Here is a 72,089-nt window from a genome sequence, read left to right as displayed (position 1 = left end):
ATTCCTGTCCTTCCTTGGACTAAAAGGTCTGCTTGGGACTTTCCCCTGTTCCACTCCCCTGGATTTTTGGGGGTTTTCCTTAGTTTGGGACTGGCTATCTGTCCCTATTGCTCCAGACTCTCTCTGGCAGCTACTTTCAACCAAATTTAGCTTGGAGCTGGCTATATTTCCCTCTATGCTGCTTCTCTGGCAGCTATCTTCAAAACCAGCTGAACTCCAACAGCTTCCAAAACAAACTACTGTTTGTAGCTTTCCTGTGTGTGTCTGCGGGAGGGACCTGCCTCTTTGGACCCTGTTGCTAGGCAACAGCCCAATTCTAAGAACATAAAAACATAAGAAATAGGAACAGGAGTAGACCATTTGGCCCCTCGAGCCTGCTCCACCATTCAATAAGATCATGGCTGATCTTCTTGTGTTTCCTGTGTTTCAATTACAATTCCCATCTACCCCGGTAACCTTTGATTCTCTTGCCTAACAAGAATCGATCTACTTCCACCTTAAAATATTCAATGAATCCACCTCCACCACCTTCTGAGGCAGAGTTCCAAAGTCCCACTGCCCTCTGACAGAAAAAAAAAATTCTCCTCATCTCTGTCCTAAAAGGGCAACGCCTAATTTTAAACAGTGCCCCCTAGTTCTGGGCTCACCCACAACAGGAAACATCCTGTTGACACCCACCTTGTCAAGGCCATTCAGGATCTTGTACACTTCAATCAAATCACCCCTCACTTTTCTAAACTCCAGGCAGCCCATTCTGTCCAACCTTTCCTGATAAGACAACCCACTCATTCCAGGTATTAACCTAGTAAACCTGCTCTGATCCGCCTCCAATGCATTTATATCCTTCTTAAAATAAGGAGACCAAAACTGCACACAGTATTTGAGGTGTAGTCTCACCAATGCCCTGTATAACTGGAGCACAACATCCTTCCGTTTATGTTCAATCCCTCTTGTAATAAAGGATAACATTCCATTAGCTTTCTTATTAGTTAATTCTTCTACTGTTGTTTGTTTAACCTAGCTGCAACAGTCATAAAAACCTCATTAGAAATGCAGGCACCTTTTTAAAGTGATACAAAAACTCAATTTGACCTTTTCTTTACAGGCAGATACAGAAATACAAATCAAACTTAAAATTAAAGCTAAAACTCATTCTTAACACCCCATAAATTACAAATATAACTTACTTAAATGGTCTCTATTTCCTAACGCATTGTAGCAAGAGTTCCATTAGTGGAGGTATCAGTCTCCATGAAATGGTTGCAATGGCATGCCTCCTGCTTGGAGAGACATGAGCATTGCAATTTGATGCTGGCAACTTAATAAAGGGCCTCACGTGGTTCACAACTCAGACCCCACTATGAAGCTCAATTTCTGGACACCTGATGCAGCTAGCTCCTATGTGACATTGAAAAATTGTGATCCAATTCCACAATAGTGATTAATTGCCCCATTAAGTGTTCTAAGCTACCGCCCCCTTCCTCCACCTTCTAAGCCACCTCTGTGGGGCTAGAAAAATTCAGCCCTAGATGTCTGTAAGAACTTAGGCTGAGATCAATCTGCAGTCTTCAGAGCAGATTGTTCTTAATATCTCCTATGTCAGTGAAGTACAAACAGCCATCTCTCATTTCAGACATGAAACCACTGACTGTCCATCCATTCCAGTAGTTAAATGTACTCCAGAAACTCCAACACTTTGGCAACATCACTGTGTTGCCCAGCTCTTCCCTTGTTCTTGTAGGCCACCTGTACTGTTGGCATTACTGTCTGTGAGAATACTTCAATGCGATTGGCTGCTTACCCTGTTTGCTGACATCACTGCCGCTACATGCATGAAACTCCCCTTGAATTGGTGGCAGGCTTAAGCTGCTGTCAGGAAAAGGGAAGTCCCTGCCACAGAGTTCACTGGATTGTTGTGGGCAGCTTTCCTCAAGGTCAGCAGCAAACACTGCTGTTTCACCACTAATCCCAAAATCTAGCCCATTGCGTTTACTACATTACCCTTATTTAGCCTTTCTGTTACTTCTTCAAAGAATTCAATGTTGTTGATAAACCTTGTAGACTTTATATATACAAAGCAGTGGACATATCTGGAATGGGGACAAAAGAGGAGAGAAGGGTGCAAAAATTTATTTTACCCATAGTAAGCTGAACCTGACCTGCAGCTAGTATATAGCACCAGTATTGCCTACTTAAAAAAATCACTAGTGTACTGTTAAGAGTGTTCTCAATGGAGATTTAGGTATCCATGTGGGAAGACTTGCTCTATGTGCTGCAAAATAAAATCATAAACCTTATCTTCATAAATGTACTTATGATTATGTGACATGTCAGATGGGAAATCTATCTTCCAGCCAATAGCTGATGGTTATTGACAGAGTCATCGGTGTCAGCATTCCATCTCGTGAGACAATCGTTTGCACATTCACTTTGGCCTGAATTTTGCGCTCATTGGGCGCATGCAGTTGGTGAGCCCAGGAGCAGACAGGAAACCGTCCCCTTATTGCGATTTCACACTGGCCTGCCAGTATGAACCATGCCCTGAGACAGGCTCAGTGCTGCTGGTGGGGGCGGGAAGAAGGCGGGTGCCGACGTCACCGTGGATGCTGGTGAGCCCTTCCACTGAGCTCCCTGAAGGCAGACAGATACCTCAGGGAGCTGCAGACCTCCAAATAATAAAAGAAAGCACAAAAATGCTGCAAAACATGTCCATGCAGCACATTCAAGCACCTGAAAGCAGACCTCATTTAAAAAAAAAGTCCCCAGATGTTTCTTTTTATTTTATATCCTAACGGAGATTGCATCCCGTCCTTGGATGGGGTTCCATCAAAAATGTAAAGCCTTCCTGGCCAATTGGCCCGTCTGCCAACCGTAATGTTGGACAGGCCACAAAAAAAATTGCTGACAATTGGGCCATTAATGGGCTTAATTGCCCGCTTAATCGTTGGCGGGCGCTCTTCCGACTTTTGCATGCGCCCGCCAAGCGAAATATCGCATGATGATGTTGGGACACGCGCCTGGTGTCACCTTGCGTAATCTTATGCCTGTTTGGGTTGGATGTGCACCCGCCTGTGGGATGTAAAATTCTGGCCTTTATGTTAAACATTGTTCGGCTAAGGAGGCCCACTCTGGAATGGCAGTCTCTGCTATATTTGTTGCAAATGAAGGCAGTGAGTTGAGAAAGAGCAGTATTTGTTAACCTCTGTTTTCTCTGAGTCATCCTCTTGACCAGCTGAGCTTTCCATTTATCCTCACCTCTTCCAACGCTCTTACATACAAGTCAGCCTTCAGAGGTCGTGGCTGTTAGCAACTGTCTCCCACTGTTTAAGTGTCAAAAACAGCTAGTATTGGATTTATAGTCGTTGACAATCTGCTGCCACTTACCAAAGGCCACAATTTCTTAATAGCTGAATGTAACATTTTAATATGAGAAAATGCTGCATTTGTAATTAAGAAAGAATGACTTGGTATTCAATTTTGTTGAGCAATTCTAATATTTTTCTTTTCTCTCCATGTAATTTTTCTAATATTAAAAACATGTTTTGAACAGACATTTGATCTTGTGTCAGTTTAATTGTTTTTGGTGATTGTATATCTGTTTTGACATCTACTTTCTGCAGGTGAAGAGGAATTATGTAGTATTGCATAAGAATATGCCAATGATAGCAGGCAACCTGAAGTGGTCCCAAGAGCTTCGTGAAAGAATCTTAAGTCAGAGGAATCAATTCAGACACATTAATCATCTGTAAATATAGCTTTAAATAGAGAATTGTGTTTCATACAAAATATTTTTCAAATTATACTTCATAGTTATTTATAATTATATATTTAAAAACTAACTTGTTTGTATATTTGGCATATTTCTAGAAGCCTACAAACAAAGAAAGCAAGCCTCATTTTCCAAAAGTGTGACAGAATGTTAACTTTGATTGATCACCATGATGAAGAAATCTACTCATTGTGGATTGAAAGTCTAGATGCCCTTTGTCAGATGAACTTGAATCAGCCATTTCTCAAATGGGATAAAGAATCTGGTTTATACTTCGTGAACTTTAGCCCTGAGGTAAGACATTTTTCTCTTTTTTGGGGGCTTAAGATGGTAACATTATCTAACCATGGTTACAATATGGATATTTCGTATGATGTAAGAGATGATTTCATTCCTGAGTTACATTATAATTATTTTCACTCAGCTTTCATCTGTTCTTCGTGAGGTCAAATACCTTGGGTTGTTAAAAGGATTTAACATCTCGGATGTGGCATTAAATTTGTATTCAAAAAGAGAGATTCTTCACTTGGTAAATATGAGTTATTGTGCCTGTTTTGGATACGATTGTGCAGTTATCTTGTGTGACAAATATGTTAGCACTGACTTATGATTGAAATTCTAAGTGGTTTCTCGATATTTATTAAAATGCTTGACATGTTTAAAATTTGTGAGTAAGCTAGTTGACACAATTTTCAGCTAAGTTTGCTGGAAGGGGTACTGTATCCTTGTGTAATCTGTGTGATGTAATGGTCTTCTGAGTTATCTTCTCCAGACAAAATATGGTTAGCGAAATGTTTTCTTTTTACAAAGTCAATGGCCGAAATTTTCCCATCCGGTGTGCTTCGTGGCGGGGGAGGGGGAGCGGAGAATCCAGCAGCAGACAAAAAGTCGCAAATCTGCCGTCATAAAAACAGCTTGCAATTCTGCCGATGGTAGGTGCATGGGGGGTCGGTGATCCCGCTGACTAGTGGCATGAACGCCATTTGCATTCACTAACATCACATGACTGCTCATTAAAACAGCTGCTTGCCAGAATCTTGTCACGCCTTCCAATGTTGTGTCACACCAGCGGGAAGTTATGTCGGTTACAAACCCGTTTGAAAAGGGGTGGCGTGCACAAGTCGGGCCTCAGTTTGCTGGTGAGTGCAACATACATAACATACCTGCCATAGCGCTGTGCCAGTCTTGTTGCGATGAATGCCGCTCTGCCAAGGCTGTAGGGTTGGTCTGCTCCTGCTCTTTGCCTACATTGACCTGGAGAAGACCACTGTGCTCCACTGTGGTACTCATGCTGGCCTCCACTTTCAGAAACTAGCATTTTAACTGGGGGTGGGCTGTTAGGCGAGGGTGGGGTTGATGAACATGAAGTGGGCAATGAGGAGGGAAGGCTGTGGAAAGGCAGTAAAGGGAAAGTGCGAACACGAGGGGGCCTTTCTGGGGTCGCCTTCTAACCTCTTGTTGCTGCAGAAGTCTGCTTAGAAAGAAAGGAGGAAGACCTCCTTGCGATGAAAGCCACTGAAAGCCAATGGCTTCATTAGCACTGTTAGAGGGCTGCTCAGAACTCAGTGGCTGCACATCACAGTCACTGCATCTCAAGGGTAACACATAGGAATGTAGAATTTGGGAATGCAGGCGATAATGAAGGAGGCAGAGCTGTATCATATGTGGCGTTCTATCAATGAAGGCCTGTCACGTGTTCACCAGATTTGACACTCCTAATGAGCCAAAGGGCATCCACTCACAACAGATAGATGGGAATACCACCACCTGGAAGTTCCCCTCCGAGCCACCCGCCATCCTGACTTGGAAATATATCACCGTTCCTTCACTGTCGCTGAACTCCCTCCCTAACAGCACTGTGGGTGTATCTACACCACAGGGACTGCAGCTGTTCAAGGAGGCAGCTCACCACCACTTTCTCAAGGGCAATTAGGGATGAGCAATAAATGCTGGCCCAGCCAGTGATGCCTACATCCTGTAAATGAATAAAAAGAACCGGATTGGTCTTTAGTATGGCACATTAGAGATGGAAGCACAGAGCTAGGTTGGGTCACTCATCTCAATTAAACTTTAGTATCCCAAGCAGGGCTCAAGATGTTACATATCGATGATGCCATCTTGGTCACCTCGATGTGTGCGCTAGTGTCTCAGGAACAAGGCGACATCAGCCACCATGCAAGTAGGGCAGGAAAAACAATGGACCCTTACAGTCTCCAAATGTGTCACCTTCTGAGCTTTACTTTCTTGCCCCTTGAGTCATTAATATCTTCAATGTTTCCTTTCAGAGAGAAGGCAAAAGCAAATATGGATCCAGGGCTCAATGCTGTCTTTATCAGGGTCCTAATGTAATGGAGGAGGTGAAAGAGGGAGAGGCGACTCCGTGCGCAGCTCCAGCAGGAGGGACATGGTCAAGCGGAGCTACAGCATGAACTAGAGGGTGAGGAGGAGAGACCCAGACAACAGGAATGACTTGCCACACCAAGGCTTTATTGTAGAAGAGTCTCCTATTTAATATATGAGTGAGAGGCAATGCCATGCATGTCTGCACTTATCCCGAGCTCTGGTACATCACACATGCCACATTCTTCGTTAAGACCCGATGCTACATTGAGTTGGAGTGTATCCCCTGCCAGTGACTTTGAAGGTGCCAACAGGGCTAAATTTCTTTGCGTCTGGTTCTTTCTGAGTGCCGGAGATCTGGACGTCCCTGCCTCCGGTTGCTGCAGGGATGTGTCAGTGAGGTGTTCCCCAGAAAGTAAGCCCGAGTATAATCTACAGCTGTGGCCCACCGATGTATGTGTGTCTGAGCTGGTGGAGGGTGCATGTGAGTGCCCTTGCTGTTCATACTGTTCAGCCACGGTCTGGATGTCACGCTGGTGCTCGACTGGCCTGGGGACCTGGATCTGCTGGTGCCTAGAAAATAGAAAATAGAGTTTCAGTTAATGAGCATGGGCTAGATAAGATTGTATGTGACTCAGTGTGAGCTTCAGGATTTGATGAGGTGATGGAGCTGTGATCCGTGTTAGGTTGATGGGAGAGGCCGATCTCTCCATTCCCACAGGAGCGATCCCTGGCCTCCCCAACCAGCTTGGCTGCAGTCGCCTCAAACTCGGTGAGGGCGCTGATGTTGGCCATTCCTCCCCTGGTTGCGCGCTCTCACACCTGTTGTGCACGAGCTTGGCCTGTATGAAGAAGAAAGAAAGGCATGTGATGCGAAGGGAAGGGAGCAGAGGCTGGGTGAGATGCGTGTCCCCTGTGTATGGTGAGCCCTCAGCAGAAAGGCCAGAGGATGGAGTGTGAACAACATGATAGATGGGATGGTGATGATGTGAAAGTCTCGGTGAGAGAATGATTGTTGATATGTGACCTCCGCTAATGGCTGCAAGAGACCCCTGAAGAGAGTCGCTGTTTCAGTGCGTGATGCCATGATATTGGAGGGAGTTGAAGGATGACTTACCCTGGCGGAGCGGATGAGATTATTCATCCTGTTCCTGCACTGGGTGGCACTTTGGGTGCGGTTGCCAGCAGAGCTGACCTGCTCTGTGAAGGCCTTCCAGGCTGGAGAGGTGAGGCTGCTGTGCTTCCTGCAGCCATCCCTTGGATACAGGACTTGCCTGTGCCCCTGTACCCCTCTGATCAAGGCCTGAGGGCCTGGTGGGTGAAGCGGGGCGCTGCCTTCTTTTTGAGACTCTTGACCTTCTTCTTCTGGCTGCAAGACATCTCTGCACGTGTCAGCAAGACAGCTGGGCTGGAGATAGTGAGATTATGCCTTTTAAATATGGCACCCAGACCTTCGATCCCACCATCTGACGGCGGGCGGACAAACCAGCTCCTGCCCCGCCAGGTGATTTGGCCCGACACTCACCGTGCATAACTATTCCCTCTCCAAGCTTGGAATCAGGCATGAGTTCCCGCCATTCTGGCCAGCAGGGTGGGCACTTAGTCTCATAAATGGAAAATTCTGCCCAATGTTCTTTCTAAATCTGATCATTTCCTAACTCAGTTCATCTGTATTTCTTCCTGTTCCATAAATATGATAATGTATGGTTTGTAATGCAAGGATTGAACATCCCAAAGAATTGGTGTGACTTTGATAACACATAGTTGAAGCTTGAGTAATGTATCAAACTTATCTTAATCTCAATACATTCTGCCTTAATATGTGGAACCCATATAATTGAATAAGCTTTTTGTCCCAAAATGATTTGTTGATATGGATTGTTCTCCTTTCGCATCTCTCTCTTCATGTTCTTCCATTGTAATACTGTTTTAATGCACACTGTAGTTTTCAACTTTGCAGCTTAATAAGGACTGATCAATCAGTTGTGATATTCTACTGAAGCCTGCTGACTGGAATATTTGTGTTCCAGCAGCTGTTCAGTCAACTGTAATGTTGAAAACTGCTGTGCTGGTTAAAATGGTATGTGAAGCAGAAGGAATGGGGTCAGCTGTTTGTTTATAACTGTTTCTAGCTGGGGATTGTAACTCAAGATGGGTAACTTTTTAATTCACTGAAATGATGTGTAAAACATGGGGAGTCATAACGGAAGGATTTCTGCGCAGTGATTACATTCACTTATGTGAATATCTGGTAAGTGAATAACCCCATGTAAGAGGGCTTATTTATGTGTAGAAAGTGTTTTTGGCTGAAAGAGATATAAAAACAGAGGTGATGAAAATATGGGTTCCATGTTTTTGTCATGTGTTTCTAACTTGCATTGGCAATTTGTATTCAGACACTCTTGCAAATTGGACAAATCACAAATGATACTAAATCATGGAATCGTAGAATACTAACAGCACAGAAGGAGGCCATTTGACCCATCAAGTCTTTGTCAGCTCTCTGTATGAGCAATTTAGCTTGTCCCACTCCACTGTTTTTTCCTGTGGCCCTGTAAATTATTTTTCTTCAGGTGCATATGAATTTGAATTTCCTCCTCCTTCCACCTTCTCAGGCAGGGTATTCTAGATCCGAACCATTTGCTACATAAAACAGATTTTCCTCATGTGATTTTTGTTTGTTTTTTGCCAATCACCTTAAGTCCTTGACCCTTTTGCCAATGGAAACAATTTCACCCTCCCTGCTCTGACTTGACGCCTCATGATTTTGAACAACTCTTATCAAGCCTCCTCTCAGCCTTATACGAAAGCAAACTCCTGCAAATGCTGGAAATCTGAAATAAAAACAGAAAATGCTGGAAATACTCAGCAGGTCAGGCAGCATCTGTTAAGGTTTCAATCGTGACTTTCATCAGAACATTTCTGATGGAAGGTTAAGTCCTGAAACATGAACTCTGTGTCTCTCTCCATGGATGCTGCCAGACATGTTGACAATGAACAGCATTTTTAGTTTTTATTCCTCTCAAGTTTGTGTTTGGAGAACAACCCCAGTTTCTAGAACATAGCCATCTGACTGAAGTCCCTCTTCCCTGGGACAATACTGGTAAATCTTTCCTGCACCTTCTCTAAAGCCATCACATCCTTCGTAAAGTGGGTGCCTAGAATTGGATATCACACTCTGGTTTAGAATGAATCAATATTTTATAAAGGTTCATCATGACTTCCTTGCTTTTTTATTGACTCCTGGAAAATCTTACTACATATCTTCCTCCATTCTGAAAAGCAACCTTTCACCATTCTTCTCTGCTTTCTGTCACTCAGTTAACTTTGTATTTGTGTTGCTGCTGTCCCTTTTATTTGACAGGCTTCATCTTTGCTGGCAAGCCTAGAACATAAGAACTTAAGGAATAGGAGTAGGAACAGGACATATGTCCCCTTGAGCCTGTTCTGCCATTCAATAAGCTCATGGCTGATCTGATCTTGGCCTCAAATTCATTTTCTTGCCCATCCCTCACAACCCTTGACTCCCTTGTAGATCAAAAATCTGTCTAACCCAGCCTTGAATATATTCAATGATCCAGTCTCCACTGCTCACTGGGGAAGAGAATACCAAACACTTACAACTCTCTCGGAGTAGGAATTGTCTGCATTTCCATCTTAAATGGGGACCCCTTATTTTTAAACTGTGCCTCCAGTTCTAGATTTCCCCATGAGAGAAAAGATCCTCTCGGCTTTTATCCTGTCAAGCCCTCTCAGGACCTTAAATGTTTCAATAAGATCCACTCTCATGCTTCTAAATTCCAATGCGTATTGGCCTAAACTGCTCAACCTTTCTTCATAAGACATCCCTTCATCCCAGGAATCAACATAGTGAAACTTTTTTTGAACCACTTCGAATGCAAGTATATTGCTCCTTAAATAAAAGAGGGAGGCTGGGAGTGGAGAGAGTGTGGCTCAGAGTGTCACAGAGAAAATGAGGGTCATGGGCAGAGTGGTCAGAAATGACGAGACGGGGAGCGGAGTGGTCAGGGAGGGCGAGGCCGTGAGCGGAGTAGTCAGCGGGGTTGAGGCTGTGAGCGGAGTGGTCAGAGAGGTCGAGGACAGGAGCGGAGCGGTCAGCAAGGGTGAAGCTGGGAGTGGAGCGGTCAGGGACGAGGCTGTGAGTGGAGTGAACAGTAAGGGTGAAGCTGTGACTGGAGCGGTCAGGGAGTGCAAGGCCGTGAGTGGAGCGGTCAGGGAGTGCAAGGCAGTGAGTGGAGCGGTCAGCAAGGACGAGGCTGTGAGTGGAGCGGTCAGCGAGGGCAAGGCCAGGAGCGGAGCGATCGGAGAGGGGATGCTGGGAGTGGAGTGATCGGAGAGGGGAGGCTGGGAGAAGAGTGACCGGAGAGGGGAGGCTGGGAGCGGAGCGACTGGAGAGGGGAGTCTGGGAGAGGAGTGACCGGAGAGGGGAGGCTGGAAGTGGGGTGATCGGAGAGGGGAGGCTGGGAGTGGAGTCACTGAAGAGGGTAGGCTGGGAGTGGAGTGATCGGAGAGGGGAGGCTGGGAGCGGAGCAACTGGAGAGGGGAGGCTGGGAGCGGAGCGACTTTAGAGCGAGGTGAAGCTGGGAGCAGAGTGACCGAGCCTTTAATTGAAACATTCAGAGAGGGAGAAGTGTGGGAGTGGAGCCAGAAAGCCTGGTGAATCCACAAGGTTGTGAATTTCTTGGATGGCCTTTTTCTGCAAGTGGTCACCCCACGTCTTAAGGTAGTGCAGGCAGAGAGAGTGATCACCCATCAGTCAAAGGAGACCAGGCAGTAGTACAGCTCCCTCCTGACTGCATTTCATCCTCTAACACTGGTAGGAGGGATGGTGCCTTTGTGGAGTCCACAATGCCACAACTAGCCCAGCTGTACATGTGGGCAGGTGGAAGATTGGAAAGTAATGGTGATAGTGGATTCTATAGCTAAAGGAACAGACAACAAGCTCTCCTGTAGCTGCAGACATGAACCCAGGATGGTATGTTGCCTGGGGTCAGGGCCAAGGATGTCACTGAGAACTTCAGAGCACACTGATGGCGGGAGTGGGGGTGGGGGTGGGGGCGGTGAATGGCCAGTGGTCATGCTCCATGTTGGTGCCAACAACACAGGTAGAAAGAGGGATATGATCATAATTTACAGATCTAGGAAAGATACTAACAAGCAGGACTTTAAAGTAATCTGGATTACTTCCAGTATCATGGGCTAGTTAGGATAGAAATAGGAGGATAGGGCACATAAATGTTTGGCTGGAAAGATGTTGCAGGGTGGAGGGCCTTGGATTTCTGGGACATTGGGCTGATTCAGGGGGAGATGGGGCCTGTACAGGCTTGACAGATTGCATCTGAACAGAGTTGGGAGCAATGTCTCCATGGGGTGCTTTGCTCATACTATTGGGAAGGGTTTATACTAACTTGGCAGGGGTGTGGGAACTCATCTGTCCCCGTCTTGCTGTCCTCCAAAGTGTGACGTTTCTTGTGGATTGTATTTCTTGCTTGAAGCAATTTTTCGAAGGATCAGCTTGTCTTTCAGTAGCTTGTCACAGGATGCAATACAGCCCAGGTCAAAATTCACTCGCACAAACTAAATAACCTTCATGGGAGAACCACTGAGGTGTGAATTATTAGGTGATCAAACTGCCTTCATTATTGAGAAGACATGTTCAGCAGGAGCCCTGGTGTGAAAATCAGGTGTTATGAAATGCGATACCAGGAGGCAGGATATATGGGACAATTGGCTACTTCTCAAGAATTGTCAGGACACCTGCTTAAATATGTGACTGTCCCTTTAAAAACGAGACATATGGTCACCCTAGAATATGAAGTTCAGGTCAATATGGAGACCTGACTCAAAAAGGGCCAGGACTGGGTACTAACTATTCCTGGATATAAGGTGTTCAGAAAAGAAATGGAAGGAAGAAAAGGAGGATGGGTGGCAGCATTGATTAAGGAGAATGTTACAGCACTGGAAAGAGGATGTCCCAGAGGGGTCAAGGGCAGAATCTATTTGGTAAGGGCTAAGAAACAGTAGAGGTCCCATTATACTATTGCGTGTATTCTTTAGACCACCAAATATTGGTAAAGATATAGAGGAAAAAAATTGCAAGGAAGTTACGGAAATGTGCAAAATTATAATGAGAGATTTTCATTATCCTAATATGAAACATAATAGTGTAAAGGGCAGAGAGTGAGAAGGGTTTCTGAAGTGTGTTCAGGAGAATTTTCGAGATAAGTGTGGGCCGAATGGTCTGAGATTTGTACTATGCGCAGTAGCAGGCGTGAAAAACATTATACCCGCTGGCCTCAATGGCTTCCTGCGCCATTAATTATGCAGCCACAGGAAACACGCTGTCCTCACTGGCGGTGGGCCTCGGAATCACCCACCACGCTGTTACTTCACTGTTTTCTCACTCAGGGTGCCATATCTAAACTGCAGCCGCACACACAGTTCTCAATCTTGCAGCCCAGGACTGCTCCAATGAAGACATGGCCCTGAAAGCCAAGGAGAGTTCAGTGACTCATCATTGGAATGCCTTTTGGAGGCCTGCCGTGATGTCCTCTACCTCTGACTGCAGGAGGTCCAGCAATCTCACCACTCTGGTTTGGGAGGTGGTGGTCAGTGCCAGCGCTCCACGGAAGAGGTTGGCCATCCAATGCAGAAAGCGGACAAATGATTTCATCTGTGCTGCTAGGGTAAGGCACTGTAAACTCACACACTCACAAGCCCATCATACATTCATTGGCATCTCACTTACTGCCAGCACATTGCCTCTCTCTCTCTTGCACACACCCTCACATCTCCATCTGGCCTCATCTTCTCTGGAGACTGCCTCCTCAGCCCTCACCATCTGAGGCCACCTGCACAGATCAAGATGTGCTCCCACACACACCCTAGGATACCTCCCTTCCCCAGTACAGCCCTCGCCCTGCAGCCTCTGCCCTTGCCTGGGACCATTTCTCCTCCTTCTCCAAGCAAGCCCTAGCCCTGCAGCCGTTGAAAAGCCACCCCCGCCTTACAGCTGGTCTCGTAAGTAGAGACCTGACGGTGAGCCCCCTTAAAAGTGATGTGGTGCTGCCTGCGAAGCCTGGCACTGATGTCTGTGATTCCTGCCTGAAGTAAGGTAGGCAAAAAAACCTCGAAGTCCTGAGTGAAGTGCAGCCCGCCAGGTGCACGTTGCTAATGTAGAATGTGAAACAGTCGATGTACAATCAAGCCAGCATGCCTGGATGACCCAGCGTGGAGGGACGATTCCGGTGAGCATGGCTTATAATGAGATGCTAAAGCATTGAAATGAGGTTCCGGGTGTGCTGCGGCAGGAAACACGGCCCGTCGTTGACGAGAGGAGTGGACGATCGCAAACTGGTTTCATTACAGCATGAATCGAATTTTTGGCCTTCTCACCATATTGTCTGCTCATGCTGTCAAATATGCCCACCACCAATGCAAGGGGAAAATCCCGCCTTATGTTTCCAACTCAACGAAGAAGGAGGCATTGCTGGATCTGCTTCTGGGGAATGAGGTAGGTCCAGCGGGTAAAGTGGCAGTGGGGGAATATTTAGGGTTCAGTGATCATAGGAGTTTAAGGTTTCAGTGGGGTGAAAACATTTCTGGCCCAGGTAAATTGAAATCAAGGCTGTCAGGCAAAACTGTAATGAAAGAATGGCCTTTAATGAGAACTTGTTTCAGTTACGGTTGAGGTGCATTCCCAGCAGGGATGAAAGTTAGAACAAACAAAGCTGGGAGCTCCCCAGATGGTAAAAGAGATAGAGAATAAGATGAAGCAGAATAAGGGTGTGTATGACAGATGTAAGATTGATAATACAAGTGCAAATTAGGCTGAATATAGGAAGTTCAAAGGGGAAGTGAAAAAAAAAATAAGCAGAGAGAGAGTATGAGAAGAGACAGACAGCTAACATGAAACAATGAAAAAGTCTTCTATAGGCATATAAATAGTAAAAGGGTGGTCAGACAAGGGGCAAAATTTTCCATTTTTGAAGCTAAGTGTGGTGGTGGGTAGGTTCCGTAGTGTGGTTCCTGCTGGTTGGAATGGTGGGAAATCGTGCCCGATTCTGCACTTGGAAGTTCATTAATTATGCACAGGCGAGTATCTCTCTGAATGTCAAGACAGGTCAGGAACTAATTCATCCGTCCTGCCATTAACTAACAGACTGGAAGGTCTGGGCACCATATTTAAATGGCACCTGAGTGCACACGTTTCACTCTCTCCAGCCTAGCTGAAGTTTAGAAACCCCCAGAGATGGCTGCCAACAAGAAGAAGGTGGCTCAAAACCACTCTTTCCGGCTGATAAACATTAGGGGCTGGTGCCATGGAGCCCTCAAAGCTATATGGGTGCAGTCAATTGCACCCTGCACTCCAGGGAAGCCTGAGATAGCTGCAAAGCCATTGAATCTCACAGCCTGGCTATCTTGATCAACTGTAAACCTCACATATTGATGAGCCTTATGTAGAGGTCTTCTGTGACCTCCTTGATGCATCTAAGTGTGGCAGACTACGAGTTGCACATAGGTCTCCTGTGGAACCCTGGACATTCTGCAGGCAAAGAAATTGAGCAGGAGATAGCCTCCCACTCGATGGGGCACTAGATCCTCAAGAAGAACTTTTGCAAATGCGATCTACCAGAGCCTGGGACAAGTGCAGACATGCGCGGCATTGTCTCTCGCTCATTTGCAGATAGGAGAGTCTTCTTTAACAGACTCTTGATCAACCTAGTCACCTACGTGGTCTGGGTCTATCCTTCCCATTCTTATGTTGCTGCTGAGGCTCCCCTGGACTCCGGACCTCAGGTGGTGTCCCTTCCTGAACCTGTACTTGGCAGCGCTTGTCCCTTCTTCTCCATTCTAGTAGAACCCTCAAGAAGGCAGCATTGATCCCAGGCTCCATTATTATTTCCTCCTTCTCTCTGTGAACTGATAGATTAAAGACTAATGAATAGTGGGAAAAAAACAGTGAAGCTCACAGTCTTAAACCCAAAGCCACTGTAATGGTCTCAAGTGTCTTCTGCTCTGCCAGCCTTGTTGCTGATGTTGCAATGTATGTGAGGCGCAAAATCACATCAAGGTGACCAAGATCTCATCCCTGAGACTTCACCTCTCAATCCCACAGAGATTGGTGAAGGTTTGAATGACATGTGTGACATTACTTAACCTAGTGCTCCAATCTCAGACCTGGCATACCAATTGAAACTAGCTTGCTCATGATTAATGACAAAGGATGCCCTTTGGCCCATTATGCATGCGAATTGTGGAAAGCACATGAAAACCTTTCATTGATGGAATACCATATATGCAGCAGCTGCGCCTCCTTAATGGTTGCTTGCATTCCCAATTTTCACATTCCTCTATGTTAATGTTGAAATGGAATGAATGTTAAGTGAAGCCAGTGCCTCCTACATTTTCCTGTTTGAGTGGCAAAAGGCATGGGTTCAAATGGCACCCTTCTGAAGGAAGTCTTCCTATTTCTCTGACTCAATTTCTGCCTTGTGGCTACAAAAAGTTTGAGGATGCCCCCAGAAAGGGCTCCTTAGTCCAGTGGTTTGCTCCTCTCATGCTGCCTCTGACTTCTCCTGTGCCAATTTGTTTCTGTATTACTCTTCATGTGCAAGATGGTTGTTCTTCACTTTTACTTCGATACCAGCTTCGACCCTCCCCCTGTCAGTGTTTGGGTCCCTCCAGATTTCCTGGAACCTCACGATGTGCAGGTAGAGATCCCTCCTGTTATTCTCCAGCCTCCTTCAGTAATACTGGAACCTATTGTTGTTGTAGTCAACATTCCAACCTTCCCCACTGAACCCGTCACTGTTGACGTGCCCATGCCTCATGTGGACCTCACCTCTTCCTATCTAGAGACTGTGTGCACAGTCACTTCCAGAGGAGAACCCCCCAAGAGAGCCTCACAAACCCCACCACTTTATTACTGTTACTACAGGGTGGAGATGCCTCCCCTAACCATGCAGCCCAGTACAGAGAGAGACAAGCCCATGGACACCGACTATGAGAATGGTCTGCACACCAAACTGTGCAATTCAGCATACAGGCCTTGTCCCTCCCTGGAGCAGGAGTACAATATGCATGCCATACATTGCCCTGCAGCATGGACCCTGCATCCCATGACTGTCTCTACCCTCTCACTTGTGACTGCGAGGTCCACCGAGTCCAAGGACAGTCTCTACTCTCTCACTGCTGACTTTGAGCCCCAGAACTGTCTCTACTCTCTCACTCGTGACTGTGAGCTTCAGGACTGTCTCTACTCTCTTGCTCCTACCTGCTGGCCCCAAAACGAGGATTTTGACTTTCAATTAGTTCACCAATGCCCTCATGACTGATCAATACACTATCTGCCTTCCCTTCCAACACCACCCCCCTAGCCTTCATGAATCTCTGTGGAACGCATCCCACTTGTGCTGCACAAACACACATGACCCCCCCACTTCCCATTCTGGAGTCAGTGTACATCCCCTCCCATTCATACCTGTGGTATCCCACCAACCCCCTTGTGTGTCTCCGCTTCAGTTTCCCTTGTTGGGCTCCAGTTTCCCACCCCTCAGTCTATCCTCTGACTGCCATTGTTTCCCCCCACCCCCCACACACCCTTCCACCAACGTTCTGCCCCTTTGGCCCCCATGTGTCCATCAGCCTTTCCCCCAACCCTTCCCAGCTGCAATGCTGGTTTTTGTCTGAATGTTCAGCCCTGTCTGAGTGCCGCTGTACAGTGGTATTGTCCAGGACTATAGAGGCAATCACTGGGAGCACAACAACTGTACACCTTCAGCAGTATGATGTTCCACTGGCATCGCAACAAGAGTGGCACAGCGCTGTCACAGGTAGCACTCACCTCGAAGTCGCGAGCGAAGTGAAGTCTGACTGCTGCATGCCACTCTTTTTCAAACGTGTTTCAGATCGATGCAAGTTCCTGCTAGCATTCCGCAAGATTGGAAGGTGCCACCTATTTTAAAAAAATTCATTCAAGGGATGTGGGCATCTCTGGCTAGGCCAGCATTTATCACCCATGCATAATTGCCCTTGAGAAGGTGGTGGTGAGCTGCCTTGAATCGCTGCGGTCCACTCCGGCGAGAAGCATATTAAATGAGCATTCATGAGGTGGTAATGAATGCAAATGGCATTCCTGACACTAGTCAGCTGGATACCCGACCCACCATTAACCCGTCATTAAAGAGTTGTCTGGAGAATAGCGAACTGTTTTCACATCAGCGGGAATCTGATTCTCTGCCTTTTTCCGACAAACCTGCCAAGGGCAGGAGAGGAAAATTCCGCACAAGGCACAAGCAGTGGGGCTGATAATGGACCAAGGAGAATATTTATGTATGGAGGCAGAGGGCATGGCTGAGGTACTAGATGGGTACTTTGGGTCTGTCCTTATTAAGGAAGAAGATACTAGCTAAGTCGTAATGAAAGAGGAGGATTGGCTAAACATTGATAAAAAGGCGTTATTAAAAAGGCCGGTTGTACTTCAAGTTGATAAGTCACCGGAACCAGATCAGGATACTTAAGGATGGAAATTGTGGAGGCACTGGTCATAATCTTCCAATCCTCCTCAGATACAGGGGTGGTGTTGGAGGGCTGGAAAATTGCAAATGCTGTACTCTTGTTCAAAAAAGGGTGTAAGGGTAAGCCAGTCAGTTTAACCTCAGTGGTGGGAAAGCTTTTAGAAGCAATAATCTGAGACAAAATTAACAAGTCACTGGATATATTAGATTAATTAGAAAATGCCAGCATGGATTTGTTAAAGGTAGCAGAGAGGGTTGATGAGAGTGATGCAGTTGATGTGGTGTACATGGACTTCCAGAAAATACTTCAGAAAGTGCCATGTAACAGGCTTGCTGGCTGAAGCCCATTGAATAAAAGGGACAGTAACAGCATGGATATGAAATTGGCTGAGTGACAGGAAACATAGAGTAGTAGGGAACTGTTGCTTTTCTGACTGGAAGAAGGTATATAGTGGAGTTTCCCAGGGGTCAGTACTAGGCCTACTGCTATTCTTGATTAATGACTTAGGCATGGGTGCGCAGGGCAAAATTGCAAAATTTGCAGCTGAACTGTAAGAAGTATAGAGAAAGACACCAAGAGGACATGACAGATGGGTTAAAGGGCAGACATGTAGCAGATAAAATTTTCTATTCAAGAAGGGAGGGAGAGAGAAAATAGGCAACTACAGGTCAGTTAGCCTGACATTGGGAAAGAGCTGGAATCTATTACTAAGCAAGTCTTAACAATTCATTAGAAAATGAAATGATCAGACCAAGTCAACATGGTTTTATGAAAGGAAAGTCATGTTGACAAATTTATTAGAATTTTTTGTGGATGTAACTAGTAGTGTAGATAAAGGGGAACCAGTAGATACAATATACTTGGATTTCCAAAAAGCATTCAATAAGATGTCACACAAAAGATAAGGGAGATGAGGGTAATATATTAGCATGGATAGAGGATTGGTTAATTGACAGGAAGCATAAATGTAGGGATAAATGGGGCATTTTCAGGTTGGTGGGTTGTGACCAGTGGAGTATCACAAGAATCAGTGCTGGAGCTTCGGCTATTTAAAATCTATATTAGTGACATAGACAAAGAGACAAAGAGTAACGCATCTAAGTTTGCTGATGAGACAAAGCTAAGTAGGATTCCAAGCTGTGAGGAGGACACAAAAAAGAGACTGCAAAGAGATATAGAAAGGTTCTGTGATTGGACAACAAGTTGGCAGACAGAATATAATGTGGGGAAATGTGTTATTCACTTTAGTCATAGCAGAATATTCTTTAAAATGTGTGAAATTTGTAAATGTTGATGTTCAAAGGGACTTGGATGTACTCATACAAGGAACACAGAAAGTTAGCATGCAGGTATAGCAAGCAATTAATAGTACAAAAATAAAGAAGTTTTGCTGTAATTGTACAGGGATTTGGTGAGAACACACCTGGAGTAGTGTGTGCAGTTTTGGCCTTCATATTTAAGGAAGGATATCCAAAAGGAAAAACCAGTAAAATTTGGAAATGAAGGGTGCCAGTGAATCTTGTCTGAACTGACCTTCTATACCTTAAAATGGAATTCCAGCATTATTGATTTTACTGGGATTTGGAAAGTCTAAAGTGGTTTTTCCTTCAGAGCTTGCACTGGAGGCAATGCAGCAAAGATTTGTTAGATTGGTCCCTAGGCTGACAGGGTTGTCCTATGATGAGAAGCTGAGTAAATTGTGTCTATATTTGCTGGAATTTAGAAGAATGAGAGGTGGTCTCATTGAAATCTACAAGATTCTGAAGGGGCTTGACAGGATACTGAGATTTTTTTGTCCCCTGGTTGGGGAATCAAAACATGGGGGCACAGTCTCAGGATATGGGGCTAATCATTTAGGACTGAGATGAGGACAAGTTACTTCACTCAAAGGGTTGTGAATCTTTGGAATTCTCTTCCCCAGTGGGTTTTGGATATTCCATAATTGACTATATTTAAGGGTGAGACAGACAGATTTTTGGTCACTTAGGGAATTGAAGAATATGGGGAGCGGGTGAGTCAATGGATTTGAGCTGAAGATCAGCCATGATTGGATTGAAAGGCAGAGCTGGCTCGATGGGCTGCTCCTGCTCCAATTTCTTATGTCCTTATGAAGTTTAATGTAGACAGCATGAAGTGTTTACGTTTTGGTCGGCAGAACAAGTGGAGGCAGTATAAAATAAAGGATACAGTTCTAAAGGGGTGCAGGGACAGAGACTTGGGACATGTGTGTACAAATCATTGAGACTGGTAGGGCATGTTGTGAAAATGGTTAATAAAGCAGATGGGATCTTGGGGTTTATAAAGAGAGGCATTGAGTAAAAAGACAAAAAGATAATGGTCAGCTGGAGTATTGTGTCTAATTCTGGGCAGCGTACTTAGGGAGGATGTGAAGGCATTAGAGATTTACAGGAATGATTCCAGGGACAAACGACTTCAGTTCCATGGTAGATAGGAGAAACTGTGGCTGTTCTCAGAGAAGAGAAGGCTGAGAGGAGGTTTGACCGAGGTGTTCAAAATCAAGGGTTCTGATCAGAGTACATTGGGAGAAGCTGTTCCCATTGGCAGAAAGGTCAAGAACTAGAGAACACTGATTTAAAGTGATTGGCAAAAGAATCAAGGATGCATAAGAACAAACTTGATTCCATGCTGATTGTGATTTCCAGTCAGCATGCAGGCAGCCCACATCAGCCTGGAACAAGCCAATATGGTGGGGTCAGGTCAGGAGAGGAAGAGGGAAATTTCACTCTGCGAGGGATATGCCCCCCACTGTCTGTACTCATAATGTTCACTGGCCACAGCTGTGATCGTTGACCCTTCTAAGATCATGGCTAGGCAGCTGTGGCTGTTTTAAAAATAAATAAGACTTAGCTGGCCTTTCCTCTCTATCTCTCTCTTGCTCTTTCTCCATGCTTCTGAGGGTGGAGGATGTAGTGGTATTGTCACTAGACTGGTAATCTGGAAACCCAGGGGTAATGCTCTGGGGACCCGGGTTTGAATCCCACCACAGCATATGGTGGAATTTGAATCCAGTAAAAATTTGGAATTAAAACCAATGCCGATTGTCATAAAAACCGGTTCACTAATGTCCATTAGGGAAGGAAATATGCTGTCCTTACCTGGCCTGGCCTACATGTGACTCCACAGCAATGCCCTCTGAACAAGAGCAATTGGGGATGGGCCGAGCTAGTGACACCCACATCCCATGAATGAATAAAAAAAGGGGCAGGAAGGCATTGCAATGGGGTTGGGGGAGGGAGAAACACATGTTGAGGGCAAAGAGATAGGAAGGCATTGCAAGGGAGTAGGGAGGGTAGTGGGAAAAATGGCAGGCAGAGGGGAGACCAAGGGATGGGAAACTGGAGCCTGACAAGGGAAACTGAAATGCTGACGCACAAGCGGGTGGATGGGATGCCAAATGTATGAATGGGAGGGGATGCATGCAGACTCCGAAATAGAAAAGTGCGGGGTGTGTTAGTGTGGCACAAGAGCGATGGGTCATACGAGACTCATGAAGCGGGGGGTGGGAGTGGTGGGCGGGCATTGGAGGGTGCCGTGTGGGAAGGAAGATAGTGTAATGATCAGTCATGAGGGCCATGGGGAGCTCAGTGAAAGTCAAAGTCCTTGGCCTGGAGCCAGCAGGTTGTAGTCAGAGAATAGAGTCACTCCTTGGGCTCACAGTCAGGAGTGAGAGAGTCGAGACACTCCTTGGGCTCACAGTAAGGGGTGAGAGAGTCGAGACACTCCTTGGGCTCACAGTCAGGAGTGAGAGAGTAGAGACAGTCCTGGGGTGCAACAGGCCATGCTACAGGGCTATGTATAATGCACACGTTGTACTCCTGCTCCAGGGAGGGGCAAGCTGGAGTGCTCAGTTGGGATAATACACAGCTTGGTATGCAGGGCATTTTCACATTTGGTGTCCATTGGTTATCTGCCTCTTTACCAGTCTGTAGATGGAATGGTAATGGTTATGGGAGGCATCAGAAGCCTGTGTTTGGGGAAAACATAATGAAGGGGGGATGGGTATGTGAAGTTCCCTGGGGGGTGTCCTCTAAAGATGACCATGCACACACCCTCTAGATGGGGTGGGGGGGGGAATGAATTCCACATGGGGCATAGGCACGTCAACAGTGATGGGAGGGTAGAAATGTTGACCACAACAATGGGATCCAGTATTACTGGGTGAGGCTGGAGAATATAAGGAAGGAGCTCTACCTGCACAACATGAGGTTCAAAGTCGATTTATGGAATGTAGACAATGAGAAGGGGAGTAAGGAAGCTGATCTCAATATAATAGTGTAGAACCACCATCTTGCCCTGATGAAGTATGGCAGAGTTTAAAATCGAAACTGGAAACAAATCGGCACAGGAGAGATCTGAGGCAGTGAGAGGAGCGCATTACTGGACTAATCTGATGTTTCCTTTTGGTGCCACAAGTTTAAAATTGATTCAGAGCTGAGAGAAATTAGGAAGACATCCTTCAGAAGGTAGCCACTGGAACCCATGCCTTTTGCTGCACAGTAACAGGGAAATGTAGGAGTCACTGGCTTAACAGCATAGTTGCTCCATTCCAACATTGACACACAGGAATGTGAAATTTGGGAATGCAGGCGCTATAAGGAGGTGCAGGTGCTGCATATATGGTACCCCATCAATGAAAGACTTTCACGTGCTTTCCGTAATTGCCAGGCAAAATGGGCCAAAGGGCATCCAGTCATTAATCATGAGCAACTTATTGTTAATCAGTATGCCAGATCTGAGATTGGAGCACTGAGCAAGATCAGATCAAACATGACATTCAAACCTTCTCCACCTATGATGGGACAGTGAGATTAAGTCTCAGGGATGGGATCTTGGTCACCTCAATTTGTCTGTTTGTTCCTCCGATACAAGAGGGGGATTTTTCTATGCCAGCTGGTGTTGGGCGTGTTCAGCAGCATGAGTGGACAACATGGCGAGAAGGCCAAAAATTGGTTTCATGATGACATGAAACCAGTTTGCAATTGCCTGCTCTGTCTGTCAATGGTGGGCCGCCTTTTCCACTGTCGGATGTCGGGAACCTCACTGTAATATATCTGCATATTGTTATAGGCCCACCCCACCAGAATCATGTCCCCATACTGGACCATCCAAGCATATCAGCATGAAACCGATTCACAATAGCATATATAAGGTGTGCTCTTGGATGGCTGCACTTCAAGGGGAACTCAGAGGTGAGTGCACAGTAATGTTGCGCTAGGGTCGCCAGTGAACTTCAAGGTTGAGGTGACTTGGGGAAGGGGGCGCAAGGGCTGCACTGTGGTCGAGGCTACTTTGGGGGGAAAGGGCTGCACTGTGGTTGAGGCAACTTTGGGGGCAAGGGTGCCACTGTGGTTGAGGCGAGTTGGGGGAGCAAGTGTGGCACTATGGCTGCCGCAACTTTCGGGGGTCAAGGACTTCACTGTGGGTTGAGGCAACTTGGTGGGAGGGTGGGCAAGGACTGCACCCTGGTTGATGGTAGTGCACAACCACATGTGGGGTCGGGGGGAGGGAAGTGGCCACGCATTAGGGAAACCTTGTATAAAGTGACCTTTGCTCCGCAGCTGAGACAGTTCAGATGTAGCTACATTGACACGTGTGGAGTTGGGCATCTAGCTTATCTGCCCACTCAAGCAATGCAGAGGCATGAAATTTCCGCCAAGAGCTCCAGAGCTTTTCAACCCTTGTGCACAGACTGCAAATTAATGAGTGTTTTAGTGGACTGCAGAATGGTTGGATGACTGCGCACATTGTACAATCTCCTTGCTAAAGCTGGCCATGGAGCAGTCACAGCCCCTTGCAATGTCATCATTCTGGTTTGGACCAGTCTCCGCCATAGTTCAAGCTAACAGTGCAGCCTGGCAGTGCAGGTTAGGAGAATGCCTGTGCCTAAGCTGAGAGCACAACATGCAGTCCAATGGGCAAAGCTGCTGCCAATTGTTGAGGTAGAGAGGGTGGAGGACGGTAGGCTCTCAGTCAGCCATGCAGCTCACTAAACTCTGGCCATCTAAATGTTGGCCAGCACCTCCAGGATGTGTTAAGAGGCCTTCAGACATAACCAGGAGAGGTTCTTGGAACACCCACGCTAACCCACGCGTCTCTCTCTTTCATCCTACAAGAGAAGTACATCAGAAGCATGGAGCATAGTGACTGAGCTGTATGCCTCATGGTGTCTGGAGAGTGGAGACGAAGGGGAAGAGAGTGTCAGAGGCACCTGGTTGCACAGATGGAGGAGCAGCACCCTCAGGAGGAAGGGGTGACTGAAGCTCCTACACACGCCACTGAAGAGCCACAGAGAGCTGTGGCTGGTCAGCATCTAGCTAGACTCAGGGTCTATAGACACTGCATTTCATTCCTGAAGATGACCGAGGACCAGTGTCGCTGAAGACTTTACAAGTTTAGGGAACTGGTCACTCACATCTGCCACGACTGCAGGATGTGACGCCACTGGGACATGGAGGACATCCACTGCCCATGGCCGTGAAAGTGTTCATGGTGCTGAATTTTTATGCCAGTGGCTCCTTTCAGGGCTCCACAGGTGACCTGTGTGGGATAAAACAAGCCTCCACCCATAAATGCATCCATGAGGTCATGGATGCCATCTTCGCTTTGTGCATTTCATCCAGGACCAGGTCAGCCAGGATGCAAAAGCAATTGCATTTGCCCAGGTCTCAGGTTTCCCACAGGTGCAGGGTGGCATCAACTGCACTCAGGTGGTGCTCAGATCTCTATGGCAACACATGGTCAACTATGTCAACCGCAAGGGATTCCATTCGCTGAATGTGCAGCTGGTGTGTGACCATCAAAAATGCATCCTGCAGGTCTGCACACAGTTTCCAGGGACTGTACATGACTCCTACATCCTCAGTGGGTCACAGATCCCTGACGTCTTCCAGGGTCCACAGAAGCTGCAGGGATGTCTCCTTGGGGACAAGGGCTACCCACAGAGGACGTGGCTGATGACACCCATGTGGCAGCCTCAGACTGCAGCAGAGTGAAGGTATAATGCAGCTCATGCTGCAACTCGCAACTTGGTGGAGCAGACCATCGGGATGCCTGAAAATGAGGTTCCAGTGCCTGGACCTGGTGGAGCCCTGCAATATAGTTCACAGAGGGTGTCACGCATTGTTGTCGCTTACTGCGCCCTTCACAATCTGGCGCTGCAATGGGGAGAGGAGCTGGCTGAGGAACAGATGGAGGACGCTGGAAGTCTCCTCTGATGAGGAGGACTTTGATGGGGTTTGAGGGTGAGGACGTTCTCAAAGTTGACGATACCAGCGATGAGGCCCTCACACTGTCTAGATGAGACAGGCGCACTCAGGAGGCCCTCATAGTTGCTAGATTTGTGGAGGATGATGATGACATGCAGTGAGGAGACACCATAGATCCTCACATTGCATCTGTGAACGTTTGACTCCTGTCTAGCTTATAGCGCACGTACCCTCTGTGATAAAGCTCCTGTCATGGAGACACAGTGGAGGCCCTAGTACTCACTCAATTGCAGGAGGATGATGATGACATGCAGTGAGGACACTCCATAGATCTTCACATTGCCTCTGGGAATGCCTGACTCCTGTCTGGTTGAGGGCAGCTCACTTGCGCTTTGTGATCAGGGTCACATCATGGAGAAGCAGCCATGAAACTTTAAATGCACCTAATTCTTTGTCAGCCTTCAACACCTGTCCCCTTCAGGACCACACCATCACCGGTCACAAATGCTGAAGAGATGGGGGCCAGCCCCACCTCAAAGGTGCTGAGAGCCACAGAGAGAATGACGGAACTCTGTGACACCTGCCCACTACATTCTGGCAGCAATGACAAGCACCATCGAGGTGCAGGCATCGTTAATGTGTCCAGTGAGAGTGAAGCCGGATATCACTTTGGCCTGAAGGTTACACACGGCACAGGGAAGAGACCCTGGACTGAGATACCTGCCTTTATCTTGTGCAGGGACCAAGGTTTCACGTCTGAGTGACACGAACACTGCTCATCAGAACAAGGAGCCATACTCGAGGAGACATTCTTGGGAGTTTATTTACAATGGTGAACATTCTGTATAAGTGATTAACATCCATGCCCAGGCTGTGGGACCCCATCTTCTTAGCTTTCCTAACTCTGCTGCTATGTCTTGGTGCCCCCCAGACATCCACAGCGGAGGTGGAGGCAGCCTGCTGACTGCTACTGTCTGTGATGACCTTGATGGGCGTATTCTGGATGGCCCCAGCCTGCTTTTGGGGCCCTCTGTGGCAGTGGCACCCTCCTCGGCCTGTGGAGCTGGAGCTACTGAGGTTACAGGACGAGGGGATTTTGATGGGTTGGACACTCCCGGAATTACCTGGAAGGATGGCCCCTGGTGTGCACCTGCTGATCCTCCTCTCTGTGGGTGCCTGAGGGTCCTGGCTGACTCCTTGAGGAGAAGGGGAAGCTGGAGTGAGGTTGAGCTGCCCTGCACCCCTCTCGCATACACACTGTTGGAGGCCAACTATGCCATCAGCGATAGATTTCAGCCCATGCAGCAGTGTAGGATTAATGTGCTGGACCAAGATCTCCATGGCAGCCGTAATCCTACCAGTGTTGACTTTGTTGCATTGGCAAGCTGGCACTATCACCTCAGTCTGAAGGTGGATGGATTCCTCCATCATGTGTTACAATCTGAGGAGTGAGCGGACATCCCATCCTGATGTTCCCGAGCTTGCCTTTGTAGCCCCAGCAACTGTTTCATGACTGAGTCCAGAGGCTTCTCATCTGACTTGGACTTAGCGGTTCTCCAAGTGCCAGGGACCTGGGAAGTCCCTGCTATCTCATGCTGTGGATCAGACAGTGTGATGTGCTCACCAGACTGTGATCCCGAAGCTACTTTAAAGCTACGTCCCACCAAGCTGTGTGTCTCTGTGTTGGTGGAGGATGTGGGTGTGTGCTGCAATGCGTCTTCAATGAAGATGCCTTCAGATTCCTCCTCAGAGGTCTCTTCGGGGCTTGATTGGAGGCCCTGGGTCATGGACTCCATTGGCTGTTTCCCAGATGTGCCTGCGAAAGCAAGAAGAGATAATTAGTGCATGGCAGTGGCCTGTGAAACAGGACACATCACTCACAGCATGGCTGTCTGATGGATGTTGCCCTGCTAGATCCTCACTTGGTAGAGCAGCGTCGACCTCACCGTCAGCACAGGACTGGTCCAGATCCTCACCGGCCAGCTGGATGGCTCTGTTTTCAAAGTCCTTGAGGACCTTGATTTCAAGCATTCTCCCACCATTCTGCGAACTCTCTCTGTTGTGTGCCAGCTTGTCCTGCATAAATAGAGATGGAGAAAGTGTAAGGAGGATGACTGCCAGGTCAGATGATAAGTATGCCTGGGTGGTGAATGGTCCCATGGATGAGATGAGGACAATGAAGATGTGTGTGAGAGAGTGAATGGTGATGTCCCTTGAACTGGCAGTGAGTGAGGGCCCTGTGGATGTGTGATGAATTTGAGAATGTGTGAGTTGAGATTGTAGAGAAGAGTGACTTACCCTGGTGGAATGGAGAAGATTATTCATCCTTTTTTGGCACTGGGTGGCTGTCCTCTTTTACAGGGCACTGGTGCTGACCACAGCTGCCACTGCCTCCCATGGTGGATTAGTGATATTTTTGCCCATCCTGCGGCCAGGTCGGGGGTAGAGGACATCACAGCGGGTCTTCCTTGTGTCCAAAAGGTGCTCAAAGGATGCATCATTAGACCTGGGGGCTGCAGCCTTCTTGTCTTTCGGGGCCTTGTCTTCTTTGCAGCAGTCATGGGCTGGGAGCACTGAAAGGTGTGCGCACGGCCTGATGAATCAGCGAGGTGATGGTGTGGCAGGCGAAAGAAAGCCTGCCCGCCAGCGTAACGGCATGTTTCCCGGGAATGCATAATTAATTAGGCGGGATTGGGCCAACATGGCATGAAAAGCCGCTATTCCAGCCAGCGGGTAAAACCTCACTTGGTGCAAATCTGGGACAATTCCACTCATGGCTGCATCAGCAACCTGGCTAGGGCAGAAGCCATTCTAGACCATTAAAGTTGCTTTCGGTTCAAGATTCTGAGCTTAACTGATTTTACCCATTATTAATGTCTTGAACCTATCATCTCCACAGAGAAGGACAAAACAGTAATGGAGCCTCGGCTCAATGCTGCCATCTTGAGGGTTCTAATAGAATAGAGGAGGAGAAGGAGGGACAGGTGCTGCTGAGTGCAGCTTCAGGAGGAGGCCCTGTTTGAGGTCCAGGGTGCACGGGAGCCATAGCAACAACATGAGGATTGGGAGGATAGACCCAGACCACAAAGGTGACTTGCTGGACCAAGAATCTACTGAAGAAGATTCTACTATCTGCACATGAGTGAGAGAAATTTGCCGTGCACGTCACATTTGCCACATTCTTCAGGATAAATGAATGCCCTGTGGAGTGGGATGCTATCCCATCTATTGGCCTTGAAGGTCACCACCACACTCAATTTCTTTGCCTGTGGCTCATTCCAGGTATCCACAGGGGACCTGTGTGGCATCTCGCAGGCCGCCACACATAGATGCATCAAGGATGTGACAGATGCCCTCTACACAATCTCATCAATTTGTGAGGTTTACATTTAATGAAGACAGTCAGGCTGCGAGATTCAATGAGTTTGCAGCTATCTCAGGCTTCCCCGGAGTGGAATGAACTGCACCCATGTGGCTTTGAGGGCTCCATGGCAGCAGTCCCTGATGTTCATCAACTTGAAAGGATTTCATCCCATCAATGTTCAACTGGTCTGCAATCATCAGAAGCACATAATACATCCTGAGTCACTCCCAGGTGTCTCAGATATTCGAAGGGCCTGAGCATCTACAGGGATGGCTGCTGGGGAATAAGGGATACCCCTGAAATGCTGGCTCATGACACTCATACATTGTCCTCAGAGTGCCTCGGAGGAGAGAGAGCTCATAGATCTAAACGGTTCATAAAGAGCATTGGCATCCTCAAGAAGCGCTTCAGATGTTTGGACTGCTCAGGCTCACTGTAGTACACTCCAGACATGGTCTCCCACATCATCATTGTGTGTTGCGCCTTTCACAGCCTGGTGCTGCAAAAGTGAAGCATGATATGGAAGGCCTACCTTGCCACTTTAATTGCCACCAGAATCAGGGAGGAGTAAAGTGAGGGCAATGCGAGATAGCCACATTTCTCCTGTCCTTTAATGCTATTCCATTGCATTGAAAGTGATGTCCAACCAGTCACATCGAGAGCAGATTCAGCATTCAGACTTGCACCTTCTGGCCTCGTGATTCACCAGGTCATCATCTCTAAGAAGGTTAAAGGTGCATCCTTTATGCACTCGCTCTGTGAAGTGAAAGTCAACACAACAGTGAGAATGCTGCATCAACTTACCTGTCGTCACATTATTGAGAAACCACAGCGGCCAGTGAGATGAGGACGTGGTTAGGAATATCCTCCTCCCATCTAGGTCTTGTCCTTTGGCACTACCATGAGGAGACACAACTGTCGCTAATCCTTCAAGACTGCTGAGCTGCCCTCACACAATGATGTTCGTGAGGAAAAAGAATTACAAAAGCATTAAGCATACGCTGCCAATAAAGCTTTTAACACATCTCCATGACATCACATAAGGGTCCGGAAATTACTTTCTGTGAGGCTGACATCATATGAATGTGAAGCTCACAAAGGGAGACTGTCACTGAATGGGAGGATGGCTAAACTTTGCAATAAGAGGATACATATGTAAATAATCACAATGCCTTCAGTTGATCAAGCCATTCACATAAACATCAAATGTATTAATAAAAGTGCAATATTTAAACAGTGGTTGTACACCTGTGACCAAAAAGTGACATCAATTTATCTTAATTTTCCTAACACTATGCCTGAGTGCAGCCCCGACCTCCGCAGCAGAGGTGGAGGTAGCCTGCTGACTGCTACGTCCTGTTATCTGTGATGATCTGAGTGAACGTTTTCTGGTGGCCTGAGGCCTGGAGGGCCCTGGCATAAGGGTCACCTGCTCAGCAGCAGATTCACCCTCCTCAGCCCGAGCAGCTGGAGTGGATGGGTTCACAGGCAGGGGGGATTCTGAGTGGCTCGATACCCTCGGAGTGTCCTGAGTGGAGGCCTCTGGAGTCCCACCTCCGCCCCACTCCACCTGACTGACTGGCAGCATCTTTGCCCATTGAATTGCATGCTGTGCTCTCAGTTCAGGCACAGGCATTCTCCAAACCTGCACTGCAAGGCAGCGCTGTTAGCTTGAACCATAATGGATACTGGTCCAAACCTTAATAAAGACATTGCAAGAGGCTGTGAGCACCTCCACTAGTGACTGCACCATGGCCACTTTTCACAACAGGATTGTACAACTTGTCCAGTCAGCCAATTGTTCTGCTTTCCCCCCAAAACACACATTATTTTGCAGTCTGCGTCCGAGGAGTGAACATTTCTGGAACATTTGGTGGCGTTCTCATGCTTTTGCGTTGCTTGAGTTGGCAGAAAATCTTGAGAGGCCTGACTCCCAGCATGTCCATGGAGCTGCTGCTGAACAGTCTCAGCTGTGGAAGAATGCACACTTTTGACAAGATTTTCTAAGTATGTGACTGCTCCCCTCACCCTCCACACCCCCACCTCTCCGGCATGCGCTTGAGTATTTCCTTCAGTCTGTGCTGTCTTGCAGTCCCCACTCCCGGTCTGACCCGCATTGGAGCCCTGGCACCGCACTGAAAGCCACCTGGGAAAAAGCGACTTGCCCATGCCCCCCTCAAATGCGTTGCGCCTCTTCCTTGATGTCCTATGGGCGATGACTATGAGCATTCACTTCCGAGTTCCCCTTGAAGTTCAGGTCACCAGGTGCACGCCTTTTAAAGATAGTTGTAAATCACACCGTTCTGAAGTCACATCAAGGTGGGTGGTAAATTTGACCTGGGGGGATAATTCTGGCGAGCAGGGCTTATAATTAAATGGAAATACATTAAAATGACGTTCCCAATGTGCGGCGGCTAGAAACATGGCCCGCCATTGACGGGTGGAGTGGACAATCGCAAACTGATTTCACGACAGCGTAAAACCAATATTTGACCTTCTTGCCATATTATTCCCCTCACCACCGCTCACCTGCTTGCCATGACACCTGTCGCCAACGTGGCTGGAACATTCTGGCCATGAACTCTGTCAATCCACAGATGCTGCCAGACTGCTGAGTTTTTCTAGCACTTTCTGTTTTTAATTCAGATTTCCTGCATCTGCAGTATTTTATTTTTATTATAATGTTTTTCTGTATGGATAAGTCAAATTTTCTTTGTCTTGTAATTTTAGGGCTTCTTTAACTGAATTATGCTAAAGAAAAATAGTTTTTGTATATAATACGAAGAATAAGCATTGTGGTTAGATTTTTTTCATTCAATAATAAAACCAGCTTTAGTTCTATTCCTTATAGTAACATACTGTGATTTATTTTGGATTTATTTAAACTGTTACCAAGGTAAAATTTGCATTAGATGATAAAAGCATTTTAAAATTATTAAATTAGCTTTACTTTTTGACTTATTTGACAAACTGTCGTGTGTTTCTTTGACAGTATGTTCGAAACTGGAAACTCATCATTGAGCTCTACAATAAGCTACATACTTCTGTACTGAAAGTGGAACTTCCACTTGTTGAGCAGGAATTAGAGAAGATTAATAAACAGCTGAGACCTGCTATGGAAACCCTAACATGGCAGACTGAGGATTCATGGGAATATATCCAGCAGACTAGAGATATTATACAAGATGTGAATAGCAGAGTGCAGAAAATCAAATGTAATGTGGAGAAAATACACTCAATAGTGGATAACTGGAATGATGCGTTGTTTTTTCTGCATAATAAATATGACTCTGATAAGTTCTGCCTTGAAAGGGGGGAAAAAATGATAAAATACTACAAATTGATTCAAGACGGAGGAGAATCAATTCACCAACTGGTCAAGGTCAGTGTTTTTAATGCACCATAATATATAAATTAGGTTTCTGATATAATTGTTTGGAGTGAGTTTGGGGATACAACATCCACTGACATTGATGAGGGTCTATTTTGGATTGATTAGGTCAAAGACAAAATTCTTGTTTGATATCAGAATGTTTTCAGTGACTTTCTTAATTGTAAATAATTTTTACCATATGTTACATTTTGGGCTTTTAGAATCATCTAAATCTAAAAAAGCAGTAATGTATTTGCTATTAAAATTTAAGGACTATTAAGATATCACAAAAACTTTGGGTTAGGTACTGGTGATGGAAAGATGCGAAATGCTGCTTTTACAGAACAACTTGCTGCACCTCCTGCTTTTCTTTATGCATTCAGGAATCCATGCAGAAAATTGTCCTTTGGTACAAGGAGCTCTTTTATGTTTAGCATTTTTAAATTTATCCTATTGTATAAACTGATATGAAGGATGCTTGCTCTTTAAATACAAATAATGCATTGCTCTATGCTTTAACAAACGATTAAATTAACCTACCTTTGTATGCCTTTGTACATCACACCTGAATTGCTAATATTTAAAGATCAGAATCACAGAATTGTTACAGTGTAGAAGGAGGCCATTCAGCCCATCATGTCTGCACCAGCTCTCTGACATTTTAATTTAGTGCCAATCTCCTACCTTTTCCCCGTAATCCTGCTCATTGTTTCTATTTAGATAATCATCCAATGCCCTCTTGAATGCCTTAATTGAACCTGCCTCCACCACACTTCCAGGCAGTGAATTCCAGACCTGAACCACTCGTCGTGTGAAAAGGCTTTTTCTCACCTCGCATTTGCTTCTTTTATAAAGCACTTTAAAACTGTGCCCTCTGGCTCTCAATCTGTTTACAAGCGGGAACAGTTTATCCCTATCTACTCTGTCCAGACCTCTTATGATTTTGAAAACTTCTATTAAGTCTCCTCTCAGCCTTCTCCTCTCCAAGGAAAACAGTCCCAACTTCTTCAATCTTTCCTCATAAATGAAGTGTCTCATCCCTGGAATCATTCACATCCTTCCTATGGTGTGGCACTCAGAACTGTACACAATACTCCAGCTGAGGTCTAACCAGTGTCTTAAATAAATTTAGCATAACCTCCCTGCTCTTCTAGCGACTGCATTTCCTCCTCTGTTGCCATGGCCTGGGCTGCATCTGCCTCGTAGATAAAGACAGATGCAAAGTATTCATTTAACACCTCAGCCATGCCTCTTGCCTCTTTGTGTAAATTTTTCCAATGAGAAGTCAGCAGGGAACACATCCTTGCCAATCAGGTCTGTCCTGCAACCATTTAATGAGGAGTGATAATTGTTTGGAGGCAAGACCTCCGTCCCTCACTCAGGTGGAAGCCCTGCCGCAGAGAGCTGCCAGCCAATCTGATTGATTGGCAACTCTGCAGTCCCAGCAGCACCACTGGGAGCAGTGGCCACTACTGGGACTATAAGCAGTCCCCAGGGTCAAAGTGCCAAAACACCAAGACACAGGGAAGGCTGGGATCTTGCAGAGAGGAGGGAAGGAGAAGCCTGGGCAGGGTAGGGATGAGGAGGGTGGGAGTCGTGATTTGAAGGACAGGCGGGGAGTGAGCACCTGGGGGGGAGGGGCCCAGACTTTGCAGGAGGCACCCAATCTCAAAAGAAGGCCAGAACTGGGAGCACGCCCCCTCCCCCATCCCCTGCTCAACCTGTCCAGGCCGAGGTTCAAGCAGGATAATCTGCTGGGCCTCCCCTCTCCCCCCCACATCCCACCCCATCCCTGAGTTGAGGCTGGGATGGGAAGCAGTTCTTAAATGGCCACTGTTTACTGGTGTAACCCCCCACCTACCTGTAAACCTGTTGGTGGGCGCCTGTATAATACCGCACCAGGGTTTCCTCATGTATGTGTCTGTGTATGTATGTGTGTATAAATATATGTTCAGAATTTTTATATCTTTTATATTACCGCTCTCTGGAAATCTAACTTATTTTGAATCAAGTTGACCTGCAGTAAACCTGATCTTCCAGAATTCATCTTTGCTGCCTTTTTTAGCTTTGATTAAATTTGCAGGTTATGTGATGCTTGCATTATAAACATTGCTGCATTTTACCTTTAGAAATTTACAGGACTTTTATTTCAAAGATATATTTTATGTTTAGGTTAAAAAGTTTAAATTTTGTCTCAAACTGCTATTTGGGTGAATCTGTATTGCTTTCACTTAACTGGACTTTTCTGTCAAAATATTTCAACCGTTGTGACTTTTAAGTAGTTGCATAAACCAGACTCAAAATATTTGTGATGAACTACATTTCCATCAATTAGATAAGACCCTGATGGACTTGTCTTTTCCCTGGTAAATCATCATCTTAAATTGCTTTCGTTTTGAAACATTGAGCTGTAAGATATTTTTGATTTTAGAAGACTAGTTTAGAAAAGCAATGTTGCATTTTTAGTTAATTTCATTGAGACATGTCTTTTTCCCCTTTGGTTTTTTAGTTATACTATCTCCTGGTAGCCAGAATGGAATTGCATTCAATATTTGCGGATGTTAACCATTCCTTATGTTGTAAGAAATTGACGTTTTTTTCTGTTTGTAGGATAATCTTCATCTGTTCCGTGCTGATCCCCAAGCTGATGAGTGGAAAGTCTACACTGAGTACATTGATCTCATCATTTTGGATGGATTCTTCATTGCTATTAAATCCTTCCTTCTGTATCTAATTGAATGCACAGAAATTTTGCCAAAATCACCACCTCTGTTTGAAGTGCAGCTGGTCCTTCATGGCTGTGAATTGTCATTCAATCCTCCCTTGGACCTGGAAATGAATAATAATTTTTATGATCTCATAGAAGAATTAATAAATGATATATACAAAATGGCCTCTAAAGTAAAAAGAGTAGCAAAACATCTCGGCGTTGACACCTATCAGGTAATATAATTCTCATTAGATTAATTTTGCTAAAAGAAGGAGCTTGCATTTATGTAGGTTCTCATGGGCAGGATTTTTCAGTCGGCATTTGGGGGCGGGCCCAAAACGCCGATGTGTAAAATGATGCACGGTGACGTTGGGCATACATCCTGACGTCATCATGCAGTCCCACAATATTTTGTTCTGCGGGTGTGCGCTGGAGTCGGCTGCGCGCCCGCTGAAATGTAAACAGCTTATTAAGGCCAATTAGTGTAATTGTTAACGCTGCCCGTCCAATGTTACGCTGAGCCAGCCTTAATGGGCCCGCCTGCATAAACTGGCAGCGCGGAGCCGATTATGGGTGGCAATCGGCTCCACCCTCGCCTGCTCCCACCGAGCCTGCCCACCGCCTGAAAAATTCAGGCCAATATGATGTCAGGTTGGCCAAACGTAATTTACAGCTATTGAAGTAGTTTTGAAGGATTAATGTGAGAAATGCAGCAGCAAGATCCTACTCACAATTAGTAACCAGGTGACCAATCTTTGGTGATGGAGAACTTTTTTGGAACATTACAATGGAATCTTTTATACCACACAGGAGGGCAGACAGGGTCTCAGTTCACCTGAAAGATGGTGCCACCGATACTGCAGCACTCCTTCAGTACTGCATCAAAGTGACCACCTGGATTATGTGCATGAGTCCCTGAAACAGGGCTTGAACCCATAACTTACTGACTCAGATAAGAGAGTGATGTAAAGGTGACCCTTAAGATACTTAACAGGATAGAGAAAGTAAAACTGGGTGAGAAATCCAGAAACAAAAGATGGTAAAAACCGGGGACAGAATTTTCCCCCCATCGGTTGGTGGGGGGGGAAGTTGCGCAGGGGTGGGTTGGAGCGGGCGCAAACCCGATTGGTGCCCCCCGATCAGGTCCGTGCCACCATTTTACACAGGGGTGCCTCAGGGAGATTAGTTTATGGTTTAAACATTTAAATAAAGAAATTAAAAACTTTTAAAATGTGTCCCCTCATATGACAGTGTCACATGAGCTGGGACATGTCAATGAATTTAAAAAAAACATTTAATTGAATTTTTAAACACTTCATGAAACCTCATCCCACCTGTGAACGAGGTTTCATGAAAAATGCAAAGACCGCCTGGGCTCTTCGCCTGCCCATCAATCTTAAAGGTTGGACAGGCAGCTCATTTTATTCATTCAATTAGTTTTTAACAGGCCTTAATAGGCCTTTGACAGGTCGGTGGGTGCGCAGCCGACTCAGCTGCACGCCCGCCAAGCTGAAAATCTAAACGACGTGATGATGTCAGGACCCAACGTCACCACGCGTCATTTTATGCATCGGCGAGTGGTCTCCGCCGCCCCCTCACTCGAAAATTTTTCCCTGAGAAATAAGAGCACTGGTCTGAACTGTTTTTTCCTTCTGGGAAACATAGGGCTAAGGTGTGAAAGACATAGTGATCAACACCATAAATTTTGTTGCATTGCATCAGAGATGTTGGGAAGTGCATTAGACTCGTGACCTAGTGTTGCAGAGAGGTAATTCTCATCTTCACCCAGCCATCAATATACTGTTTCCAGGACTGTCATTGACCTCATCTCCTCTGGGGATCTTCCTCCCACAGCTTCCAACCTGATAGTCGCCCAACCTCGGACGGCCCGCTTCTACCTCCTACCCAAAATCCACAAACAGAACTGTCCCAGTAGACCGATCGTGTTAGCTTGCTCCTGCCCCATGGAACTCATTTCTGGTTATCTTGACTCCCTTCTCTCTCCCAGTCCCTTCCCATCTACATCCGTGATTCCTCTGAAACCTTAAGTCACATCAACAATTTCCAGTTCCCTGGCCCCAACCGCTTCCTCTTCATCATGGACGTCCAATCCCTCTACACCTCCATCCCCCACCAGGATGGTCTGAGGGCCCTTAAATTCTTCCTCGAACAGAGGCCCGAACAATCTCCATCCACCACTACTCTCCTCCGTCTGTCTGAACTTGTTCTCACACTGAACAATTTCTCCTTCAACTCCTCTCACTTCCTCCAAATAAAAGGTGTGGCTATGGGTACCCGCATGGGCCCCAGCTATGCCTGTCTCTTTATGGGATATGTGGAACATTCCTTGTTCCAGTCCTACTCCGGCCCCCTTCCACAACTCTTTCTCCGGTACATCGATGATTACTTCGGTGCTGCTTCATGCTCTTGTCAGGACTTGGAAAAGTATATTAATTTTGCTTCCAATCTCCACCCCTCCATCATTTTCATGTGGTCCATCTCTGACACTTCCCTTCCCTTCCTTGACCTCTCTGTCTCAATCTCTGGTGATAGATTGTCCACCAATATCCATTACAAGCCTACCGACTCCCACAGCTACCTCGACTACAGCTCCTCACACCCCACTTCCTGTAAGGACTCCATCCCATTTTCTCAGTTCCTTCGCCTCCGTCGCATCTGTTCCAATGATACTACCTTCAAAAACAGTTCCTCTGACATGTCCTCCTTCTTCCTTAACCGAGGTTTTCCACCCACGGTCATTGACAGGGCCCTCAACTGTGTCTGGCCCATCTCCCGCTCATCCGCCCTCACGCCTTCTCCTCCCTCCCAGAAACATGATAGGGTCCCCCTTGTCCTCACTTATCACCTCACCAGCCTCCGCATTCAAAGGATCATCCTCCGCCATTTCCGCCAACTCCAGCATGATGCCACCACCAAACACATCTTCCTTTCACTCCCCCTGTCGGCACTCTGTAGGGATAGTTCCCTCTGGGACACCCTGGTCCACTCCTCCATCACCCCCTACTCCTCAACCCCCACCTATGGCACCACCCCATGCCCACGCAAAACATGCAACACCTGCCCCTTCACTTCTTCTCTCCTCACCGTCCAAGGGCCCAAACACTCCTTTCAAGTGAAGCAGCATTTCACTTGCATTTTCCCCAACTTAGTCTACTGTATTCGTTGCTCCCAATGCGGTCTCATCTACATTGGAGAGACCAAACGTAAACTGGGCGACCGCTTTGCAGAACATCTGCGGTCTGTCCACAAGAATGACCCAAACCTCCCTGTCGCTTGCCATTTTAACACTCCACCCTGCTCTCTTGCCCACATGTCTGTCCTTGGCTTGCTGCATTGTTCCAGTGAAGCCCAATGCAAACTGGAGGAACAGCACCTCATCTTCCGACTAGGCACTTTACAGCCTTCCGGACTGAATATCGATTTCAACAACTTTAGGTCTTGAGCTCCCTCCTCCATCCCCAATCCCTTTCTGTTTCTTCCCCCTTCCTTTTGTTTTTTTTTTCCTTTCCCAATAATTTATATAGATTTTTCTTTTCCCACCTATTTCCATTATTTTTAAATCTTTTATGCTCCCCCCACCCCCACTAGAGCTATACCTTGAGTGCTCTACCATCCATTCTTAATTTGCACATTCGTTTAGATAATATCACCAACTTCAACACCTCTGTGTTCTTTTGTTCTTTTGTCTGTGACATCTTTTGATGATCTGCTCCTATCCTAACACACCCCCCCCACCTTAAACCAGCTTATATTTCCCTCTCCTTGTAAAGAAAGATCAGTTCTGTTGAGGGTCATGAGGACTCGAAACGTCAACTCTTTTCTTCTCCGCTGATGCTGCCAGACCTGCTGAGTTTTTCCAGGTAATTCTGTTTTTGTTTTGTCATCAATATATTTGCCTGATATGAGTTGACAGTGAGTGTATATTGTTTTGGTGTAAAATACAAGAAGAACGGCAACAGCAGTTCTGTTCTGGAAAGCCAGTTTGTGAAGGGTAGAACGGGACCCAAACATTACACACTTTTATATTTATTTGCTGAATTGCACAATACAAGCATGTTCCTCTGAACTCCACAACCACAGTTTCAGTCTGTGTCTCTGTACTTCTTGTAAGACTGATCCACAAAGCCATATAGATTAGAAGGCTCAGGATTTGATCCATGGTCTATGCTGGATTGGTTGGGCAAAGATGGGATGTGGCATTAAGCATCAGGGTTAGGAGACCATGGGATCTTTAACTTGAGAAGGCAGACATGGCCTTGATTTAATGTCTTGTCTGAAAGGCAGCACCTCTGACAGTGCAGCACTTGAAACATTGGGCTTAGGTTATGTGCCCAAATGCCTGGAATGGGATTTGAACCCACAAGCTTCTGACTCAGGGCACGAGGCACTGATCCACAGCTGACCCTCTGTCTATCTAATTTTTTTTCAGCCTCCACAGAGACTATCAAAAATTGCCATTGCTGACTATATTTCAAGTTGTCATAGCGGGGTATTGGGAAAAGTTTTCAATAAGCAATAATCATGCCTTGGTTAAACCTCATCAGCAACGATATTGCCACTGTGCAAAGCTTTTTATAAAGGAGAGCATGCACATTTCCAACTATTGTTCATGGAAATCAGGGGACACCTGGATTTGAACCAGTGACCTCTTGATCTGTAGTCAAATGCTCTACCACTGAGCTATATTTCCTCACAGAGAGCTTCAAAATCCAGGAACTTCAGCTGTTGTAAAACACCATGAGTCTCACATGATTTGAACATGCAACCTTTAGAGCTGGAGTCAGACACGCTACCATTGCGCCACTATACGGGTCTTAAGAGGATGCCCAAATAATGCCCATCAGCTGCATCCAATTAAACTCAATTAATATGCAATTGAAAACAGATAGTGTGCTTGGAAGTGCTTCGGCTTGCACTCCTCTGCACTTTAAGGAAGGGAAACACTTTCCTGTTCAAATGTGATGGTGTTCCCAAATGGAGCATGGATGATGATATAGGATGGTCAACTGCACCCTGCTCAGTAGAAGTTCAGACAATTTTTTATTTGTTTGTGGGATGTGGGCATTGTTGGCAAGGGCAGCCTTTATTGCCCATTCCTAACTGCCCTTAAGAATATGATGGTGACCCACCTTCCTGAAACACTGCAATCCAAGTGTCCTGGCACACCCACGGTGCTGTTAGGAAGGGAGTTCAAAGATTTTCATCCGGTGATGTGGAAGGAACAGCAACATTGTTGCAAGTTAGAATGGTGTGTGACTTGGAGGGGCACTTGCAGGTAGTGGTGTTCCCTTGCATCTGCTGTTCTTATCCTTCCAGGTGGTAGGGGTTGAGAGTTTGGAAGGTCTTGTCAAAGAAGCATTGATGATTTGCTACAGTAAATAGTAAATTTTCTATGATCCGTACGGCTGCCACTGTGCGGTGGTGGTGGAGCAAGTAAAGGTTTAACAACCACAACCATTTTCCTTTATGCTAGATATGACTTCAACCTGTGGAGAGCTTTCCCCCAACTCCCATTAACTTTGATTTTGCTCAGTCTCCTTGATGGCACACTTGGTCAAATGCCACCTTGTGCTGTAATCTCCTTTGAGATCAATACCATTTATAAAGAGATTCGAAGTTCCAGGTATTAGCTGAAAGAATGACCCAACAAGATTTCACGTAACAAATTACTAAAACACACACTTGGCATGCATGTAGTCCTGTGTTGTCGCTTCATCAGTTTAGATCTCATTTGCCTGGTACTGCTCCTGACATGCTCTCCTACACTTCTGATAGAACCAGGGTTAGCCCCCTGGCTTGATGGTAATTACATAGAATTAGAGAGAGGGGGATGCTGGGCCGTAAGGTTCCAGATTGTGGTTGAATAAAATTTTGCTGCTGTTGATGGCTCACAGTGCCTTATGGGTGCTAAGTTATGCATTATGCTCAGAATTGCATATTGAGAAGGCCTATGGCCTGCTTGATGGACACTTTGGTTGCCCCATGGCAGGTGTTGTACTTCTCTGTATTTAGTATGGGTTCCTCACAGGAATGAGCAGCCACGTTCTCAGTAGGTAGCCCTTGTCTCCTGGTATCCATTGCTGAGGATGTGCAGGAGACCAAGAATCTGAGGCATCTGGGACACCAAAGTATGCAGGTGATTGCTTCCCAGGAACCATGTACACACCTGAAGGCTACATTCTTCAGTGCTGGCAGACCAGTTGGACATTGAGTGAATGAAAGCCCTTACTGTAGCTGAAGACTGCTGGCTGGTCAGTGGGAGTGGTCAATGCATGCATCGCACACTCCCTGCACATGGGGTTTGACTGTTTGGATTGGTGAAGAAGGTTCACATAGTTGCCAACGCCCTTAAACAGGGCATTGGCCTTCACCTTGATGCATTGATGCACCACAGACTGTGAAATACCACACATAGCTCCAGTGAATCCCTGGAAAGATCCAGAGATGTTAAATTTCAGTGCCATGGTGATCTTCAGCACCGTGGCATTGGGTGGCCATCACATCCTGTGGGGCTTAGCTCGTCCTCCAGCATGGCACACAAATCAGTGACAGCCTCCATGGAAAAGCACAGATTGTGGGGGATACTCAAACATTTACAGATGGATGAGCTTTGGATGGTAGGCTCTTTCTGGAGCTTAGCCTCTTCTGCACCGAGTGGGCTGACCCGTGTGGCCCTTTGTGTTCTTCTGCTGTGTCCCCACCCCAAGGCAGGCCCTCCTATTGTCTCTGATCTTGCTGCTTTCCTTCTGGCCATAGCTGGATCTCTCTCCCTCTCTGCTGCAGCCCCTGCTCTCTGGAGGCCCCTTAGCCTGGGCGAATGAAGCCCTGGTAGATGGCCTCAGTGCACCAGGGCTCTTATGCAACATACCAACCTCTGCCCTTTTCCTCCCACGTGTTTCTTGTGTTAAAGTGCCAGTGCCCAGATGGGACACTGGCAGCACACCCCCTCAGTGCTGGCACCTTGCCCCCACCTCCTCCTTCGTTTGCCAGTGCCCATGCTGCTCCACCCTCCCTGGCACACCACTTTGGTTCTCACGATGGCTGGTTAAGAAGAAAGCCAGCACTGAGTTCCCGCTTGCTTGCAGCCTACTTTTACTGGGCAAAGCTCTGAAGCCTCCATGTGCCATTTGCAAAATTCAATAAACTCTGTAAAATTCCTCTTTATTGGTCAATTAATGCCTCAATTAGCTTCCTGTCTCATACGGAAGTTATGCTAAAGATGTACCGAACCTTGGTTACACCACATTTAGAATACTTAATGTAATTCTGGTTGCCATATTATAAAGAGGATATAGAAGCACTGGAGAGGATACTGAGAAGGTTTACAAGGATGATACCAGAAATGCAAGGCTTTACATATTAAGAAAGGATTGACAGGTTGGGTCTCATCTCTCTTGAGAAAGGAAGGTTGAGGGGTGGACTAATAAAGATCTTTAAAATTATGAAAGGTTTTGATAGAGTGGATACAGAGATAATGTATCCTCTTGTGGCGAGGAGCATAACTAGAGGCCATCAATAGAAGTGAGTCACCAAGAAATCCAATGGGGAATTCAGAAAAAATCTCTTTACTCAAAGAGTGATGAGAATGTGGAACTCGTTAGCACAGAGAATGGTTGAGGTGACTAATATAGATACATTTAGAGGGAACCTAGAAAAGCATATGAGGGAGAAGGGAGTAGGTGGTTACAACGTTAGATTGGATGAAAAAATATTGGAGGAGACTTGAGTGGACCATAAACACTGGCATGGACTGGTTGAGGTGAATGGTCTGTTTCTGTGTCATATTTCCCTTGTGATCCTACATGTAATCCTGTGTCCACATGAGAAGTCATCCTGCTACACAGGCCATCGTTGGGAAAATTAAGAAGTGACATGGCAAGGTTGGGCATCTGGCACAATGTCTTCCATCCTGATATCCTGTACACTGCACCTGTTCCCAAAGAGCCTGGAAAATCTAGCCATTATGTCCTGTGCATTATTGCTAAATCTCCCCCCAAAAATTCTCTGGCACCAACAGTAATGCTGAAGCTAATAGGAAAATTGATATAGAGAAAGTTCCAGGAAAGCAACAAAAACAGTTTTTAACAGCAAAATTTGAGCAAGTACAGTAATCTGTGAAAATAACCTTTTTTAAAATTGCATCTGCCTATTTGATACTTTTGCTGCAGTGATTGTTTTTTTCAGTTAGGCCACAGGAAGTAGGGGAAGGAAAGCAAGCTTCAGCTATCAATCTATAATGAAATTCCATTTACCTCCAGTGAGTTGCCTGTATTGCAAATGCAGGAAAATTGCAAGTTATTTTTGCAGCAGGGAATTCAGTACTATGTATCGTCGTCCCAATTTCCTCCAACATCTGATGTGTGCCTACCAGAAAGGAAGAGCAATGTACAGGAGGAAAATCCAGGCCTACCATTCAACATTAAGCCCTCATTGTGTGGGCCCAGGATTCTGGATTAGGGAGGTGAAGATTTGCATCAGATGGAGGAACTGAAACTAATAAATTCCCTTATACACCAAGGCACCTAGAAAAAGGAGGGGATTTGTGAAGCACTTGTTTTGAGGAAGCCAGTAATTTATGGGAAAAATCCAGTAGACTAGAAATGGACAATTATAGTTCCCATATTCAAGGTGGACACAGAGGCAAGTACAGGTCTAATTGTTTAACTTCGACAAACAGAAAACAAATGGAATCATGATGGAATCACCCTGGAATCAGGGTTGGAATCACCCTGCTGTCTGAAGAAAATAATTAATAAATAATGAGCAGCACAGCTTTCAAAATGTTAGATTTTGCCTATGCGCAACCACTTACACTTTTTTTCTTGACCTGAGTGTTAAGAGGTAACTACATAGTGACTCTTGATACTCTCAACACAACTAGAGATGAACAATTGCTTGTGTTACTCACATTCAAAGGGCAAAGAAAATACTAAAGGTTTTCTAAGTTTGAGAGATGTCTGAGGGGACCTTGTAGAATCAAATAAAATACTTAATAGAATATAGAAATAAATCTAAAATAGTACTTTGATGAGGTAATGCCGATCGATAGCTGGGATGTTTTGTCAGAGAGAGAAATGGCCAAGATACTGAGTTCCTGTAATGTGAAGATAGTAGTGTTGTATTCTGGAAGTATGTGATTAAAAGAGCTGAAGCATTTCCTTCATCCAAATCTATATTTTGTTCTTGTAAAGTGTTCTTATTCAATTTTTTCTTGATAAACTTTGAAAATATACTGAATTTATCACATCTATCCATTTGTTCAAAGATTGATTAATCCAGGGTTAGCTTGAATCATTTTGTTATATTGATCTAATATTAAATGTGTCTTATGAAACGTTAACTAAATAACTTTGACTAGCAAAATAGCTTTGTGTAAGCTGAAACATTCATTTGTTCTTTAGTAGTTTGTAGAAAAAGGTTGAATATATTTTAATTTCCGCACATAGCAAGAAGTGGATAAGATGAGCGATTTGGTAAGGATGCGTCAAGAGATCATGGACAGAGTGAAAAGCGCTGTTGACAAAGCAAAAAAATACCAAACTTCATTTGACAAATACAGTTATCTGTGGATGAATGACAAAATAGAATTCATGAGGCAGTTCCTCCTCTATGGTCGCTTCCTTACTTCAGAGGAACTGGAGGTTCAAGCAGATTATGGACTTCCAAAATGTCCACCACTATTGGAGCAGTATAGACAGCAGGTAAGATAATGTTTCATAAAAGTTTACTAATTAATGAAAAATGACCAGTTGGCCCCCTTCTGGCCCAGTTGTCCCCCTTCTGGCCCAGGTGTGTTGGGTGTTTTAGCTCTATTATTTATGATCAATGAGCAAAAGTCATAATTTTGCTGCATTGGCATTTTGTTCCATGAGAGATAAGATACAGAATTGACTACATAGTTCTTCATGTCAGTTCATAATTTAAATTACAACATCTGAGGAAATGGCAAACAGATGCCAACTTTCCAAACAGTTGAATGGTCAATTTGCAGAAAAGCAGAAATAGTGGAAAAATCACTTGCAAGTTCTCTCAGTTGGGGAATGATATTTTGCAAGAAGAAACTTGAAGTGGAATGGACTAAAAGCTTTCAAAATGAAAAGAAAACTTACGTTGTAAAAGTGCATTCAAGAATAATTTTTAACAATACTAAAATATAAACATTACGTATACCATGATTGGCTCCCATGATAACTGTCATTGTTAACAGTTCTCTCTTCTCAGGTTCTGTTCCTCTCTCCTTAAAATCTGCTATCAAACCCGTCTCCTCAGAAAGCCAGCCCTTGACCCATGCTTTCTTGCAAACTATCATCCCATCTCCAACATTCCTTTCCTCGACAAAGTCATCTGTCACCTCCCAACTTTGTGCCCACCTTTCCTAAAACCCTATGTTTGAATCCCTTCAATCAGGTTTCTGCCTCTGACACAATACCGAAGCAGCTCTTATCAAAGTCACAAATTACTATATGACTGCAACAAAGGAGAATTATCCTTCCAGGTCCTTCCCATCCTGCCTGCAGCCTTTGACATGATTGCAAGGAGTCTAGTGAATAAAGTAGATGAACTGAGGGCACAGATAAACACTTGATACTATGAAATCATTTAGGGGAGGACGAGACCTAGTAGTATTGTCACTGGACTAATAATCCAGAGACCCAGGGTAATGCTCTGGGGACCTGGGTTCAAATCCCAAATAAAAATCTGGAATTAGAAGTTGACTGATCACCTTGAATTGATTGTCGTAAAAACCCATCTGGTTCACTGATGTCCTTTAGGGAAGGAAACCTGCCTTCCTTACCTGGTCCGGCCTACCTGTAATTCCAGACTAACAGCAATGTGGTCAACTCTTAAATGCCCTCTGAAATGGCCTAGCAAGCCACTCAGTTGTATCAAATCACTACAAAGTCACAAAAAAGGAATGAAACCGCATGGACCACCCGGCATCGTCCTAGGCATCGGAAACGACAACAGCAAACTCAGCCCGGTCTCATGTCATCAGGTTAAACATGGAAATGGAAACCTCCTGTTGAGTACCACATACTGCCCCACTCTGTGCCCCCTCAGCTGATGAATCAGTGCTCCTCCATATTAAACACCACTTGGAGGAAGCACTGAGGGTGGCAAGAGTGCAGAATGTACCCTGGATGGGGGACTTCAAAATCCAGCACCAGAAGTGGCTCGGTAGCACAACTACTGACAGAGCTGGCCGAGTCCTGAAGGACTTGGCTGCTAGACTTGGTCTGTAGCAGGTGGTGAGGGAACCAACAAGAGAGAAAAACATACTTGACCTCATCCTCACCAACCTGCCTACCACAGATGCATCTGTCATGACAGTATTGGTAGGAGCCCATGGGATCCAAGGCAAAGTGGCACGTTGGATCCAAAATTGGCTGAGAGGCAGAAGGGTGATGGTAGAGGGATATTTCTTTGACTAGGAATCTATTTCCAGTGGGGTTCCGCAGGGTCTGGGTGCTGGCATCCTTGCTGTTTGTGGTGTACATAAATGATTTGGATTTAAATGTAAGGGGCATGACCAAGGAGTTCACGATGACATGAAAATTGAGAGGGTAATAAATAGTGAGGAGGATAGGCATAAACTGTAGGAGGATAGCAATGGACTGATCAGGTGGGCAGAGCAGTGGCAAATGGAATTCAACCCAGAAAAGTGTGAGGTAATGCACTTGGGAAGGGCTAACAAGGCAAGGGATTACAATGTGAATGATAGGGTCCTGTAAAGACTGAAGATCAGAGGGACCTTGGTTTTCATATCCACAGATCCCTGAAGGTAGCAGGGCAGGTAGATAAGGCGGTTAAGAAGGCATATGAAATACTTGCCTTTATTAGCCAAGGCATAGAATACAAGACCAGGGAGGCTATGCTGGAACTGTATAAAATGCTGGTTAGGCCACAACTGGAGTACTACCTGCAGTTCTGGTCACCACATTATAGGAAGGATGTGATTGCACTGGAGAGGATGCAGAGGAGATTTACCAGGATGCTGCCTGGGCTGGAGGATATGAGCAATGGGGAAAGATTGGATAGGCTGGGGTTGTTTCCTTGGAGCAATGAAGGTTGAGAGGGGACCTGACAGAGGTGTATAAGATTATGAGGAGCATAGATATGGTGGATAGGAAGGCACTTTTTCCATTAGCAGAAGGGTCAATAACCAGGAGGCATAGATTTAAGGTAAAAGGTAGAAGACTAAGAGGGGAGTTGAGGAGAAAATTTTTCACCAGAGGGTGGTGAGAATCTGGAACTCTGCCTGAAAGGGTGGTTGAGTCAGAAACTCTAGTAACATTTAAGAAGTATTGAGATATTCACTTGGGTTTGCCAAAGCCTCCAGGGCTATGGGCCAAGCACTGAAAAATGGGATTAATTTAGTGAGATCTTTGTTGAGCGGCGTGGACACGGTGGGCTGAATGGCCTCCTTCTGTGCTGTAGATGTCTATGAGTCTATGAGTGACCGCCACACAGTAATGTGGAGATGAAGTCCCGCCTTCACATTGAGGATGCCCTCCATTGTGTTGTATGGCACTACCACCATGCTAAGTGATTTTGGACAGGTCTAGAAACTCAAGACTGGAGGTGCTGTGGGCCATCAGCAACAACAGAATTGTATTGAACCACAACCTGTAACCTTATGACCCGACATATCCCCCAATCTACCATTACCACCAAGCCAGGGCATCAGCTCTGGTTTAATGAAGAGTGCAGGAGGGCATGCCATGAGCAGCATCAGGCATACCTAAAAATGAGATGTCAACCTGATGAAGCTACAACATAGGACTACTTCCATGCCAAACAGCATAAGCAGCAAGTGAAAGACAGAGCTAAGCAATTCCACAGCCAACAGATCAGATCTAAGCTCAGAAGTCCTGCCACATCCAGTCCTGAATGATGATGGACAATTAAACAAGTCACTGGATAAGAAGGCTCCACAAATACCTCCATCTTCAATGATGGAGGACCCCGCGCATCAGTGCAAAAGATAAGGCTCCCATCTTGCCATCTAAGGCAAACCCAAGTGAATATCTCAATACTTCTTAAATGTTACGAGAGTTTCTGACTCAACCATCCTTTCAGGCAGTGAATTCCAGATTCTCACCACCCTCTGGTGAAAAATTTTCTCCTCAACTCCCCATATTTGCTCCCATCTTCAGCCAGAAGTGCCGAGTGGATGATCCATCTCGGCCTCCTCTGGAGGTCCCCAGCATCACAGATATCAGTCTTCAGCCAATTTGATTCACTCCATGTGATATCAAGAAATTGATGAAGGCACCGGATACTGCAAAAATTGACAATATTCCTGCAATAATACTGAAGACTTATGGTCCAGAACTTGCCGTGCTCCTAGACAAGCTGTTCCAGTACAGCTATAACACTGGCAATTACCCGGCAATGTGGAAAACAGTTTTGTCCTGTACACAAAAAGCAGGACAAATGCAACCTGGCCAATTACCGCCCCATCAGTCTACTTTCGATCATCAGTAAAGCGATGGAAGGGGTAATCAACAGTGCTATCAAGTGGCACTTGCTTAGCAATAACCTACTCACTGATGCCCAGTTTGGATTCTGCCAGGGTCACATAGCTCCTGACCTCATTACAGCCTTGGTTCAAATATGGACAAAAGAGCTGAGCTCCAGAGATGAGGTGAGAGTGACTGCCCTTGACACGAAGGCACCGTTTGACCGAGTGTGGCATCAAGGACCCCTAGCAAAACTGGAGCCAATGGGAATCAAGGGGAAAAACTCTCCACTGGTTGGAGTCATACCTAGTATAAAGGAGGATGGCTGTGGTTGTTGGAGGTCAGTCATCTCAGTTCCAGGACATCTCTGCAGAAGTTCCTCAGGGTAGTATCCTCAGCCCAACCATCTTTAGCTGCTTCATCAATCACCTTTCATCATAAGGTCAGAAGTGGAGATGTTGCTGATGATTGCACAATGTTCAGCACCATTTGCGACTCCTCAGATACTGAAGCAGTCCAGGTCCAAATACAGCAAGACTGGACAATTTCCAGGCTTGGGCTGACAAGTGGCAAGTAACATTCGCGCCAGATAAGTGCCAGGCAATGACCATCTCCAACAAGAGAGAATCTAACCATCACTCCTTGACATTCAATGGCATTACCATCGCTGAATCCAACACCATTAACATCCTGGGGGTTATCATTGCCCAGAAACTGAACTGGATTAGTCATATGAATACTATGGCTACAAGAGCAGGTCAGAGGCTAGGAATCCTGCAGTGAGTAACTCACCTCCTGACTTCCCAAAGCCTGACAAGGCTCAAGTCAGGAGTGTGACAGTATATTCTCTACTTGCCTGGATGAGTGCAGCTCCAACAACATTCAAGAAGCTTAACACCATCCAGGACGAAGCAGTAAGCTGGATTGGCACTCCATCCACAAACATTCACTCCCTCCACTACCGATGCACAGAGCAGCAGAGTGTGTCATCTACGAGATGCACTGCAGAAACTCACCAAGGCTCCTTCGACAGCACCTTCCAAACCCACGATGCTACTATCTAGAAGGACAAGGACAGCAGATACATGGGAATATGACCAACTGGAAGTTCCCCTCCAGGTCACTCACCATCCTGACTTGGAAATATATCGCCGTTCCTTCACTGTTGCTGGGTCAAAATCCTGGAACTCCCTTGCTAACAGCACTGTGGGTGTACCCCCACCACTTGGACTACAGTGGTTCAAGAAAACAGTTCACCACCACCTTCTCAAGGGCAACTAGGGATGGGCAATAAATGCTGGCCCAGCCAGCGACACCCACATCCCATGAATGAATTAAAAAATACTGAAACACAGCTTGAGGAAAGACAGGAGTGTGAGCTGCAAATTCCTGGTTGCAGGGTTCTCAAGACGTGATAGAAAGGGGGAAATGGCAGGATTGGGACATCGTAACATTGGTAATGAAACATCATAACCATGAGGATGGATGATGTGCTGGAAGGAACATCAAATGAAACTTTATGAGTTGAATTGAGGAACAAAAAAGGAGCAACACACTCTTGGGAGGATATGGTAGACTGCCAAACAGTTGGAGAAAGAAGAGCAAATATATAGTTAAGTTGTTGAAAACTGCAGTTTTGAGGATTTCACCTATCTTAATATTAACCAGGTTGAATTCAGTATAAATGTTAAACAGGATGCAGAATTTGACATGTTGCCCACCCCACCACCCAACGGGTTCTGAGGCAGGAGCAGCGTGAAATTGCATGGATGGTATTTTCTCCGGATTCCCGCCTGTCCTGGCCTGATAGCAATTTTACAGTGAAGCGGGCAAGGCCTCGGACAATAAGCTGCCCTTGCCCCAGTTAAGGCCCTAAAGTGGCCACTTAATAGTCACTTAAGGACCTTTCCATGTCCAGCTGGCAGGCAGGTGACAGCTCAATGGGGAAGGCAGAAAGTGAACTGAGATCAATCCCAGGTGGGAACCGGGGTGGAGGAGCGGGGTTGCAGGGACGTGGCGGGGAGTGGGCACCTCCATCAGAAGGCCATTTCTGACTGCCCTCCCCTTAGGGCCTGGTGACCTCTGGTCCTGCCCCCCCCCCCCCACCCCCCCCCACCCCCACCCCCACCCTGGCCTATCCCCCTAAATCCCGATCACCCTTACTTGCATCCCGCCCCAGACGTTCCCCACACTGGGACCCCTGCCACTTTCCCGTCCTCTGGGCTATGGGATATGGTCCCAGGCAGCTTTTTGCAGTGCCTCTTCTGACCAGTGAGATCAGAAGTCATGCCTTATGCCAATCAACGCTCGTTTGAATGTGATATGGTATCGGGGCTGCTGGAGTTGGCGGGAATGTGCTCCCTGCTGACTCCTCAGGATGACTTTTTTAGCCAGTGCGTAGCAAGCCCAACAGGAGAAGGGACAGTCCTGGACTTTATTTTAGGGAATGAATCTGTTAAGGTAGAAGGGTATCTGTGGAAGAGCATTTTAGTGGTAATGATCATAATTCAATTAGATTTAGAATATTTGTGGAAGGCATAAATATAGACCAAGTGTAAAAGTTTTAAATTTGAGAAGGCATATTTTACTAGGTTGAGATATGATTCGTAAATGTGGACTGGAAATAGCTACTTGAAAGTAAATCAGAGTCCGAGCAGTAGGAGGCATTCAAGGAGGAGCTGAAGAGGGTTCAGACCAAATACGTTCCCACAAAAAAAAGGGTTAGAATGACAATTTTAGATCCCCTCCCACCGGATGTCAAAGAAGCATGCAGAATATGTCATTTACAGTTTAAGAACTTTGCGGAAGCATATTCAGACATGAGTTAATCCTTTGTCAATGCAGACATCACAGAAGGCCACTTGACCATTGGTGGCCATATTTGGGCAGCATTTTGACTACTTCTTTAAAGTCAGTTTTCAAATGTCCGCATTGATGAAGTCAATGAAAGTTAGGAATTTGATATCCTCGTAGGCATGACGTGACCGTCACAATTGGTTTTTAGAAAATATTTTTTGACATTTTGACATCCTTGTCTTTTGAACGTTGTCCTTTTTGTCATTTTTAAACCAAATTTATATTTTTTTCTTGACTCTCATTTAAGGATATACAACTCTGTCTATTCTCAAATACATTTTAAATTAATGTTTTATGACCCTGTGTACCTTTTAATCCATATTAACAGAAAACAGACGACACTGACGATTTCTTAGATAAGTGGGTGACTTCCATTATCCCAGGCTGTTATGAGGTTTTGGGATTATTTGACCATTTTTTCTGCAGATTTAAATGGAATATAAATGGAATTATTTTAAGTAAAGCATATTCACACAAGTTTAAACTAAAAAGTGACTAAAACATGAATGGATTTGGCATTGAAGTGATTTCCATAAAGTTTGTAAGCAATAAGCGATTTGTTAGCTGTCTGGATAATGAGTAAACATCCCAAATCCATTGTGTTGGGAGATCTCTGGTCTTGAGTGTTTGTCATGGGTTATCAGAGTGTCTCTCTCTCTCTCTCTGTCTCCCAGCTTGTGAGGGAAGGGAGATTAAAAAGAGATACACAAAAATGCTCAGATGGCCAGCTTTTTAATGCAAAGACTGCTGGGAAAGCTTTCGCCAGGGTCAGAATGTTAGAATGCAGGCCAGTGGTTAGTAGTTATTTTGTTTAAATCAAGCAAAATGGCCCACTGATTTGGGAAAGTGTACGATGTTGATGCTGCACTGTTACATGAAGACATGTTGTACAGATTTGAATTAAACAAGCCCAATCATAATTGTTGTTCTGTATGTTCAGTTGCTGTAGAATAAAGTAGCTCGATGGCTTGTACCTGCTTTCATCTTACCAAGTCTTCTGTTTGCAACTTCAAATAGATGGGAGCATGTGAAAGAAAGAGAGGGTTGAATTTTAACGTCATGATCTGCTTGCAGTGGGGTAGGCCGATAGCACATCAGGAACCTGGAAGTTTGAGCAGTGGATTTGTTAGTGGCTTTTTAGCTGAGTCACGGCATTAGCATCGCGCTTCTAGATTTCCCAATTGGAGCATGCGGGCGCGATGATGACTCACAGTTGACTTTTGACGGTTCACCATCTAAAGGGATCCTGCAAGGGTCAGAATTGAAGCATTCCATAACTGTCAGGAGAGAGCCAGCTATTATGGCGATGGTGTGTCAACAAGGGAAGGTGGTTCTCACCCCTGTACATCATGCTGCAGGCGGTAAGGGCCCACAGAAAGATTCTGTTCTCTGTGGATGGGAAAAAAGGAAGACAGCCTCAGAGGTCAAACAAGCATGGCTGGAAGTGGCAGAAGCGAACAGCAGGAGTGTGGTGCCTTCTTCTAGGTACAGTGCTTCAAGAGGTTCAATGACCTCAACTGGACTCGAATGGTGAGTGACATGGCACATTGAAGTGCAAATCCCTTCACTCTGACTTTTCTTCTTCTGAGCACTCCTCAGACCAACACAATATTGCACGTGCATCTATTCCTCTTGTTTAAGGCACCTCCTTACATCGTGATCTGACAAGCCAACCCCAAAACTCCTGACCTTATTTCCACGTCACACCTATCCCTCACAGTAACCCTCCACTAATGTCCTTCCAGCCTCTCAAACCATTCCAATTCTCACACTCATAGCTCTCTTCTTTCTTTGCAGGAGAAGACAGCACAGAACACCAGGGCAAGGCAGAAAACTGGGATGGCCCACCGGTCAACACAACCTTGAGTGCTATGAAGGAAGATGCATTGGAGATAAGCAGAGTCCCACCTTACATGGCCATTGAAAATGGAGAGAAAGATGTCTCCTAGCAACCTGGTGACAAAATTAGCTAGCCCCCAGCCACGTGGCATACAACACTCAGCTATGTCAGCAGCTACTGAAATATGATGACCCGCACAATGATGCCTGAGAGACATCTCACCCTGGAGCTCTAATTCATGTCCTTCATTTTGCACAGGCCCTGCAAGCTTCCGTTAGGAGCTGGTGCCAGAGGAGGATGAAACATCCTTGGAGGAGGTCATGCATTCTGAAGAAGAACCATCATATGACTCATGCACCCCCACAGAATCACAGAAATTTAATGGCACAGAAGGAGGACCATTCAACCCATTGTGTCTGTGCAGGCTCTCCAAATGAGCATTATGACCTCGTGCCATTGCCCTGCCTTTTCCTCATAACTCTGCACATTGTTTCTATTCAAATAATCATCTAATGCCCTCTTGAATGCCTCAATTGAACCTGCCTCCACCACACTTCCAGGCAGTGAATTCCAATCCCGAACCACTTGTGTGAAAAGGTTTTTTCTCACCTCACATTTGCTTCTTTTGCAAAACACTTTAAACCTGTGCCCTCTCGTTCTTGATCCTTTTACAAGCGGGAACAACTCCCTATTTACTCTGTCCACCCCCCTCATGATTTTGAATATCTCTATTGAATCTCCTCTTAGTCTTCTTCTCTCCAAGGAGAACAGTCCCAACCTCTCTAATCTATCTTCATAATCTCCAAAGTGTTCACATTCTTCCTATAATGTGGCACCCAAAACTGTACACAATACTGCAGCTGAGGTCTAATGAGTGTCCTATATATATTCAGCATAACCTCCTTGCTCTTGTACTTTATGCCCCTATCAATAAAGTCCAGGATACTATATGTTTTATTAACTGCTCTCTTTGCCTGTCCTGCCACCTTCAATGATCTATGCACATATATACTCAAATCTTTCTACTCCTGCACCCCCTTCAAAATTTCACTCCTTATTTTATATTGTCTGTCCATGTTCTTCCTACCAAAATGCAGAATCTCACACTTCTCCACATTGAACTCCGTCTGTCACCTATCTCCCCACTCCACTAACTTGTCTGTGTGCTTTTGAAGTTCCACTCCGTCCTCCTCACAGTTCACAACACTTGCAAGCTTCGTATCACCCATGAACTTTGAAATTATCCCCTGCACACCAACATCTAGATCATTAATATATATCAGGAAAAGCAAGGTCCCAATACCGACCCCTGGGGAACTCTACTACAAAACTTCCTCCAATCTGAAAAATGTTCATTGACCTCTCTGCTTCCTCTTTTTCAGCCAATATTGTATCCACATTGCTACTGTCTCTTTTATTCCATGAGCAATAACTTTTCTCACAAGTCTGTTGTGTGGCACTGTGTCAAGTGCCTTTTGAATGTCCCTATATACCACATCAATGGCATTACCCTCATTGACCTTTTCTGGTAGTTAGTTAGTTAGACACAATTTCCCCTTTAGAAATCCATGCTGGATCTTCCTTATCAACTCATATTTTTCCATGTGACTACTAATTCTATCCTGAATAATTGTTTCTAGAATCCTGCCCACCACTGAAGTTAAACTGATTGATCTGTAATTGCTTGGCTTATCCTTACAACCTTTTTTGAACAAGGGTATAATATTTACAATCCTCCAGTCCTCTTGGCACCACCCCCGAGTCTAGGAAAGACTGAAGGATTATGGCCAGTGCCCCTGCAATTTCTACTCTCACTTCCTTCAATATCCTTGGATGCATCTCATCCAGTCCTAGTGCCTTGTCAACTTTAAGTACCCAGTCTATTCAACATTTCCTCCTTATCAATTTGGAACCCAACTAGTGACAGAGTTCCCTCGTCTGTCACCATGGTCTGGGTAGCACCTAACTCCTTGGTAAAGATGGATGCAAAGTATACTTTTAATACCCCAGCCATGGCCCCTTCGTCCATGTGTAAATTCCCTTTTAGTTCCTAATCGGCCCTACTCCTCCTTTCGCCACCCTTTTACTGTTTATATGCCTATAGAAGACATTGGGATTCCCATTTATGATGGCTGCCAGTCTTTACTCAGAATCTCTCTTTGCTTCTCTAATATGCTTTTTCACCTCCTCTTTGAACCTTCTGTATTCCTCTTAGTCCTCAATTGTATTTTCTACCTAGCACCTGTCGTAAGTACACTTTTTCTTTTTTATCCTAATATCTGCCTCCTTTTTCATCCAGGGAGCTCTGGGTTTGTTTGCCCTACCTTTCCCTTTCAATGGAATATACTTTGACTGTGCCCGAATCTATTCTTTTTTGAAGGTAGCCCATTATTCAGCTACAGTTTTTCCCGCCAATTTTTCGTTCCAGTCTATCTGGCCCAGCTCTGTTCTTGCTCCATCAAAGTCAGCTCTTGTCCAGTTAATTATTCTTACTCTGGTTGCCTACCGTCCTTTTCTATCATCATCTTAAACCATACAAAACAATGATCACTGTCTCCTAAATGTTCCTCCACTACCGCTTGATCTACTTGGCCCCTATCTTTCCAAGAACCAGGCCCAACAGTGCTTCTTTTCTGTTGGATTCGACACATACTGCTGTAGAAAATTCTCCTGAACACAATCTAGGGGTTTTTGCTCCTTTCTGCCCGTTACACTTCCACTGTCCCAGTCTACATTCGGGTAATTAAAGTCGCCCATTATAACTACTCTATAGTACTTGCATCTCTCTGTAATTTCCCTGCAGATTTGCTCTTCTACGTCCTTCTCACTAGTTGGCAGTCTATAGACTACACCGAGCAATGTAATTGCACATTTTTTGTTCCTTAGCTCTAGCCAAATTGATTCTGTCCTTGAGCCCTTTGTGACATCCTCTCTCTCTAGCACTGCAATGCTGTCCTTAACCAATACAGCCACCCCTCCTCCTTTCCTATCTCTTCTGAACACCTTGTACCCAGGAATATTTAACACCCAGATCTGCCCTTCCTTGAGCCAGGTCCCTGTTATCGCCACAACATCATATTTCCCCATGGCAACCTGCACTTGTAATTCTCCAATCTTATTTACTATACTCCGTGCATTCACAAACATGCACAGTAACACTGATTTAGATTTTGTTACTTTCTCCCTCACCCCGGTTTCACCTATTACCTTACTATTCTCTATACTAATGTTATTTGTCCCTCCAGTATTTTGTGCACCATGGCATTCCTCTCTAATATTTTCTCTTGGTTCCCACACCCCTGCTGAGTTAGTTTAAAGCCCTCCCAACAGCATTAGCAAAACGCCCTGCAAGGAACCCAGTCCCAGCTCTGTTCAGGTGCAACCCATCCGGCTTGTACACGTGCCATCTCCCCCAAAGCCAGTCCCAGTGTCCTATCCCAGAAATCTAAAGCCCTTCCTCCTGCACCATCTTTCCAGCCACGCATTCATATGCTTTATCCTCCTATTTCTGTACTCACTGCCATGTGATGCTGGGAGTATTCTGAAGATTACTACATTTGAAGTTCTGCTGCTAATTTTCTACTTAGCTCCCTAAATTCTGATTGCAGGACCTCATCCCCTTTCCTACCTAAGTCATTGGTATCAATGTGGAGCATGGCCCCTGGCTGTTCACCCTCCCCCAGAAGAATGTCCTGCAGCTGCTCTGTAACATCATTGACTGTTCACCAGGGAGGCAACATATCATCCTGGAGTCACGTCTACGGCTACAGAAATGCCTATCTATTCCCCTAACCAATGAACCCACTATCATTATTGCTCTTTCTTTCTTTTTCTTCCCCATTTTTTCAGCGGAGCTGCTCGTGGTGCCACACACTTGGCACTGACTGCACTCCCCTGAAGAACCAGTGTCCTCACCAGCTTCCAAAATGGAAAACCAAAGTGTGAGGTGGACCCCAAGGGACTTCTGCACTACCTGCTTACTTCTCTTGGACTGCCTGGTGGTCACCCATTCCCTCTGTCTCCTGGCCCTTAAGCTGCAGTGTGACCACCTCTCTGAACATGCTATCCACGTAGCTCTCAGCCTCACGGATGCGCCACAGTGACTCCAGCTGCTACTCAAGCTCTGAAACCTGGAGCTCCAGTTTCTGCAGCTGGTAGCACTTCCTGCATATGTGGTCAGCTAGGACACCGGTAGCGTCCATGACTTCACACATATTACAGGACACACATTCCACTTGACTGAGCCACCCTGCCATGTCTTAACTCTACTTCCCTTTTATTAACTTTATTATACTTTGGGTTATTTATTTTACTTTACTATATTGGCCCTACATTTCCTTTATTCCTGGTGCTTCTCAGTTAAATCCAAGTACAGCAACTTGTTTAAAAATATTACACCTTTCTAATTTACTCACCAGATCCTACTTACCAAGGGCAACGATCTTCTTTCTGAGGAAAGGTAGAAAAGGGAAGGAGTACCTCTTCCCTCCTCACCGAATTTCTTCAGTCACCTCTGCTCTCGAACTCTCGCCACTTCTCGCGCTGCTTTTATAGTTCTTCTGCTCTCTCCTAGGTGCTGCTGACTGCCTGTCCCAGGTCCTCCTCTCACACTCTTCTCTAGGTGCTGCTGACTGCCTGTTCCAGGATCCTCCTCTCATACTGTTCTCTAAGTGCTGCTGACTGCCCTTTCCCAGGATCCTCCTCTCGCACTCTCCCACCAGCTCAGATACACTCTCCTTGATTGGGCCCCCAAGGCAAGTAGTTGGGTTGTCACATGGTAAGGCACACATCACAAATGAGGAAGAACAGATGATAGAGACAGGGACAGCAGTGAAGAGTCCCCATTGGAGGGTGCAGGACCCTCCGAGCTCTGCTCAACTGGATACAAATTTGAGCCTCAGGGGTCATTAAAGAAGAGGACCGTTCTGGAGCAGCATCATAAAACATATGGTGTTCTGTCAGTGTTTCCAGAAACACTGCACAGGATTGCAGAGATTAGAAAACTCCGCCTCTGCCATGAGTGCCATGATGTTTTGAACCTTTGTGCTGATGCCTGTGTCCACGAAAAGAGAGGCCCCCTGCTTGGAGCATCAAAAATGACAGACAACTGAGTGCATGCTGGCCCTTACCAGTGCCCTGCACACTCAGACTGCCACCTTAGGCAAGATGGAGGAAAGCCTCACCTTGGCTGTTCAGACCTCAAAAAGTACAACAAGGTGCTATCCAGCTTTTGGCTAGCAGGGAGGTATGGCTGGGCCATGAGAAGGAAGATGGAGAAAAGGACACATGGAAGTGGGGACTCTGCTCAAACCCTGCATTGCTGCCCCCTGTCCTGAGGGCTGAGTCTGCCCAGTTGGAGTTGGTGCAGACTTTGGCAGGTATCTCACCGGCTCCAAAACTCAGAGAATGTCAGTTCAGAGTATCTGAGCAGGGAGCTGGCAGCCTGCCTCTGGTTCTGCTGAAGCCATAGGGGCAGCACCGCACAGGAGTGATAGGAAAAGGAAAAGAAAGTATTTGCTGTTTTTCAAGGGTAACCACTTAGGTTTTTAACACTGTGTTAAACTGCCACTTATATGTTCAATGTTTACTAATCTTCCCCAACCACCTGCCAAGTGACCTTCAGTCTTGAGGATAATGATACAAGAGTGAAAACTGAGCAATGGATGTCAGTGAGAGAGATGGATTGTTGACTGTGGGACTGCTTTGTCCTGAGTGCTGAGGCTGGTGGAGGAGGGGTGGGGGGTAACAGTGGGTAGCGGTACTGCCTCAGATTAGCTGAAGTGTGCTTGAATGAGACTGTTTCAGGCATCCCCGGTAGCTAAGTGAGCAGCTGCAGGTTCCCACAATACATCAGGCCCTCCTCTTTCCTGTTGCTTCTTCTCTTCTTCATCCTCTTCCAGAAATAGAGCAGTCATCATCTTCTTCCTCCTGCAGCTCCAGTCCTCACTGCTGTGCAAGGGGCAAGGGGCAGCACATCACTATCATTCTGGAAAGCCTTGCTAATGCATACCGAAGGGTGCTCCCCAGATCTGCCCAGATGCCTGAATTGCATCTTCAGCATCCCAATTGCTTGCTCAGTTACCACTCTTGCGCTCATGTGGCCTACATTTTCCTGGATGTCAGTGGTAGGGCTCCTCACAGATGTCATCAGACACATCTTTAGAGGGTAACCCTTGTCTCCAAAGAGCCATCTGCTGACTCTACTTGGAGGTGCAAATATCTGTGCGAGACTTGACTGGCACAGAATGAAGGCATCATAGCAGTTTCCTGGGCATCTTGCACAAATATGCATGATAATCTTTTGGTGGTTGCATATCAACTGACCATTAATGCAGTGGAATCTCTTTTGTTTGACAAATACTACTGGCTTATCTGAGGGCACCCTGATTGTCACATGGATACAATCTATGACCCCCCTGGACCTGTGGAAATCCAACCAAATTTGAGAACCCCCTCTTTCTGACTGACTTTATCAATAGTGAAGTGGCCATATGTGGCGGCTCTGACAAACATGGCATCTATCACCTGGGAGATACACTCGTACACAGCAGTCTGTGAGATTCTACAGATGTCACCTGCTGATCTCTGAAAGGGGGTGCAAGCAAATAAATCCAGAGTTGTGGTGATCTTGACCACTACTAGAAATGGGTGTGCATCAGGTCCACTTGGAAGGAGATAAAAACAAAAAACTGCGGATGCTGGAAATCCAAAACAAAAACAGAATTACCTGGAAAAACTCAGCAGGTCTGGCAGCATTGGTAGAAGAAAAGAGTTTACGTTTTGAGTCCTCATGACCCTGGTTTAAGGTGAGTGGGGGGTGGGGGGGTGGGGGGGGGGGGAGAGTGGGGGAAGAGAAGTGTGGGGGGGGGTGGTGGTGTGGTTTTAGGGACAAGCAAGCAGTGATAGGAGCAGATAATCAAAAGATGTCACAGACAAAGGAACAACAAAGTGTTGAAGGTGGTGATATTATCTAAACGAATGTGCTAATTAAGAATGGATGGCAGGGCACTCAAGGTATAGCTCTAGTGGGGTTGGGATGGAAAGACTAGCAGGGCATACAAGATTTAAAAATAATGGAAATAGGTGGGAAAAGAAAAATCTGTATAAATTATTGGAAAAAAAACAAAAGGAAGGGGGAAGAAACGGAAAGGGGGTGGGAATGGAGGAGGGAGTTCAAGATCTATAGTTGTTGAAATCAATATTCAGTCTGGAAGGCTGTAAAGTGCCTAGTCGGCAGGTGAGGTGCTGTTCCTCCAGCTTGCGTTGGGCTTCACTGGAACAATGCAGCAAGCCAAGGACAGACATGTGGGCAAGAGAGCAGGGTGGAGTGTTAAAATGGCAAGCGACAGGGAGGTTTGGGTCATTCTTGCGGACAGACCGCAGGTGTTCTGCAAAGCGGTCGCCCAGTTTACGTTTGGTCTCTCCAATGTAGATGAGACCGTGTTGGGAGCAATGAATGCAGTAGGCTAAGTTGGGGGAAATGCAAGTGAAATGTTGCTTCACTTGAAAGGAGTGTTTGGGCCTTTGGACGGTGAGGAGAGAGGAAGTGAAGGGGCAGGTGTTGCATCTTTTGCGTGGGCATGGGGTGGTGCCATAGGTAGGGGTTGAGGAGTAGGGGGTGATGGAGGAGTGGACCAGGGTGTCCCGGAGGGAACAATCCCTACGGAATGCCGTCGGGGGGGTGAAGGGAAGATGTAATTGATGGTGGCATCATGCTGGAGTTGGCGGAAATGGTGGAGGATGATCCTTTGAATGCGGAGGCTGGTGGGGTGATAAGTGAGGACAAGGGGGACCCTATCATGTTTCTGGGAGGGAGGAGAAGGCGTGAGGGCGGATGCGCGGGAGATGGGCCGGACACGGTTGAGGGCCCTGTCAACGACCGTGGGTGGAAAACCTCGGTTAAGCAAGAAGGAAGACATGTCAGAGGAACCATTTTTGAAGGTAGCATCATCGGAACAGATGCGACGGAGGCGAAGGAACTGAGAGAATGGGATGGAGTCCTTACAGGAAGCGGGGTGTGAGGAGCTGTAGTCGAGGTAACTGTGGGAGTTGGTAGGCTTGTAATAGATATTGGTGGACAGTCTATCACCAGAGATTGAGACAGAGGTCAAGGAAGGAAAGGGAAGTGTCAGAGATGGACCCTTCCCTTCCTTGACCTCTCTGTCTCAATCTCTGGTGATAGACTGTCCACCAATATCCATTACAAGCCTACCAACTCCCACAGTTACCTCGACTACAGCTCCTCACACCCCGCTTTCTGTAGGAACTCCATCCCATTCTCTCAGTTCCTTCGCCTCTGTTGCATCTATTCCGATGATGCTACCTTCAAAAACGGTTCCTCTGACATGTCCTCCTTCTTCCTTAACCGAGGTTTTCCACCCACGGTCGTTGACAGGGCCCTCAACCGTGTCCGGCCCATCTCCCGCGCATCCGCCCTCACGCCTTCTCCTCCCTCCCAGAAACATGATAGGGTCCCCCTTGTCCTCACTTATCACCCCACCAGCCTCCGCATTCAAAGGATCATCCTCCGCCATTTCCGCCAACTCCAGCATGAGGCCACCACCAAACACATCTTCCCTTCACCTCCCCCGGTGGCATTCCATAGGGATCGTTCCCTCTGGGACACCCTGGTCCACTCCTCCATCACCCCCTGCTCCTCAACCCCTACCTCTGTCACCTCCCCATGCCCACGCAACACCTGCCCCTTCAATTCCTCTCTCCTCACCGTCCAAGGGTCTAAACACTCCTTTCAAGTGAAGCTGCATTTCACTTGCATTTCCCCCAACTTAGTCTACTGCATTTGTTGCTCCCAATGCGGTCTCCTCTACATTGGAGAGACCAAATGTAAACTGGGCGACTGCTTTGCAGAACACCTGCGGTCTGTCCACAAGAATGACCCAAACCTCTCTGTCGCATGCCATTTTAACACTCCACCCTGCTCTCTTGCCCACATGTCTGTCCGTGGCTTGCTGCATTGTTCCAGTGAAGCCCAACGCAAACTGGAGGAACAACACCTCATCTTCCGACTAGGCACTTTACAGCCTTCCAGACTGAATATTGATTTCAACAACTTTAGATCTTGAACTCCCTCCTCCATCCCCACCCCCTTTCCGTTTCTTCCCCCTTCCTTTTGTTTTTTCCAATAATTTATATAGATTTTTCTTTTCCCACCTATTTCCATTATTTTTAAATCTTGTATGCTCTGCTAGTCTTTCCACCCCACCCCCCACTAGAGCTGTACCTTGAGTGCCTTGCCATCCATTCCTAATTAGCACATTCGTTTAGATAATATCACCACCTTCAACACTTCTTTATTCCTTTGTCTGTGACATCTTTTGATTATCTGCTCCTATCACTGCTTGCTTGTCCCTACAACCACACCACCCCCACCACTTCTGTTCCCCCACCACCCCCTCCCTCACCTTAAACCAGCTTATTTTTCACCGCTCTTCTAATATTCAATCAGTTCTGTTGGAGGGTCGAGGACTCGAAATGTCAACTCTTTTCTTCTCCGCCAATGCTGCCAGACCTGCTGAGTTTTTCCACTTGGAAGGAGGTTTTGTTCCAGGGGGCTTTAATGTCAGCAGTGACCTGCATGAAAGTCGAATCCTCCTGATGCACTGTTGCTCCACTATGTCCTGAAAACTCATCCTCTGTATAACCTGTGTTAGGGGGATTGCCTCCTGCTCATCCCTCTGTTCTGTGACACAGCAGTTGGTTGAAGAAAAGGTTGCTGTTGGTATACTCCCCCTGCTGTTGGTTTTCTCCCTCTGCTGCTGGTGTACTCCACCTGCCGCTGGTGTACTCCTCCTGTCGTTTGTGTACTCCTCCTGCCGTTGGTGTACTCCCATCCGTTGGTGTACTCCCCTGCCATTGATGTACTCCTGCCATTGGTGTACTCCCCTTGCCGTTTGTGTACTCCCCTCCGTTGGTGTACTCCCCTGCCATTGATGTGCTCCTCCTGCCATTGGTGTACTCCCCCTGCCACAGGTGTACTCCCCCTGCCGTTTGTGTACTCCCCCTGCCACAGGTGTACTCCCCTCCGTTGGTGTACTCCCCCTGCCATTGGTGTACTCCTCCTGCCATTGGTGTACTCCCCCTGCCACTGGTGTACTCCCCTCTGTTGGTGTACTCCTCCTGCTGTTGGTGTACTCCCCCTGCTGTTGGTGTCCTCCCCCTGCTATTGGTGCTGCTCTGCTTGTTCCTCATCTGTGGTATGAGGTACAGCTGCATAAACAGATCCCATGCTGCTGAGAAAACTGACAGTTGGGAAGTGCAGGTCAAAGACAAAATCTCCTAACCAACAGAAATGACCTCCAAAGTGTTGGAAATCACTTCTAAAGCAATGAAAGCACACTCTCAGAACAAGTTATCCAAGCAAAAGTCTTTCACTTAGGCAAAGAAGCAGCTATCATATCTCAGTAATCAAGGCTCTCCAGCCCCTCATTTGCTCAGCCTCATCAATCCCCACAGTCCTCTCACCCTGTTTAATCTGATAAGTTCCAAGGAGTCCAGGAAACCCATGTGCTGATAGTTGAATCCAGGGTTAGTAGCACTCTTGCCTCTAGTTTGCAAGGTTGTTGGTTTGAGTCTTACTCCAAGACTTGAGCACAAAAATCAAGGCTGACATCACTGTGCAATAGTAAGGGAGTGCTACACGGTTGGAGGTGCTGTTTTTAGAATGGGGAGTTAAACTGAAGCCCTATCTGCCCTCTCAGGTGGATGTAAAAGATTGCAGTGCACTATTTTGAAGAGCCAGGGAGTTAACTCCAGTATCCTGGCCAACATATATCCCTTAAACAACATCACAAAAACAGATGATCTGGCCGTTATCACATTTCTGTTTATGGGTCTGTTATCATCCTTGAATTAGATTGTCCTTGGTCAGAATTGATAGAGACTGCTGGAGGCAAGGCTGTTAGTAAACTTACCCGGTGATGAATTTGTGATTCCTTCGCCTGCAGTTCATGGGAAATCTTCAGTCTGGTTCTCTTGTGGTTTTCACAAGATTCTATTAGGTTCTGGTCTGCAGAGCACTTGTTTCAGTCATCTCAAGATCTCTGAATAATTTTGGAAATTCTGTCCTGAATTCTTTTGGTTTTTCTTGACTTCCCAATTTGTCTACTTTATCGATGAGTTGTGGATCTGTGCAAGCTTTTTGACTTAACAGCGAATTCTGTTAGTTTTGGATCATGTACAAAGATTCTGTGATTTCTCTTCCTTTGTTCTGATGTTTGGTAGTCAGCTGCCCCTTGACCTTCAGTTGAATGCCTCCTGGGTGTGGAGTGATATGGTGGATGACTGGAGGGATTCTTGCTTTTACCACTGTTCTGTGTCTGAAAGAACTGGAACTCCTGCTTCAGTGTTTAATTTAAAGCTTGTTTTATGTCCTTTGAACATGATATCTGCACTCCAATAGTTGCCATTAGATCCTGTAATTTCTCCCAAGAATGGCACTTCATTGTCATTTTTGTCTTCAATTTCTTGACTGTTATATGTTATTGGCTGTCCTTTAATTTCTGTGTTAGGCAGTAGGCACTAGTCAGTAGTGCAGACAACACAATGGTCAAACAGGACACAAAAACAAAGAGATGGCAACATACAAGGAGGTTATAAAAGCCTTTGATACATATTTCAGCCTTGGAAGGAACACCACCATAGAAAGGATGAAGTTTAATAGACGTCCCCAAAGACCGGAAGAGAGCATTGATTCCTTCATCAACAATTTATATCGACTAGCAAGAATTGCAAATATGGACCCCTGAAAGATGAATTAATTTGGGATTGCAGTTGTTTCTCTTGCTGCTTTTTCCAGTCACTGGGCTCTTTAATTTGTGCATTTTTTGTCGTCTTTTCCACTGTCACTATCTGTTATCTTAAATTACATTGTCCTTGGTCAGGACTGATAGACTCTGCTGGAAGCAAACCTGTTGGTAAACTTTACCTTTTATTGCACATTCTGCTAACCATGTACAGTACAAGGCTTAGCATGAGGCTTCACATAGAACTATCTCTCAGCATTCTCTGTTGTCATGTAATCTTACATCACTGATGATGTAGGTTGTCTATTTACATACTTAACACTAACCTTTTATATTACAATGAGAACTTGCTGTGCAGAAATTAGCTGCCATGTTCATTGGCTGTAAAGCACTTTAGCATGCCCAGTGGTTGTGAGCAGTGCTATATAACAGCAAATCTTTCTCTTCTATTCTTAATTGCCTGTTAGCATACATTAATCACAGACCTGGCTGTCCCACTGGGATTTCCAGCGGGCTACCAAATGCACTTGAGTTAAATGTCACAAAATGCCAGTATTTTTGCTCTTTTAACCTGCACCATGGACCAAAGGTCGCCCATCCTGCCAGGTTAAAATGCCACTCCTCCCACCCCCTCAGCTTCCAGTTCCAATTACAATGGGTACTGTTGTTATACCCCTGCAATATATTATTGTGCAGTGACATACTGGACAGGAGTTTGCATCCCATGGGTGGGCGGTGCCCACCTGATTGGCCGTTAAATCATGCACCATGATGTCAGGTGAGTGTCCCGACATCATTGCGTAATCTCCTGACCTTTTGGTCAGCGGGCACGTGTGAGAGTCGGCAACGCGCCCACCAACAATTAAGGGGCCTGTTAAGGCCCTTAAGCAGGTAATTAATTTGTATTTTTCATTACCTGTCCAACCTTTCGGTTGGTGGGCAGGCAAATCAGCAATGCGGCCTTTGGATTTTTATGAAACCTCATCCATGGACAGGATGAGGCTTCCAGAAGTAATAAAAAAATTTTTTTTGAACATCATTTTAAATATGTTCCACTTCATGTGACTGAGTCACATGTGGGGACATGTTTCATTCATTTTTAAAACGTTTATTTTTGTGTCTACAATTCTTCAGCTTCCTGAGGCAGCTCTGTGTCCTCAGGGAGCTCTCAGTGCGTGCTCCCCCGTGCATGCGCAGACTTCTGTGCTCGTGGTCCTCCCCCCCCACCCCAGCAGCACTGAACTCCTCAGCACGCATTTCACGCTGGCTGGACATTAATTGGCTCCTCAGTGTGAAATCATGTTTGGGGCCCGATTGCGGGTGGTGGACTGTTTCGCGGCTGCTCTCAGGCCATCTGCTGCACCCACTCTCGGGCCCGCACACCGCTCCCACCTGACGACAGGAAAATCCTGCCACTGAGCAGCTATGTCACGCCCCTAAATAAAAGGCACTTTGCCTGCTTACTGGAATGAATAAATTTGCTGTATCCACAGGAAAATCTCAGGCTGGACCTTTGTGCAAGTAGAATATTTACAATTCTTTTTTAAGTTAAATGCAGATTTCATTAATCTGGGAATACTCTTGAACAGTGTGTACATAGTATGGTGATATATTTTCATTTATTCAACTAAATATTTCAGCAGAGCTTTTTTTCTGTATTCCATGTTACTGTAAAGTACTTCAAAGAAATTTAATAGGCATAAACTCATGTTATGGGCGACTTTAAGACACTGCTAAATTAATCATTCAGGTCTCAGACAGTGCAAAACACATAAGTACTTATTGAAATGGATGAATTAGGGTCTGAAACAACTGAAGAAAAGTCTTGAGACATACTTCAGTAAAGATGCAATACAAGTTACTCTAGGTATGCAATAAAATGGTAACATAAATAGTTTTTAAAATTATTTTTTTCTTTTTCTAGATCAATATTTATGAAACATTATATGTTCAAGTTAGTTCCTTTGAAGATGTTCATTCATTTGGATGGTTTCAAGTGTGCATTAATCCATTCAAATCATCTTTGTTAAATGCAATAAAAAGACGGAGCTGGATGTTTAAGGAGCACCTTTTAAACCATGTGATCGATAGGTAAGGAAACACTAATGCATTAGTTTACAAATTGAGTAATTATGGAGAAAAAGCTTTTTATTTATTATGTTTTCTTTTACCATGTAAAAGCCAAAATACACGCAAGGCAAACCCGACTGAAAGAAAATCTTTAAAGCCTAGATGAGTGTCCACCTTTTGAGCTCTAATCTACATAACATTTACTGAAGTAATAAATCACATCACTGCCTTAAAACAAAAATATTGTAGTTCTTACCACCATTGTTTCCTCTCCTCTGGAGCTATGACTTCTCTTTCTAGGCAGCCATCATCATGTTCCCTGAATGAAAAAAATCCTCAATCCTGCTGGCCTTGCGAACTTCAACTCAATCTTCAACCTCTCCCTATTTAATTCCTTGAGCATGTTGTCATTTCTCAAATCAGAGAATGTGGAGTCAGGGACAATTGGCAGAGTAGATTGCTAGCTGGCTTCAAGACAGAAAGCAGAGAGTGGGAGTAAATGGTAGTTATCATAGTGACAGAAGGTGGGAAATGGTTTTCCGCAAGGATCAGTGCTGGGAGTACTGCTGGTCACAATTTACATAAATGATTTGGACTTTGGAATCAAAAACACAATTTCTAAGTTTGCAGATGATACTAAATTTGGGAAGGTGGGGGAATAATCAATAACTGAGGAGGATTGCAACAAATTATAGGAGGACACTAATAAACTTATGGAATGGGCAAGTAATTGGCAAATTAAGTTTAGCACAGATAAATGTGAGGTAGTACATTTTGGTAGGAAGAATAGGGAAGTCCCTTAATAATTGGAAGGTGGAGCAGAGGAACAGAGGGACCTCACACCAATCACTAAAAGTTGTGCCACAGCTTAAAAAAAGGGCATAGAAAATGCAAACCAAGCACTGGGCTTTTTTCTAGAAGGATAGAATTGAAAAGAAGGGGAGTTATGTTAAACCTGTATCGATCCTTGTTTAGAGTACAGTATTGTGTGCAGTTCTGGTTGCTATATGATAAAAAAAATATACAGAGAAGATTTACAAGGGTAATACCAGAAATGCAGAGTATACATATCAGGAAATGATTGACAGGCTTGGTCTCTTCTCTTGATAAAAGAAGGCTCAGTGGTGACCTAATAGAGGTCTTTAAAATTAAGAAAAGTGTTGAAAGATGGATACAGAGAGAATATTTCTTCTTGTGGGGAAGAGCATAACAATAGACCATCAGTATAAGATAATCACGAGAAATCCAATAAGGAATTTTGAAGAAATGTCTTTACCCAAAGAGTAGAAAAAATATGCTACCACAGAGAGTGGTTGAAGTGAATAGTGTAGATGCATTTAAGAGGAAGCTAGACAAGCGTATGAGGGCTGAGAGGTGAGAAGAGGATTACGATAATAGATCTGAATGAGGAAATATGTGAGGAGGCTTGAGTGAAGCATAAACACTGGCATGGACTGGTTGGGCTGATGGACTGTTTCTGTGCCATTTATCCAATGTAAATCCATGTCCATCTTTTCAACAACTCTCTTTTTAAGTCTCTCTCACAGCCCAAACTAAAGTCTGAAATGGCATACTCTATGACTGTTACCATAGTGCACTATACTACCTCATCCTGCTTGGCCTCTTAGAAGCTTTGAACATGGTTAACCACACCATCTTCCTCCACTGTTGTCCACGTCTTTGGATTGTCCTTGCTTGGTTCCACTCTTACCTATCTGATTTTAACCACAGTGCCTCCCATAATAACTTCTCTGCCCACCTGGCACAGTGGCCTCCACAGATCTCCATGGATATATCCTTGACCTCCTCAACTACTTGCTGCTCATTGGTGACATCATCCACAGACTTGGGGGTCAGTTGTATGATGATATCATTCAGTTCCACCTTTCGATTGCAGCTCTTGGTTCCCCTCCTGCCACTATGTTTTATTGCATTTAATCTTGGATGAATACAATTTCTTCCAGTTAAATATTGGCGAGACTGTAACTATCATGTTTGTTCTCTGCCACAAACTCTCCATATCCATGCAAATGATTCCATCCTCATCTAAGGCCACTGTCCTGGGTTGATCCAGACTATTGAGAACCTCAGCATTTTATTTGACTTCAAGCAGTAGTTATGAACCCATATTGTCTCCATCCTCAACCTGCCACCATCCTTACCTCAGCCAATCTGCTACCGAAACCCCTGGGCAGAATTGTATAGAGGTGAGCAGGCGCATTATATCGTGCTGATAGCCAGTGTGCTGTTGCTGGCCTAACAGCTGTGGCCATTTTTTAACGTAAAAGTTTTAAAAGTGTTGAGAGGGCACCTCATGATGGAGGGACCCTCTCTCTGTCAAATGTGAAATGACAGGTTGCAGCTCCTTCTGTGTGGGAGGACTCCTAATTGGATGGTGAGCACACCCTCTGGCTAATAATTGGCTAGTTCATGGAAAATCACTGCCAGGTGTCTGTTCCCAATTCAGTGTGGGGTCAGGACCCCCATTTGACCTAACATCAGGATCCTGCCCCAAAATCCAGAAACCTACCCCATGTCTTTGTCAGCTCAAGTTACTGCGCAAGAGGAATAAACAGGAAATGTTTAGTCAGTTGGAATTCTATGCTTGGACCTGAGATGCCATCCTCTGAAGCCAGCTAATGGCTTCAACTTTAATACTATTGAAGCTTAATTCTTGAAGATTTTTGCTACTTTGTCTTTTCAGTGTAAATCAGTTGGTGTCATTTATTGCTGTAAGCGAGGAGGGCATCGTAAAGAAGGTCAAGGATGGCAATTACGTTGGACTGGTTCAAATCATGGCACATCTAATGGCAGTCCGGGACAAGCAATCAGCTGCTGACGATACTTTTGAATCTCTGAAAGAAACAGCGGAATTGTTAAAAACTTATGGGCATCAGCTTCCTGAATATATTTATGCAGAGCTTGCGGTAAATACCTTTTGTTGAAGCAATAATTTCTGGGATGCATTTTAATTTTCTTGGTACTGTATTTAAATATTGCTTTTGGTTTGCTTTTAATCTAAGGATCTATAATTGTTTTAGCATTGGACCTTCAAAGTTTTAGTTCGTAAAACTTTTGTTCTTCTTTGCTACAACTTTAAAATTAGTGACATCTGGGATATTTTAAAATTAGAGGGTGGAATTTATCTGGCCTGTTCATTGTTTTTCAATAATTTTGGCAATTCAAATATATTATTTTCTTTCATTCTGGTCTCTAGCACATACATCTAAGCCATCATCTCATAACATTGGCTTCAACAGTAACAATAACAATATAAATCGCCTTGATTCTTTGTTTTTTCTGAGAATACCACATCTACTACTGCCTCCCCATGACGAACCAATATGTATAAATCTTCATTCAATTATCCTTCTTTTACATATGCTGGACTATTGGACATGTAATGAAGTTGGTATTGTTATGTGAAAGTGTTGTAAACTTATTTTTTTTATCATATGTTCTTGTATTTTAAGTGAAAGTGCTCTGGGCACCTATTACCTGTTTATGGGAATCCTCTGAGATGAAGGTGGTTTCCAACAGCTATTTGGTGAATACAAGTGATAAGAAATTTTATATTTTACAATATAGAATCAACTCCTGTCATGGAGGCTCTGATGTAACCAAGTGAAATACATGAAAGTACTAGATGGGTTACGGTCTATTTTATTTGAGCATTCTTAAATAATAGCCTGGACTGCTGGAGACCAGATAGCAGTGCAGACCATTACATTACCTTGAAGTGCAGAGGAATTGGAACACTTTGCTCAGTATTTGAATCAAAGTTTTAAATACACTCCCTGAATTTACTCTGCAATGCATGAACAATTCACCTGGCCTCAGTCCCAAGAGCACATTCTTTTGCAACACCAAGATTCAGCACATGGTCTCTCCCCATGATTCTTATTTGGTATTGATGCAGGTTCAAAGATAGTATTGTGTAGTGGGTTGACATCTACTAGGAACTTGGTTCTAAGATGACCAAACTCCTTTTACTTAGGATGACTCACACCAGTAGAGAGAAAACTGTTATGCATTGGTTCCAAATAAAAATCTCACCCTTGGATTCAAACCCAGTTCTCAAGGGTGAAAGGAATGTGTTTTGTTCAATATATAAACCCAGCCTTCAGTGGATATTTATTCGTTAATGGTGAAGAAGAGAAAATAACCATAAAGAGTAAGTGGGAGGGGTGGGGGGAACGTTTAAACATTAGAAATTTTGGAAAGAAAGCAGAAATTATTGTTTGCATTGGTGGAATGGTGAGAATCAGAGGACACAGATTTAAAGTGACTGGCAAAAGAATCAAAGGTGACCTGAGGAAAAGCTTTTTAACTCAACGAGTGGCAATGATCTGGAATGCATTGCGTGAAAGCATAATGGAGGCAGTTTAAATCACGGCCTTCAAAAGGGAATTGGATAAGCATCTGAAGAAAAAACATTTGCAGGGCTATGGGGAAAAGTGGGACAAGCTAAGTTGCTCCTGAAGGGAGCCAGCACAGGCTCAATGGGCCAAATGGCTACTGCCTGTGCTGTGACTATTCTATGATTTAAGTAAAATATGTTTGGTCTTGAGGCAAATAAAGGAAACTCAATGTGAACAGAAGAACGTGGAAAACAAACTGGAAAAAAATTTAAAATCTAATACGCTGGCTAAGGTAGAGATTTTAAGATGTGCAGCTATCAAAAATGTTAAACAAATTTCTAAAAAAAATTAGGTAAACTTCAGTTCTGGTTTCCAGCTGCAACTGTGATTGTGTTGGATAGCCTTCTTGTGAAGTACTCAACTAGTTCTATGCAACTTTAAGGGTTATTTCAAGATCATGCATGTAAATGCATATTAAAAGAGTCAAGGCCTGTTTCTTGTCTACACCATCCAACTACAGTGTGTAACCAAAATATTTATACAAATATAATTTTGAATGCTTGACTACTACATTATGCATATTTTCTTCATCTGAAATATTTTAGGAACTGCCAGAAAAGTGGAAGAACCTCAAAAAGATTGCTTTAACTGTAAAGCATGAAGTGGCACCTTTGCAGTCCAATGAAGTATCTGTTATCAGAAGAAAATGTGTACAGTTTGAGGTGAGATCAGCTTTTAGCTCAGTGCTTTGAACCAAATGGTTTCACATTTTTGTTCTGCTAACAAGCTAGAGGTAAGCACCAGTGAACCAAGAAATTGTAAACTCTGTGAGAAGGGCATGTCCAGAGATAACAATTATGTGTTTGATGGTAATGAATTCCAAATAGATCTGATAATGTAAATCCCAGTTTATAAAATGGGAGTAGTGCTTCCTCCCCTTTCAGTGTGAATTATGCTTAATCTAGTAGATTATGAATCTCCCTTGGTAATTGGTTGCAGACCATATAGTCATTCTTTATAGCTTGCTTTGCTGTGGAACATGACTTTTTTTTAATAGCACCACTAAAGTTAAAAGGTTTGCTATTAATATCCTAGTACAGTCATGTTATGTAATCATGAAATGTCAGTTTATGGACTAACCGGATTTAATGTTAATATAAGTTTTGTAACTAGTAGTATTTGAAGCCCAAACAGTAATTGTACAGCATGTATAAATCTGAGTTGAGAATAATAATAAGCTGATTAGCTTCCATTCTCGAATAGCGTTGTTTCATTACATTGCAGCAATGATATTTGTATTAATGGGTGATTTTACATTTCACTCGAAATACCTTGCTGAATATTTTGAAGGTCCTATTGTTTCTATAACTATTTCTATACCAATGTACATTGC

General features: G+C 45.2%; 2 non-coding genes across 2 annotated transcripts; both read right to left on the bottom strand.

Moving 5' to 3' along the window:
- Nucleotides 1-38,773: 38,773 nt before the first annotated feature.
- On the bottom strand, nt 38,774-38,914 carry LOC121285401. The gene has a single exon (XR_005944677.1). It is a non-coding gene; the product is annotated as a U4 spliceosomal RNA (small nuclear RNA).
- Nucleotides 38,915-38,954: 40 nt separating this feature from the next.
- trnac-aca lies at nt 38,955-39,034 on the bottom strand. The gene has a single exon. It is a non-coding gene; the product is annotated as a tRNA-Cys (tRNA).
- Nucleotides 39,035-72,089: the final 33,055 nt, after the last annotated feature.

The sequence above is a fragment of the Carcharodon carcharias genome, chromosome 12, assembly GCF_017639515.1.
Source record: "Carcharodon carcharias isolate sCarCar2 chromosome 12, sCarCar2.pri, whole genome shotgun sequence".
In the NCBI taxonomy this organism is placed as follows: domain Eukaryota; kingdom Metazoa; phylum Chordata; class Chondrichthyes; order Lamniformes; family Lamnidae; genus Carcharodon; species Carcharodon carcharias.
This window is presented reverse-complemented; position numbering and strand designations above follow the sequence as displayed.